Here is a 72089-nt window from a genome sequence, read left to right on the forward strand (position 1 = left end):
CTATTCATATGTATTCTGGATGTACTGTGTAGAAACATTGCAGTCAAAGATCTATAATGGAGACTTAATTGAAAAGAATTCTGTATTTTCATTTATTAACTTAGGTATTGTAATATGGGGAAATGAGTATTTCAAATCTTTTTAGGACTTTAATGAGCACATTTTAAGAGATTAGTAACGCCTCTTCAACTCACCCAACTTCTCAACCCTGCTCTAAGAGAATCACATGAGCACTTGACCTCAGTAAGATTTTAAGAAGAAAAACAAACTTCGTAAAATTTAATCACATTAGTTGAAAGCTGGAAGGATGTTTTAATGCTTCTCCTAAGCCACCAAGTTCCATTACCTGAATCCTATCAACATAATCCTTTCTGAGGAAGAAAAGAATGAATCAAATGGAAAAGATTTGTAATTGAATTATCTTCAGTCTCAGGACCAATTAGAAACATTTTTTATCAGCACACCTAGATATAACCTTGACTGTTTCTAATTAGTCCATCAACTCAGATAATAAGAAATGCAAGAACATTTTTACAGGGTTGTAAATTGAGAAGAGTTCATATTGTTGATAGCATTTGTATTATCCATGTATGAATAGATGGGGAGAGAAGAAGGAAAGAAGTGCATTTATAATAGGGTGAAGTGTTAGGACATAAAGTATTTCCATTAGTGAGTAAAGAAGGTCATTCCTTTGCACAGGGAGAATTATAATTCTATTGCTGCCTGTTATATCCTTTCCAAGATATTACCAGGTTTTAGCCACTTGAGCTATTTGACGAAAAATGAGTGTGGTATGTAGTTTGTATTAAAGTGGAACCATCAGCACAATACAGATTTTTGGCATGATTTTCCATAGAACAGATGATATTAAAAATGGGATATTGGGAGTCATAGAATATATGCATTTCTAACTGAGTTCTGAGTAGTTAAAACATTTTTAAATGTCAAAGTCCATTTCAGAAGTGAAATTGAATTCAAAAGAAGGCATGCTCAATTGTCCATTTTGATACTCTGTTAAGGAATATAGCATTCCTGTTATTTCCTAGGAAGTTTGATGAATGAACACCCTAAGTTCTCCTGAAAAGTGGTATTATGAAATTAAATGGAAAATGATCATTGTTGCATGGATTATTGCCTGAGTGTGGTATGGGTTATTTTTATTTGATGCTTTTCCCAAATAATATGTATTTCTTACCTTTGGATTTAAAAAGTAATGAGTTCAAGAGAACCTCTCTGAACAGAAATTTCCATATGCAAATAAGATATCCAGTGGTTTGATGATAATACATTCTACCTATTTTTACAATTGGTGAAAGTTTTTTTTTTGTTGTTGTTTGTTTGTTTTCTAATTTCACCTGTAGTTACTTTAAGAACTTTCTTTAATCCAACTATTTGGGACTTTTTCCCCTCTCCTTTCCTTTGTAGGTTTCCATCTGAGTATTTTTGTGCTGCTTTTCTTCTAACAGATGAATAATTGAGAATAGCTTTAAAGCAAACTTTGTGTAAACAATGAGTAAAGTTTTGTTTCTCCACTGCATATGTATTTACTGGATAGTTACTAGAGATGAGCCACTTAATACAGATGCCGTGGAGGTTAAAAAGTAAGACATGGTCACTGCAGTCCAGCAGCTCTTGCTCTAGATATACTTGGCTGTATGCCTGAATATGAGAGGCTGGGGAGGGGCAGTATCTTGATCATAATGCCTGTTCTGCAGTTGTTGATACGATGAAAGACTGAAGTTGAATTTCTTCCAATCCGTACAAATGTGAATTTTAAATATCGACAAATACTCCTTTTATGCGGTTTCTCATTTCTAGAAATTGACTAATATCTCAAGTAAAAGCTGAAATTTACCACGAAATCTTTCCTTACACCAAAACATCTATTTGGTGGTTCTGAGCTACAATAAAAGAGTTGAAGCTGGAAAAGGAATTTTACTTCATTCAAATACAAAATGTGTTGCATTTCCAGTTTAATGGTGAAAATAAAGATTGACTTAATTGATTTGGGAAGATCTTTAACTTTTGAAGTTACTTGAAAGCTGGAAAGAAAATAGTCTTAGTGTGAACACACTGTCTGCAATTTCTAGCTGTAACTTGGAAGGGTTATTCAGATCCTAAGAATTGCACCATTTGTCACTTTTGGCTTTATATAAATTAAATGAATTACCATGGCTAGAATAAAGAATTATTAACCCTACTCAGTACCTATTTTTATTGACCTATCTTTTGGTACTGTTAGCAACTATATTAATAATGGGGGGTGTCATTTTTACTACTCCTCTCTATAGGTGGTAGCGTGTACTTTCTGGAACATCTTCCTATTAGGTTAGCATATACAAACTGATGAGGGTGGGGGGAGTAGCAGGCAATTCCCAATTGCTCCTGTGAATTTGCAGTTGGGAGATTGGAAAACTAGATCCTGACTTTTTTGCTATGAGTGACTCAGAATCACTCGTGAAAAGTGTACCCTTACTGGTCCTAGTTTTTTCCAGAAAGATGTAGGTCACATACAGTCTCCTGATGTCATTCTTGTGTGCACAATGCCATATATGTCAATTATAAAATAGGACTTCATACTTTGCCCCTGGGGAGAAAGAAAAATTATGCAGACCTATGAAACTGAAAGACTCCTTTCCAATCTAGAGTGAAGAGAATAATTCTTAGGGGCTAGAAAAAGAAAAAGACGGTGAGGAGTTAATTTTGGGTTAAATGTTGAATTAAACTTACACATTAAAAGAATTCAAGTTCGTAATTAGTTTCTTGCCTGAAATGGCACAAACTGTAAATTATATATTTAAAATAATTTATTTTATTAATAATAAAATATATTTTATTATTAATAAAATACATTTTATTATTAATAAGTGTGAGCCCATGTGTTTTTACTTACATAGTGATAGTTATCTTTAAAAATGTAAGAAACTGAAAGAGACAACAGACTGACTATAGCTGTATATATATATATATATATATATATTCTTATATATATATAAGAATGAAACCGGTGTCTTTTGGTCAACGTGGGCTGGTGAGAAAGGAATGGCTAAAGTACTAATGGTCAATTCTAATCAAACCGTAATATTTGCTTCCTTTTCTTATAATCTTCTTATTCACAAATCTCTTTTCCCACATTCTTTGTAAACAGCTTAAGTTCTCGTCTTTAGACATCTGAACATGAAGATACGTTTTTTCTTTTCAGATATCCAAAAGGGGCAGTTGTGGCAGGTGTTTGAAAATGTTGATCGTACATTTTCATTTGTTACTGATGTCTTAATGTCCCAAAGTTTCTGTAAATACTTACAAGAAAGCCCAAGGAAAAGCATGAGCTGGGAGAAATATCTTTTTTAACCCACACAACATTAATATGCTACTTTCGTTTTCTCTACTGAAAACTGTAGTGAAGTAAAAATGTCTTTACTGTGGTCAAATCTTACCTTGAGGTTAGGTGCCATCTATCTATAGCTCAGATAAGCAAAAACAATATAATTCTTAGTAACTGAAAAAACAAAATTCAGGTTCTGAAGGATTGTCTCATTCCTCATAATAATTTTCTGCTTAATCATAGTCTTTGAATTTATAATTCTCTCAGTCTTCCTGCCTTTTTCCATTAAAGGGAAGTTTTGACAGTATTAGGTGTCCAAAAAAAGCCAAAGCATGAACATAATAAAATAAAAGAGATAAATACGATAGCAGTGATGTCATCTTTGCTTAACTTCTTTAGAATTGACACTATACTGTGAAACTCCTAAGTGGCGAAATGAAAGTCCAGACTGAAAGGCTAAATTTCTTAATACTAATACTGTTCTACCAACTAAGGTATGTGGTAGAGAGATCTGGTCTTTATTTTGAGGGATGGATTGTAATGATTAAATAGTATAGACCATATATTTCACATCTCCTAGCAAAGCTAGTTTAGGTTAATAAATTCTTTCCATTCAGAAACAACTGTTGGAAATATGAAAATTCTAGATAATAAAACAGTGGCTTTGAATCCTGTAGTCTATTATAAGTCCCCAAATCATACAGGAGTTACTTAATTTCTTACTACAACATATGTCTCACATAGTTTTGTCCTATAAAGGTGGCAAATTGAATGTCTGTTGTGGAGGTTATTACCCTTTTTCTCTTAACTTTCAGGTGTCAGAGGATAGCACTTGGATTTTACATAGATAAATTTTATTTCTTCAGAATGCAAGCTCTGATTTCAGATTTAGTCAGAAAAGAGATACACATAAATCTGTATGACCAGGAGAGATAAGTAGATCATAAAAAGTCCATACACATCATAACCCTGCACATCTAACACAGATAAGGACAGTTACAGATTATTATGGCGTGGGTGGCTTGATAATCTATGGTGAATCTATGATAAATTTTGAACTATAACAAATACAATGACTCATTTTTTTTAAAGAAACAAACCACGAAGGCATAAATTTACCCTGAGATTTGTGTCACTAAGAAACTGAATAGTTCAAAGTCAAACATTATGTGACATGCTTTAGATTGCTCTTATGAAAGGCACTATAGAAATGTCACCCTATTATAACCTACTGTATTTAAGAATTAACTGCAGCAAAACAGCCAAGGGAGATGAATATATACTGATGTGATCATCCCCATCTATTACTTGCCAGCAGTTAATACAAAGCACACTTTAGAAAAGAGTCTGTAAGACAAAGAAATAAACACATTGTTAAAAGGGGTGCATTTAATATCAGGATTTCTTTTTATTAATTCTAACAGACCCTGAGACTATAGCATTTTCTCTTTAATAGTAGGAGTCTTTCATGTAAATGATGCAATCAGTATGCCACAAGCGGGTTCTTTCTTTAGTGGGAGGAGTTAGCAGCTCCAACATTCAATTGACCTGTTTCCAAATAATCTACAGGAAAAAAATGAAGATTAAGTCCTCTAACAAGAGCAGTTTTCACAGCCTTGCGTACAAAGAGAAGGATTCGGTAAAAAGATGAGAGGGCAAGCCGCATTGTGCTGGCCCACTTAAATCTTATTTCCAATTCACTAAATGTGTTATTTGACTTGGCAAGTGAGCTAGTATGTGTATTAGATCAGCGGGGAGCCTAATCAAGGAGATGCCAAGTTTACTGCAGCCCCTCTGAGCTGCATTAGCCTCAACTAGTGACCTTAAGCAAAGTGGGTGGTTGAACCCAAAAGAGAATAGCATTAACTTTTGCTTGAAGTTCAGCCTGATTTGAAGTCTCCTTTTGTGCCTTATCCTACCCCCCCTCCAAAAAAAAAGAGAAAGAAAGAAAGAGAGAGAGCAAAAAGCATTTAACAGAATTGAATCTAGTCTGCTCAGCACCATCTTCACACGCAAGACTTCATAGAAGCTTGCCTCCATGAATGCTGACACATGCAAAAGAAATGAAAAGCATGAACTCAGCTCCGGCCCTTGATTTTGCAGCTGCAGAACAATTCACTTTGTAACTCCGTCACTCAGATGGGGCTTTTCCACCCAGATAAACTGCTAATTTGCTAATTGATACAAGAAGTATTTTCAAATATTAAATAAACTGCAAATAAAGCAAAAAAAAAAAAAAAGAACAGAAATTACAAGGATGCATGAAAGCTACATGGTTTAGCTTGAACGTTTCTAACAAGTGAAGTGTTGATAGACCTAGACCTAGCTCCAGAGATGGCTTTAGCCAGGTATGCAGCCTTCCTACCAGGCATTCTGTTTCGTGGAGTGGACCCCATGTGTGACTGAACTCTTCAGTTATATTTTGCACTCAGGAAATCACAAACCTTTGTAGTGTGGGAAGTTGTTATGTAACTAATGCAACGATAGATTTATCTGTAAAAACAGATTTGTTCTCAATTTGCTTTCCCTGTTCTAAATTCAGCTATCTTGTTTACCTAGGCAAAGATTTCTAATGCAGTTTTTATACTTTGCTTAAAAACATTTGGGATTCAACTTTCAGTTCCAGGATAATGGACTCACAAATGCTCGTACAGGAGAAATTTGTCAGATACGTGGAGTGTAAAGTTATCAAAGCTCAAAATGATGAATGTTTTGATGAATGTTTTACAGGATGTTCTGTGAGGCCATTGGCATAAAACAACCCCCCCCCTGCCACACAACACACACAAAATGTAAGCTGAGGTTCTTTTTTATTCCATCCTTGATCCTCACGGTTGGCTTGACCTCCCTCTTCAAATCTGTCTGAAACATGAAGCAGAGCAAAACATCATCACCTTCTGGTGACTGTAGAAATTACAGTCAAAAGCAACAAAGCACAGCCCTCTTCCCACAGATTCATCTCCTTGGTGTTTAAGTGATGGGATGAGCCTACAAAAGTCAGATTCAGCCTTGAGCTAGGTGGTCCAGGTCACAGAGAGAGTCTACTGAGGCAGTTTTAAAAAGACCATAAAACCACCCTATCAGTTTATGTTTCCAGATAGAATAATTGCCTTTGTACTTTATCACACATATTGAGAAAAAGTGGCTTAAAATAATCTGACTGGTGTTTGGAAATAGGATGCTTAAGTAATGGCCATTGACACTGCCTTTTTAAACTCTGGGATTTCAAAACATTTTCCAAACATTAATTGCAATGGGACCCCTGTGAGGCTGGTATTATCATACCTATTTTCCAGGACAATAAGCAGGGAACACAGGGCCCATTTCTTGCCTTGCCCCATGCCCTTCAGAGCTTGTCCGAGCTCAGAGGTCCCTTAAAAACCATTGGATCAGCTCCATGGGAGCACAGAGGAAAATGAGAAATGGGCTCTTGGATAGTTAAGGGATTTTTGTGATGTCGTGTGTGCAAGTGAGCTGTAGCTGAAAGTCAAAGCCAAAAATCTAAGGCTCCTTATTCAGTGGTTACATGTAATACATGGTGAATATCAGGCTTACAGGCTTATGCTCGTAAGAAATGGAATCAGTTGCACATTTTTTAGTAATTTAGTAAGAAATGTCCCCTTTTTGGTTTGAATAAAAAAGTGACTAGATTTTCCCAGGCGGCGTGTATAGGAGGCAAGCATGGACCAACAAACAGTGAATTTCAGCATTGACTTTCCGAAATTGTGTAAGAGGTGTCAGTAGCCTAATTTGAGGTAGAGACTACATTTTGCCCCTCTCCCAGGTTGTGGTATAAAGAAGAGGCCTAGTCAGGAGGTGGAACGAGGGGTTAAAAGTCACACCAAACATGCTGCAAAGGCCTGTGGGCATCTCAACCTTTTTTTCTTTAATTGGGAGAAGAAGAGCTTTTGACTAAAGACTGAGTTCTACAATGTAGGCCGGTAACCCAACTGGGAAATACTCTTGATTTGAACAGTTTGCAGCGGTTCTATTCTGAACTCTTTATATAGATCCTCTTTCAATACTGGGACACCTATTTTAAGGCAAAGGGGTATTTTACTAATTTCTTTAATGAAGCTTTGACTGCAAGCAATACTTGGAGTTGGTAATCATCCGCTGGTTCCTTTCCCCTTCTGCACTGCAGGAATGAGGACAGTTTCACAGCTGGTTGTCAGCACAGGTCTTATTACTAACACCAATTATTGATTTTTAAAAGGCCTCCACTATTAGTGCCCTGCTACATCTCTTCACACACAATATGTGTTTTAAAAATTCCTTTTTAAAAAACATAAAATCTGTGTCTAACCTTTCTATCATCAGTGTGCTTGCTCTTAACATTTTATCTTAAATCTTCACAGGAAAGCAAACCAGGAATCTTTTTTTTTTTTTTTCCCCTCCTGCTCTAATTTAGAAGCGGAGATGCTCGCCTATATGATCTCTCTGGCAGGTATCGCGTTAGGAAAAAGCAAATGGTGGGTACTGAAGAGAGAATAAAAGAACACAATTAGAAACTTTAGGATCTTCTATCCCCTTTTCCCTACCTTTATTTCATGCTATCCTAATCCGTGCTAAATCCACTCATAAAAACCCACCTGGCCTCATTCTCCCTAGGATATCTGCTTTGGCATAGGGCTTTCATCCCAAATTGTACTTTTCTCTTCCCTTTGTCAGTTCCCAATGGTTCATTCTAGGAATTCTTTCAAAATAAACTACGCACATTTTAGTCACTCTAATTATTCATCTTGTCCCCAGATAATTAGTTCTGACCATATTCTTCTCCAGCAGTAGTATAGAGATATTTGACTCGCTAGGGTTGCCTTAACAAAGTACTACAAACCGAATGAGAAACAACAGGAATGTAGTGTCTTGCTGTCCTGGGGGTTAGAAGTCTGAGATCAAAGGGTCAGCAAGCTTGGTTACTATCAGGGAGAATCTGTTCCATGCCTGTCTCTAGCTTCTGCTAGTTTTCTGGCAATTTTTTGGCCTTCCTGAGATTACAGATGCATCTCCCAGAAGTAACTTCATATGTACATAGCGTTCTCCCTCTGTGTGTGTGTGTGTGTGTGTGTGTGTGTATTCAACTCCCCCTCCTTTCATAAGGACACAGTCATTGATTAGAGCCCACTCCAATGACCTCAACTTAACTCTATCATCTGCTAAATCCTTCCTTCCAAATAGGGTCATGTCCACAGGTACTGGAAGTTAGAACTTAAACATTTTGGAGGGCATACATCTCAAATGAAAATAATAGGTTTTGTTAAATGTCTTTATATGGGGGCCCCTGGGTGGTTCAGTGGGTTAAAGCCTCCGCCTTCGGCTCAGGTCATGATCCCAGGGTCCTGGGATCAAGCGCCGCTTTAGGCTCTCTGCTTGGCAGTGAACCTGCTTCCTCCTCTCTCTCTGCCTGCCTCTCTGCCTACTTGTGATTTCTGTCTGTCAAATAAATAAATAAAGTCTTTTAAAAAATGTCTTTATATGTGTTACTATAAAAAAATCCCAATGCTGTGATTCACAGACCTGTACCCCTGGGGCTAAAAATACATTATATGTTTATAAAAAAAAATAATAATTTAATTTAAAAAATCCCAATGACTCAGCAAAGAAAAAAATTAATATATTACTCTCTATATGGGTAGTTTACAGGTAATGATAAATAGAAAAACAAATTTCATGAGGATGCAAGAAATTTGCAAGTCAAAAAATCAAGGTAATCCATTTTAATATATATTAAATCACTACCTGAAGAGTGTACCCACATTATGATTTTTTTCAGCAGCAAATTAAGTATTAAAAAACTGAACCTACATTTTCTGAAGCAACTAATACACACACTATCGCTGTTGAACATTAGATTTCTAAAGATAAATGAGAAATGTTTGTCTCCAGATGATTTAGTTAGGAGGACTAAGGCATAAGTAGTTCATGGAAATTAGAGTGCATCATCAAAGAAAACCATAGAACTAGGGGGAAGAAAAGGCAGGAGTCAACTCAGCCTGAGTAGCCTCAGTTGTGAGGAAGTTTCTTGAAAGAAGTGAGCATATCTCATTATAAAAGAACAGATCTGGATAGTATTACCTAAGAGGAAGGCTGTCTAGAGCAGGAGTAACAATGGAGGTCCATTCTTCATATATCTGAATATTTAAAATAATGATTTAACAAAATACTGAATAAAATATATTTTAACATTCTACCTTGCCAAGTATAACTTTTGAACAACAAAATATTAAAAAAATGTATGAGTTTGAGTTTTTATATGGAATAGGAAAAATAGGAAACACGATAGAATTTCGCTATTGCGAGTGTTTAAGTCTGCGGTTGAACTGGTGATGTTTGAATGAATATTAAGAAACTTCATAATTCAGAAATATATATGTATGAATTTTGTACACTTTTTTCTTTTTTTTTTAAGATTTATTTATTTATTTATTTGATAGACAGAGATCACAAGTAGGCAGAGAGGCAGGCAGAGAGAGAGGGGGAAGCAGGCTCCCCGCCGAGCAGAGAGCCCGATGTGGGGCTCGATCCCAGGACCCCGAGACCATGACCCGAGCCGAAGGCAGAGGCCTAAACCACTGAGCCACCCAGGCGCCCCCACTTTTTTCATTTTGATTGCAGTAAAATTCATTTTATTTTCCCTGAGATTTTCAGAGTTTGTGAAAAAATTTGTACTTAAGAACTTATATTTTTGCACTTTCAGACCTTGTTAAAATGAAACCTAGGTACTTAAGAACATTTAGTCTGTGTTATCTTCTGTGCCAGAATAAAAGGTCAAATCTGACGTTAACTTTCTCGTAAAATATATGTGATCATCTGTGTAAGTGATCTGTAAGATGGTAAATATAAAGCCATTTAGAACAGGAAACATGCTAGTCTTTTATTCTGTCTCTTCACTTCAGGATAGTGATTTTAATGACTTTTTTAGGAAATTCTAAAGGCATTAGAAACAAATGAAAATAAAAAAATAAACAACATGCACATTTTATAAGACTTTTGAAAACATTGGCAATCACAACAGCTGTAAACCTGGAACGTCAGACCTCCAGAACATCTGGATACTGGGTTTTGAATAACGTTTGGGTTTTTTTTACCTTACTTTTTTTCCCCCTGCAGTTTTTGGCTTAGGGCAAACACCAATAGCAAAGAATTAATAAAGTTTCCTTGATTTGCAATTTTTTTTCTCCATAATTTTCCAGGAAAAGTCACCCAGGCTTGGTGGTCTGATCTTTTTGAAATCTCTAAAGGTTCTTGGGTATAAGTAAACAACAATGTGAAATCATAAAAACAAAACCGATCCTTACTTCCAACTGCAGTGACTCAATGTTAATGCCCACCCACAAAGGCAATCCCCTGGCTCATTTCTCCCTCCCTGTACTGTTATACCAACCTGTGACGATTTGCTGTAGATACAACAATCATTTTTGTGTGAAGAGGAAATTAGTCTTTAAGGAGTTGGGGGCACCATATTTCATTTTGCTAGTGATCTAAAAATGAACTACAGAGCACGGGGAAGTATTACAGCTTCTGCATCTTCTGCTTAGTTATATAGCTTCCTTGAGGATATTAAATGAATTAATCCTGATTATATCATTTAATCACAGTAGATCCTATGATTCTGAAAATCCTGTAGTTCAAGAACGTCGTGTGGCTGGAATTTCAAGGCCATTCTGCCCGCTCACTCCAGAAGCGAGCCAGGAAACATGGGCTCCGGGGAGCTGAGTGGAGTTTATCAGAGGATAACTTTCACAAAAGGAGTTAGATCTCAAACATGCCAAGATTATTACCGCAAAAATGTTATTGTTTAAATAATAGAAATGTTATTGTTTAAATAATGAGTGTGTTGACCATTTAAGTTGACAGTCTGGGTCATCATTTATTAGAGGCAAATTAACATAGTTAAGGTCACCAAAAGGAAACTATTAAAACATAAATGTTTTAATTTCCTCTGATCTTGTGCTTTTCCTACAGCACGAGGTATCACTTTAGTACTTCTTAATTAAGACTGATGTCTTCCTCCAACTCTAGATCTATAGTGCAAGCATTCCCCTGTCTCTTGTTTCTTTTGATTTACAAAGTAGGATATAAAGCTGGATTGCATCATCTTCAAATCAAATCAACACCAACATGTAGCTTTTAGTGGTTTATAAAAATGATTTCACTACATGCAATAAAAATGAATCTGGGAAATTTTCTCTTTTCAAAGATTAAGTTTCTCTCAACCTGTCTCTCCCCCCTTTTTAATTTTTCTCTCTCTTGTCCTCTCTCTCTTTTCCTTCTAAATTGAGATTATATTATGTTAGAAAGTTTCATCATCTAAATACACCTAACATATTAAATTAAGATGTATTTTTTATTTTGTTAAAATGCCTAGAGCATAGATTGAAAAAAAAAAACCTAAGATGCCTATCCCCTATGTAAAATTAGAAGCTGCAAATAGATAATAATGATGTAACATTTAATTTTTAGTTAAAATTTTTGAGATAATTGTAGATGCACCTAAAACTTTCCCAAAATTTTTGTTTCCCAGAATTAATCCCAGATTTTTCCCACATTAAAGGAAACAGTTGAGAGATCCTGTGTATGCTTTCCCTACTTTCTCCCAATGGTAAACTATAGTAGGTACCAAATCAGGATATTAATGTTGATAGAACTCAATAGTCTTATCCAGCTTTCCCCAGTTTTATTTGTAGCCATTTGTGTATAGTGTACTTAATTGTATATGCTTTTACTACAGTAATTCTTAATTCAAACACGTCAATATTTTCTTCAGTTTTGAACATCTGTGCCTAACAGGTATATATGGGTTAGATTATATATAGCTAATGCTAAAATATATAAAAATACTTACTGAAAAATAGATTTTCTTTTAGAATTCTAACCAATGTGCATTTCATATTTTTAGATCTGGCTCAATCTTACTACTAAGTAGTTTGAAAAGATTGACTGTTGTTGCCCAAAATGAAGAAGACAGTTAAAAATGAGTTAGATGCCCCCCCACCTTTTTTAATGAAAGCACACCACAGTTTGAAATCCAGAGGTTCAAAAGAGGTTAAGAAATAGGAATGCATTTTCAGTGTTTGGGGCATCAGCTCATTAAGAGTAATAGAGCAGGCTTCGAGTCTGAAAAAGACACTGACTCAAATGTGTAATGATTTCACTTTCAAATTTCTTTTATCTCAGCTGCTTCTACTTCAACAAATACAAGTGCTTCAGATATAATAAGACTAATGAGCATTGCAGATGATTACAAAAATATAATACTTCCCAAGCCATAATGATATCTTTTTTCCCAAATTAAGAAAAAAAAGGAAGTTTCCCTTGTTAGAGTCTTCATTGCCTGAAAACGACCTCACTTTAAAACTAAAAACTCAAGTTATTGAACACCTCTATGAAGAAAGTATTTTGTGAGCAGAACTCTTGAGCTTGTAAGATAAGTTTTATTAACTTTAGCAAAGTCTATGTAGGTGCTATAGGATTAAATCCTTAAAATAAAATGTGCCAGAATGGGTCATTTGGAATCACTGCCTCATTGCAGCTTGGAGTTGGCATTTTGCTGATCAGCTCACCGTGTACTCTTGGGTACTTTCTCTATAAAGTCGTTACAAGTCCAGCCTTCTGATGTTATAGTTGGATGCACCGTATAAAAGGGCCATTTTCTAATAAGTACCTTACTTATTTCAGAAGAGCCAGAGTGCAGAAGCTCTTTCCCATCAGTCACAGTTTTGAAACAGCAAGGGGGGGCAATGTTTCAGTTTGTTTGGAGTACACATTGTGCTCTTTCCATAGACACAGTGACAGAAATCAGGAAAGAACTTACAACCAGTGTCATGCAATATAATTTAAAAGACAAAAAAAAAAAAAAAAGTGCCTAATCTGACCCACAAAATGAGACATCTGCAAACCACTGTAGCAAATTGTGTCATGAACAGCATCTCCAGGGTCTTGTCATGTAATTCAGAGCTGTTTCTGGCTCTCTTTCATTTTGGTTTGAAGACAGATTGTTTTACAAGGTACATCAGTCTTCAGGGAACAGTAATTTCCTCTTCCCCCACCCCCGTCACAACCACCCTCCACCCCCAGCACAAATGTAACTTTTTAAACTGTTTTTCTTTGATCAAAAATATATTACTTAGCACACTAAATAAACTGCCTAACAATTTGTCATAGAAATTACTGCTTCCTGTGACTATTTTTAGTGTGTTTTTTTAAAATATCTGCTTGGCAATTGTTAATGAGAGCTGATAACCCTGCCGTTTGTTTTTTTTATTTTTGTAATGATCTCAGAAAAACGTTTTGAAATACGAACTGCTCTTTAATGTAATGGATAAACTACTATGCTGCCAGGAATTATACCCAACTTCCTTCCCCAATAGTCATGGGAACTCGAGCAACAACCACAACCCACACACATAATGCAGGAAATGATAAGGAACACATATATTACATTTCTGTGGTGATGTGTTTACCAAGAAGGGCCACTTAAGCATTGCGGAAGCTCCAGAAATACTAAATCAGGAAGATTCAGAATATGGAAATGCTGGTAGAAGAATATGCCCCATTGTAAATTATTTTCCTTTTTCGATACACTCTGATAGCCACTTATTAAATAATGAATTTTATGTAAAGTAAGAGGTTTACGAAAAGGAAAGATGTTTAAATAGAAAACTATTCCATTTTGTTCTTTGCTGCTATGCAAAACTATTTTAAGACTTTATACAATTTGAATACTTTAATCAATCTTGACTACAGATTTGTTTTTAATCTTAATTTTTGGTTGGTATGGATATTATGATCTCCATAGTAAATCGTTAACAGAACTCTATTTATGGTTTTTTTTTTTTTTTTAAAGATTTGATTTATTTGGGGGAGCAAGAGCAGAGCACAGGTAGGGGGAGTGGCAGAGGGAGAAGGCGAAACAGACTCCCTGCTGAGCAGGGAGCCTGATGCAGGGCTGATGCTAGGATCCCGGATCATGACCTGAGCAGAAGGCAGATGCTCAACTGACTGAGCCACGCAGGTGCCCCTAGGGTTCATATTTCTGGATCTACATTAGAGAAGTTATGTCTTTCTACATATTATGTTCCTTAATTGTTTATGGAGAATATATTTTCTTTCCTGCTTGTGAAATTACCTGCAACAATTCTCAAGGTCTGTTTCTTGATGGAAAGAGGGTGTACATGTAATATCTTAATATTTTCCTTCCACAAACTTTCACAGAAACAAGCCCCTTCCTTTATGGTTCCTCCTTGAACACAGAACACATGGGCAGTTAATGCAACAAAATAAAAAATCAATTGTTATGTGTTATAAAGATTTGAAACATGGCTTTTAAACACCCCTCAAAACATAAATTTGAAACTATATTAAAGCTGGTATTCAGTTTTTAAAGTGATACTCTGATTTAATTTGAATATATATTTTGAGAAACAAAAGATGAATTATAGGATTTCAATATTATAAAAACTGTATAAATCATAATGTATGATAAAAGAAAATAAAAATATTTGCATATAGCCTCTATTCAAATTTGTTAAAGAAAAAAGTATACACCCAAAAGTACAACTTTGTCATCATTTATAAATGTCTGAGTTTAAGAAAATATATCTGCACAAGAAAAATCTGACAATGTTTTGCCAATATTCCTAAAGCTTAAGATGTAGAACATATTGATGACCAACATATAACTCTTAAAATTCTAATAAAAGTTGTAAGGAGATAATTCTATACAATAAAAGTAGAATTTTGTTCTACTTTTCAATTCAATTTTATTTTCCATTCTCCATAATAATAATAAACCAACGCTTAAAATGGAAAACCAACCTTAAGATATTATAAATGATGAATACATAGTAGGTCTCAGATAATTATGGATGGCTGTATTGATATAAATGATATTTGGAGAACAGTGCTCTGACAGGAGGCGTACCATACAGAATCCATTAAAACTTGACTTTTCAAGGAATGCATTTGAATGTCCTTTTTTTAATGCACAAGTATCATTAGGAAAAAAAAATACAGAAGTGGACTGCAAGGAAATTAACATTCTGCATCTATTCTCACCTTACATTACAGACATTCAAGACAGTTGTTTATTACATAAGACTTTGTCCTGTTAGAAACGTAAAATTGAAAATTTTTCCTTGAGCAGTTAAAACTGTACTCTAATACCTATCTGCTTTTCTCTGAAATAAAACTTTTTGGGCCCCATTAACTATTCTGCAGTGGACTTCTTGTTCTGTGTTAATAGCTGCACCATCAAGTCGCAGGAGAAGGCCCGGGCTTCTCCCCTTGTCTTCTCTGGGACTTTTCATTTGCTAGCTATGTGAGTCTGTTTCATTTGGAGGAAAACCTGCAAGAATGTATGTAAAGGCTCCTCACAGTACTTGACCCAAGTTGGTTTTTACAGGAGTGCTATTCTGATTCCCTTCTTGACATATGTTCCTACATCCACCCATAGTTTGAATCTGCCTGTTATCTCCGTTTGTCTCTCTTGGATTCCTTAACCACATAAAATGTGTCTTCTTGGGTGAGCATTTCTGTGTCTTCATGGAATTTTTATCTTTCTTAAATCCAGGACTCTTATGATGAATAATTGTGCTATCTACCACAGAGTAAATGCTTCCTATATGCCAAGTGCTTTATTTACATGGGTATCATTATCCCTCTTCTCTTTAATAAAACTATGCCTCTGAAGACAGACCTCCCTGTTGGAGGGTTGCAGAGTCAAAATTCAAAGCTAGTCTGTTCGATTTCAAAGCCAGTAATTCTCTGCATGTGATACACTGACTCCTTTGGCATATTAGCCCCCATATCTCAAAATGTAAGTCATACAGAAAGTTGAAATATTTTAAATTAGACCTACAGTATCTTAATATTGGCTTCTGTTTTGTGTGTGTGTGTAGATTGTTGTAAAATTTTTCTTGAAATTCAAACTTGTCAGTTTTTCACATTGATAATCTTCTATTTCAAAAACTATTATTAAGGATTATATGAGTTATTCTAGAAGAATAGATTTTCCATATTTTTTCATTTTCTGTATCTTAATTCCTTTAAGTGCAAACTTTGCTCTACTGTTTATAAATATTTTTTATTTTAAGAAATCTTGAAATATATCAAAATGTAAGTAAGGAGAAAATACCCTTTCACATTGTAAATAACTGTGAAATTTACAGAGTAAGTAAAATAATTGCAAGAGTGAAATGAACATTAATCTTAGAACTTCCAAGAAGGGCTAGCAATGGAAATAATTATTTTCAGTCTACTTTCCCAGGGATAAGCATCACTTCTTTCAGGGAAAGCTAAGCCAAATGGTCATGGTAAGAACACCAGCTCTGGTTGGACAGGCAGTTGCTGAAGGCAATTTTACTTGATAGTAAAGTTTAATGGTTAGCAGGTGTCACTTAAAAAAATAAAATGAGGAAGGAAAGCATCACTAGATGGTATCTGATGGTGACTACAACAGGGATCCAGTTTCATTTGCCTGAAAACTTGGATGTCAAAACATTTTAGAAAAATGATGACACTTGTATTTGTGTTATGTTTACTATAAGTTCTTTAGTAGTTGTCCGACCTAGGGAAGATAATTAAAAAACAAACCTGCCATTACCCATTACACTATAAGCTCTTCAGTAACAGGGATCCTCGTTTATTTTGTTTAGTAATGTGTCTTAAGTGTCCAGACCAACCCTGCATCATAGTAAATACTTGATAAACTATACTTGAATTATTTCATAATATTCCAATATTGTATCTTGTGCTCAATGAAGAAATTCAGGAGAAAACCAAGAAAGTGTTTGGTTTTGTTTTTACTATGTTGGTGCTTTATGTGAACTCTAGTTGTAATTTGTTTTGATTTTAATATCACACAAATTAAAGCAATCCTTCCATGGGGGACTTGTGCTTGTTTAGGATGATGACCCTGGAATCAGACTGCCTGTGTTACTGCTGGCATCGCCACTGACCAGCTTTGTGATCTTGGGAAAATGGCTTAATAGATCTATGAGTTGGCTTCGTTTCTGCACAACACAATTGTTATAAAGTTGTGAGAACTGTATATTCCAAAGGATATTAGGTTTTTAGGGATGCTGGGTGGCTCAGGTGTTTAAGCGTCTGCCTTAGGCTCAGGTCATGATCCCAGGGTCCTGAGTCCCATGCTGGGCCCCCTACTCTTCATGGAGGCTGCCTCTCCCTCTGCCTGCCACTCCCACTACGTGTGCTCGCTCCCTCTCTTTCTCTCTCTCTCTGACAAACAAACAAAATCTTGTAAAAAGAGGATATTAGGTTTTAAAGTGTGTATTCCAATCATTATATAAAATGGATATTATTCAGTGATGTATAAACGTGGTTCCTATATATAGATAGGCTGTAGGTAACTAACTGAATTGTAGGATCTGAAGGGTTTTAAAACACTAAGTCATCTTAAAAACATCTCCATTATCTTTGTCGTTGGAATTGACATGTGCATAGGGTCCCTCTTTTGGAGTAGATGTCTGATAAAAGTATGCATTAAACTAGCATCAGCTTGAATGACTTACTTCACATGCATTTAACAAAATAGCTAGACAGGTAAGCAGAGTTTGAAGAGAATAAGTATACAGTGCTTTCATATCCCAGATACTGCTCTCAGTGCTCAAATGACAAGGTTTTGATGAGGACACACAAGGTAACCAGAATGACATTTCTAGAGAAGACTGAAATCCCCAGAGAAATAGGGTCCAAGGACAAAATCATGGGCAGTATTATAGCAAAAGGGATTCTGAAATTACAGTTTGTTCATTTAAGAATGATGCTTGGGTGTATAACATATGCTGAGAATAGAGAAGTAGGGGCTTAGAGAGGGAATGTATGAATACCTTAGCCTGCAGAGATAGTGGAACACCTTGCTTTTAGTTGGCAAGTGAAGTTAAAAACATTAAAAAAGAAAAAGTGCTGAAGACTTTGTGCATTATTTGATCTCTCTCTCCCCCTCTTTATTTTGCTCTCTGTCTCAATGAGGATATAGCTGGAAATAGTTCTATTACTAGAAACACTCAGGGCAAGAACACAATTCCTGACAACTTTGATTTATTCAACTAACATCATATACACAGGCGTGGCTCCATGGCTTTGTTGTCTTGGCACTATCTCCTCCTTTTGTTTCCAGCTAGGGCTATAATTTCTATACTTAATCGGGTCTCAGGAAGCAGAACTAAGAGGGAAGAGTACGAAAAGTAAGTGTAGAATGACGATCTTGGATGTGAAAATCGTGTAGAAGACTCAGTGGAAAATCTTAACCGGTGAGACCGCTGGCCGAGTAAGGAAATATTGAACTCTGTAAAATTATACTACCTCATTTGTAGCTAAGGGACAAGGTTTCTTCTAACTCAGGGCAATCTTAGTGAATATTTTCACTTCACATTAAAACAAAGGACATGAAAAGCATTTCATTCTATGTCAAATATATAAACACAGTGGTGGCAGCCATTTAATGTAAAGGATTAGACTAGGACCTAGAATTTGAGTCTTTCAGGTAAATTCCACATCTTCAAATTGTAGCTCAATGCTAACCGCTCCAATAATGCTCTTGGACTAAAATTTAAACTAGGATTATGACACATTTTAAGAGTTAATTAGCCAAACAAATCCAAACAGAACTAAATACCTAATCAAAAGCAGAAGCTTGTGTTAAGAAATACTTTTCTTACTTTTTTGTCTCTGTACACTATTGTGTTCTACTCACGGATGGGCCAAATCCAGTCTGCCACCTGTTTTTGTACATCCCACGAGCTAAGAATCGTTTTTATCTTTTTTAAGTGACTGAAGAAAAACAAGAATATTTTGTGAAATGTAAAAATTATATACAATTCAAATTTCAGTGTCTATAGTTACGGTTTTATTGGAACATAGACACTCTCATTTGTTTCTGTATCGTCTAGGGCTGCTTTCACACCACAATGGGAGAGTGGAGTAGCTGTGACAGAGACCGTATGGCCCACGACGCCTAAAATATTTATTCCCTTGTCCATCACAGGAAAAGTTTGCTGACCTTGTTCAAGCTCATGCACCGACCCTCCCAGGAAGCAAAAATCCTCCAGAAAATGGCCACTTGCTTGGTAGTCTGAACCCAGGAGACTTCCGTAGAATAACTATGCAGTCTTTCTCTTTAGTACTCTCGTCTTCAGTAACAAGTAATAAACATTTCCACAGGAGTTACAGAACAACTAGAAAAGCTGCATTCAAAGTGTAAGATTTTTGCAGCTTACAAGAACAATAGAGCCACACTGGCCCGTAGGACTTTGTTAGTGGCAAGCCCCGATTGAGACATGCCATGATTCCAACGATGAACACATACGGGAACAGTGGAGGGCATTGACAAAAATCTGATTTCTATCAGCTGCTCCACTGAATTCGCTCCCGTATCCCACGGTGTCCTTGGATCATCAGCTGTCTACTGAAACACGGATTAGCTGGCTATCCCCTCAGTAAAGACCTGTTCTCTCTTCTCCAGGCTGGTTGACTTGACATAATTCAGCAGGTCATGTTTTTTGTTGTTGTTGTTTGTTTGTGTTTGTTTTTTTTATGGAGCCAGTGGTACCATCCATTCTAAAATAGGTACCAAACCATCAGAGGAATATAAAATATTTATTTTCATGCAAACATGGGCATATATCTGGAAACTTCTTGTTCTTACCTAATGGGCCAGTCTTTGAAATGTTCTCAGTGTGTTGAAGAAGGGTTTCTTCATTTCTGTGGCATAGTGTTACTTACTTTGTAGTGATTGTTATACCTCATTACAATTTAAATATATGTTTATCCATTTACTCACTTTGCTCATCATATGTACTTTAAAAAGTTGACTCTAAATAGAATAAAAAGACATGTATTTTCATTTATGACAATTCTACCCTGTGAGGGAAATATGATAGCTTGAATCCTTATATTAAAAACCTAAGCCATACAATTTGCACTTGACACACTTATTTCCCTTTAAAGTACTACTCTTTAAGAGATGAATGGATAAAGAAGATATGGTATATATATATATATATTATAATATAATATATATATATATATATAATGGAATACTATGCAGTTATCAAAAGAGATGAAATCTTACCATTTGCAACTATGTGCATGGAACTAGAGGGCATTATGCTGAGTGAAATAAGTCAATCAGAGAAAGACAATTATCATATGATCTCCTTGATATGAGGAATTTGAGAGGCAGAGTGGGGGGTTTGGAGGGTAGGGGAGGAAAAAAATAAAACAAGATGGGATCAGGAGGGAGACTCTTAATCTCCATAAGAGACTCTTAATCTCACAAAACAAACTGAGGGTTGCTGAGGGTATGGGGGTAGGGAGAGGGTGGTTGCCTTATGAACATTGGGGAGGGTATGTGATATGGTGAATGCTGTGAAGTGTGTAAACCTGATGATTCACAGACCTTTACCCGTGGGGCAAATAATACATTATATGTTAATAAAAATAATTTAAAAAGTACAACTCTTTAAGCTGAAGGTAACATTCTGTACTTAGAATTTAGATATTTAAGACTTTGGCATTATAAAATTTTTGCATTCTTTTTAAATTTTAATTTACAGATTCACTAGACCCTTAAAGATCTCTGTTAGGTTACCAGCTTTAAAAACACGGGGTGAAAACTGAACACTAAAAATGATGTTAGCTATCAAACTGCTTGAGTGTTTAAACTCCAGCCAAGTACTTAACTCATAGAAAAATGGTTCCCAGGTCAACTGATCTCAAGCTGTTCAAACACCTACCAGGCTAATTTTTTCCACCAGTATGCGGAGAGGAAGTTAATAAAAAAAAAAAAAGAAAGAAAGAAAGTTTAAGCAACAAGTTTATATTGTACATAGCAAACCTCATATGTATAAAATCCACAGAAATGTGAGGGCTGCCAAATTCCAATCTCACATATACGTTTAGATTGGATCTAATTTACAAACATAAAACAAGTTTAGCATGCAGACCGGCAAATTAAAATGAGAAAAAAATAGCTTCTTCCTTGTTCACAATGACAGACACAGCACGAGTGACTCGTTCTTGCTGTTATCATTAGAAATGCTGTGCTTATATCCCTGAATGTTAGTTCAAGTGTTGTCAAACTTATGTAAGTTTTAATGTATGTATGTATGTTTTTTTCATAAAGTTGATAAGTGATGCTTTTTTTCATAGCTGGCTTTATAAGACTTTGTTATAAAACAAAAACAAAATAGGCACTTCCTAAATCTTTGTGTTGGAAATGCCTCTAAATCTGTATGCATTCATGATTGCTCAGTACCTCTTTTACCCTAAAATGAGAACCTGTAGGCACCTGGTAAGTATCTACTCAATGTGTATATTAGCTTTGCCTTTCCAGTGTCTTTGATTTTGTAGGAGGGTCCTGCTCTCCCTTACACATAAGAGTCATTTTCTTCATGTGAAAGGGAAAACAATACTATTTATAATAACATAGCATTTTTTTTGCAAGTTTATAAAAACTACGATCTACTCCAGAGTGTGGAGAATTGTTCTCTCCTCAACTCAGCCACATTTGTCAACTCTTACTACGTTATCTTTCCATGTGCTTAGTGTTCAAAAGAACCTCTCATGAAAATAGTTCCTCTCCCTTTGAAAAAACTAACAGTTAGCCCTCGTCCTCTTCCATTCTTGCCTCCCTGTCTCCCATGTAGGAAATGAGATGAGTTGATCTACAGTCCTCTCTGTTGCAGAATTTTTTTTTTTGAGGAAGTTATTAAAAACTTTTATTATGATAGGTTTATTGATTACATTTGTTTTTTGCTTAGCTATTTATATGAGAGAGGCAAAACAAGAGGAAGATAATTAGGGATAAAATAATGCACTATCTTTGTGCAAGGTCACTTGAAAATATAATAAAAGGTACCAAATTTGTGGTTTTTAATAGAATGTAGAATAAAATCAGTGATGATTCAAGAAGTGGAATCCTCAACTGGATTTGAACTAGTGACATGGATATAAAGATGGTGAGCCATTGATTGTCACCCTTCGGCACTAAGTCCATTAAGCATACAGTTTCAATTTGTGTGACCTTTAGAACAACAAACAGGTAGATAAAGTAGTAAATTTACCAGTTTAAATTGATACAATCAATTCATCATATTGATTTCCCAATGTAACACATGTATTTCTTGAGGCTCAGCATTATATGTGTATACACTTCTTTACACACAAGCATATACAGTATAATATATAATTTTATACATTTTGACAAATTTTACAATTTGAAAACTGTTAGGAAAAGTAAATAATGTAAACTGTTTTTTTTTAATCACTATATCTGCCTTGTCAATAGTAGAGTTATTAGGCTGGTATAGTTTGAAGCATAAGGGGATATTTTTAAAGGGCTCGTTTTCTAAAAATACGGGCTTTTTGGATTGAAAGTTAATAGAAGTTGTTGATATTTAAGGATGATATGATTAGGAGGCATTGTTTTAGCCTGTGGTATGAGAAGTTAGAAAACAGTTTCTTATTAATTGCTAGTCATTGCAAATCAATTTCCTTGACTGAGGTTACTTTTATAGAATCAGTTCAAAGATGGAGAAATAGAAAAAAGGAGTTTTGAAAGGATATTTTATTTCTAAGGTCCAAAAGCATATGGTTTCAACTGACATTTTAAATTGCAAATATTAGAATGCAGATGTATCCATCAAGAATTTGGCAAAACTACCTCCAAATAAAATGTTAGAATTTTTACCATATTTTCCCTTGGGTTTGGAGAATTTGTTTGTTAAGATATACTTTGACCTATACATATTTAATTTTTAACTATTTTTGCTTTAAGTCGATACTTATTGCCAGTAAATATGTTACAGAAGGATGTGGAAACAGTTTTGAGAACTTAATCAAAATGGATATTATTAAGAATTTTTTGGCTATATATGGTGACAAGAAAGACTTACCAAATGCTAGAAAAAGGAAGATTCCTCAGCAAAAAAAAGTCCAAATATTAAAGTTATTAAAAATTAGATTTTAAAATGTTTTAAGTGGTGTAAGTAGAATTCATTTAGTGATGACTATGTTGAGCTGAGAATATGTTTTAGTTTACACAATTATTTGTGAACAGAATCCCAGCTAATGACTTTCAATGTGGAGAAATGTTCAGTAAGGGAAGAGTAATAAACACACTGAAAATTAAAAATGGAAGTTGAGGAAACTGATTGAGTTAGAGAAGGGTTCAATTTTCTCAATGAATATTGTTTATCTCAAGAGGATAATGTGGGGTAAGAGGATACTAAATCAACTTATTAATTCTTCTCTGAACTACATTTGATTTGTTAATAGGAATATGTGTTTTTTATAATTAATAAAAAACGTGCACACTGTGAGTAATGCAAATGAGTCAAAATTCATAACTTTTTGCACAAGGAGAGAAGAATGTATATGAAAGGGATATTCACTAAACATTTAACCCAGCTTGGGATATTCAAGGATGCTTAATTTGATCCAACAAAAGCATTGATGGATACTGTCTTGACAATTACACTAGGCATCTAGGGGTTCTCTTTAGCTTTATGTTTGTCCTGCAGGATGCTGTGCACAGGCATCCATTCTCCTGGGTCTGCTAAATGCTGTCAAGGGAAAATTTATGTTGTGAGAGTTAATTGGTTCTGGTTCTTGATGCAAAGGTTACCGGGGATAAATCGAGCATCCTTGGTGCAGTTGGTGCAAGATCTAGTCAAATAAGAACCAGTGGTGTAAATGTTTGAAATGTCTACCTCCTGAAGCAGTTGCCTAGTAGGTGCACATCAAACATGACCCAGGTACCGAAAGGGTACTATGCTGAGCAAAACTTGTTTTTGTTTCTCTCCACTACTGGCAGCATCCCTACCGTATCATTAACCTGTTTCAAAAATGATGTATGCCCAATGGTGGAGTGATCAAGAAAGGGAATATTTTCTTGTTTTAAAATTTCAACAAATAAGGTTTTTTAATGTGATGTAGCTAGACCACATGTCATATTAGAATCCAGTTCTTCATATCTAGCCAAAATTGTTTTTGACAGGTGTGAAAATATTAAATGTTTATGCCATGAGTTTTAATTTTGGGGCCACGGTTTTTTTTTTTTTTTGGAAGGTGAGGTGAATCTATTGGATACCTTTGAGTTTATTCAACCTGAAATTTATTGAAATTCTTTGGCATATAAACTAATATTTTTCATCAGATTTGGTGAGTTTGGGGCCATTTCTTCAAACATCATTTCTGTCTTTTTTTCTCTTTCTCCTGAGACTTCTATTATGTGAATGTTGGTGTGCTACATGAAGTCCCACAGATGTTTGAGCCAGTGTTCCTTTTTGCATTCTTTTTATTTTTTCCTGTTCCTCAGACTGGATATCCTCAATCTGCAATGACCTTTTTTCATGTTTACAGATTGTTTATTCCTCCAGCCTAGATATGCTATTAACTCCTTCTAGTGAATTTTTTTTTTTTAAAGATTTTATTTATTAATTTATTTGACACAGAGAGAGAGAGAGAGATCACAAGCAGGCAGAGAGGCAGGCAGAGAGAGAGGGGGAAGCAGGCTCCCCGCTGAGCAGAGAGCCCGATGCGGGGCTCGATCCCAGGACCCTGAGATCATGACCTGAGCCGAAGGCAGCGGCTTAACCCACTGAGCCACCCAGGCGCCCCTCTAGTGAATTTTTAATTTAGATTCTTTTCAACTCTAAAATTTGTGTTCATTTTTAATAATTTTTATCTTCTTAATAATATACACTATTTGAGAAGACACTGTTTCATAGTTCGTTCTATGCACATTGTTTTCTTTAGTTTTGGAAGTATTTATGAGAGTCGATTTAAAGTCTCTGTCTAGTAAGTCCAACATCTGGAGAGTAAGTTGAGAAAGGAGCTTGAGGTTAGTTTTGGTTGACCATTCAATTTCTTTGTGTATGGGCTGTATTTACCTGTTCATTGCCGTGAGTCATATATTTATGTTTAAGTGTTTTAGATAACGGGCCACTTCTGAAACTAGTTCTCTACCTTCCCAGTGATTTTATTCTAGGTTAGCTTAATGGTCATACAATGATTGTTGACACATTCCTTTTAATGGCTTGCATGGAAGAATAATCTACCTTTTCTAAGGGGTCTGTGTTTTTGTTTGGGCATGGCTTCCTGCTCAGGTGGCTTACAAGTCTGTCTAGCTTTTACTTTTGCCTTGTGTAGGGATGCAAAGTCAGTCACAGGTTTGCTAAGGTCCTCTTAGGTCCTTCTTGTGTTTGCTTGCAGAACTGCACATAAGTGCAAACTTCTAGAACGTGAAGAATATTTTAGGGCTTTACTGTAGACATATTCTCCAGATTTATCTCTTGAATTTTTAGCCAGGATCTTTTAGCCACCTAGTATCACACCTCAAGCATCCTTTATAATCGAAGGTAACTTTGAAGTAATTAAAGATCTGATTTCATATACTGAAAAAGGGCACATGTTATTGAGAAAAGTGGCACATATTTGTTAACTCTGTCCCTCTGGGAAATATGCTGATAAATCTAAAGATAAAAGAGAAAGTTCGTGGGCTCTTCAGACAAAAAGAGCAAATAATTTGTGGGGATCATAGAATTAAACTGGCATCATTCTATAATGTAGAAAAAGTGACACACCAATCAGGTCAAGGATAAAAAAGCAATGAGGAAGGAGAAAGAGAGGAGAGTGGAAAGGACAGAAATTTAAAGAGGGTATGACCTAAGGATTTTATATCCATTCAAGCTGCTCTTTAATTATCAAGGCTATAGAAAAACATTTTCAAGCATGCAAGAATTAAGGGAATGCTGTTCCAAAATGGACATCTTAGTAAATCTATTCTATGTGTATACTATTAACCTCATCTATAGTCTTTTTCCTATTATTAAAATATAATTGACATATGACATCCTTCTACTTTTCAGGGTACAAATAATTCTAATCTCATCTTAATAGAGATATCAAACTTTTGGGGGAGCTAATCAATACAACTTTAAAATTCACATGAAAAATAAACCTGCAAGAATGTTTGATACTAAAGCTAAGTTATGAGAGGGAACCAATCTTAATTTATATTAAAATATGCTATAAAATCCTCTAATTAAAATTACATAATTATATGGATCTGCTTTGAGTTGGCTGACCTCCCCCCAACTTTTTTTTTTTTTTTTTAACCATTTTGAATCTGCTTTCAAGAAAATCAGGTACTTTTTGTTCTACTTCAGTTATACTTTTTAATTCTAGAATTTCCAATCCAGTATTTTATAGGTTTCATTTTTCACCTGAGATTTTTGGCCCAATCATTAATACCATGTTTTTCTTTCAGTCTCTCAATCTCTGTGTCTGTTCGATCGATCTATTTACATATCTAGCTGAAATCCAGTATCTGAAATACTTGGGGTGAGTTTAAAAGTTGTTTTTTGTTTTTTTTTTAAACTACAAGTTAAATTCTCCTGTTGTGTAATAAATTTTGGTTGTGTACTAAGCTTTTTGGAATATATATTGGATAATTTCCCTGAACAATGTTGTGTTAGTGTTGTTTATTTCTTTTTGACAGAGGTCCAAGTTGGAGTGCATGTATAGAAACTCTAATATTTTTCCAAGTTCCTGTCTTTTGGTGGAATTCTATTTCCAAATTATGTCTCTGTTAATGATTTTGTGGATGAATGGATTTTTGCTTTGCTTGGGCCAGTATAGTGTAAATATTTCTATAGGTATGGAGTTGGTTCCTAATACAGGACCTTTTTGAAACTCAGATGGTTTCTCCTTTCTGGCTAGGGTTGGAACTCAGTGGTACTTGATTTTTATGTCTGTTTTTGCCCTGTAAGCAGCTGTTGTGCCATAACCTTGTGTAAGCAGCCAGTAACAGTGATCTCTCCTTGAGCTCCAGCTTCCTGTAGGGATCCAGAATAATCATGGAGCTTGTCTTCCTGAATGTCTTTTTTCTCAAGAATTTGCAGTATGCACTGCCTGTTGCCCAATGTCTGAAAATAGTTGTCTCATGCATTTTCCTCCCAATTTTATGGTTGTTTTCCACACCAGGGTGAATTTAGTTCCAGTTATTTACACATTGCCAGAAGAAGTTCATTGCATGGTTTTTAATTGTTTTATTTACTTTTATCTCTTAGGTCTTAGTTCCCAAGTGCAATAAGTTACAGCAGTTTATGTTTATTTACTTTAACTCCAGTGTAGTTAACGTACATTGTTAGATTAGCTTCAGGTGTACATTATAGTGATTCATCAATTCCGCCCATCACCCAGCGCTCATCACACAAGTGCAGTCCTTAATCCCATCACTTTTCCCCCTCATCCTCACACCCATCTTCCCTCTGTTAACCATCAGTTCATTCTCCATACTTTGGACTCTGTCTTTTGCCTTCTCCTCTCTCTCTCTCTTTTTTTTCTTTTCTCATTTATTTCTTAAATTCCATATATGAGTGAAATCACATGGGATGTTTACTTCTCTGTGTGACTTATTTTCCAGAGCACTATCCTCTCCATCCACGTAATTGCAAAGGGCAAGATTTCGTTCTTTATATGACTGAATAATATTCCGTTATACACACACACACCCATACACACACCATTTCTTCTTTATCTATTCATCTATCAGTGGACAGTTGGACAACTTCCATAATTTAGCTATTGTAAATAATGCCATAATAAACAAAGGGGTACATATATCTTTTTGGAATAGAGTTTTTGTACTCTTTGGGTAAGCACCCAGTAATGGGATTACTGGATCATATGGTAATTCTATTTTTAATTTTTTGGGAGGAATCTATGTCCTTTATTCCACAGTGGCTGCACCAGTTTGCATTCCCACCAACAGTGCAAGAGGTTTCCTTTTTCTCCGCATCCTCACCAACACATATTCCTTGGCTTTTTAATTTTAGCCATTCTGACAAGTGTGAGGTGATACCTTATTATAGTTTTGATTTTCATTTCCCTGATGTTGAGTGATGCTGACCATCTTTTCATGTGTCTGTTGGCCACCTGCATGTCTTCTTTTGAGAATGATCTGTTAATGACTTCTGCCCATTTTTAAACTGGATTATTTGGTTTTTGGGGTGGTGAGTTTTATAAGTTCTTCATTTATTTTGGATGCTAACCCTTTATCAGATACAACATTTGCAAATATCTTCTCCCATTCTGTAGATAGATTTTAGTTTTGATTGTTTCCTTTGCAGTTCAGAAACTATTATATTGATAAAACATCAATAGTTTATTTTTGTTTTTATTTCCTTTGCCTAGGGAGACCTATCTAGTCAAATTTTGGTATGGTCAATGTCAGAAACATTACTGTCTATGCTCTCATCTAGAATTGTGTGTTTTCAGGGCTCACATTTAGATCCTTAAACCATTTTGAGTCCATTTTTGTGTATGGTGAAAGAAATTGGTCCAGTTTCATTCTTCTGCATATTGCTGTCAAGTTTTACCAACAGCACTTGTTGAAGAGATTGTCTTTTTCCCATTGGATATTCTTTCCTGCTTTGATGATGATTAATTGACTATGTAACTATGGGCTTACTTTTGGATTTTCTGTTCTGTACTACTTATCCTTGTGTCTGTTTTTTACCTGGGTGCTGCCATGTTGGCTACATAAATATTTACAATTGTTATATCTTCTTGTTGGATTGTCCCCTTTATTGTCTTATAGTGTCCTTTGTCTCTTTTTTTTTTACAGGCTTTGTTCTGTAGTCTATTTCGTCCAATATAAGTATTGCTACTCTGGCTTTCTCTTGATATCCATTTGCAGGGTAAATGTTGCTCCGTCCCCTCACTTTTAATCTGCAGGTGTCTTTAGGTCTGAAATGAGTCTCTTGTAGGCAGCATGCAGATGGGTCTTATTTGCTTTTAATCCATTCTGTTGTTACCCTTTTTCTTTTGATTGTAGCATTGAGTCCATTTACATTCAAAGTTATTATCAATAGATATGTATTTATTATCATTTTGTTACTTGTTTTGTGGTTTTCCTGTGATCCCTTCTCTTTCTGGCTTTCAAAGGCTGTTGGTTTTCTGATATCCTTGGATTCTTTACTCTTTATTTCTTGAATATGTATTGCTGTTTTTTTGATTTGTGGTTACCATTTGGTTTATATTATAACATCTTTCGCTAAAAGTCTACAGTAAGCTAAAGGCCACTTAATTTTCAACTCATTCTTGACTCCTCCCCCCTCCATGTTTAAGATATTTGCTCTATTTTACATCCTTTTATTTTATGCTACTCCTGGCTGAATTTTTACAGGTATACTTAATTTTTATTTTTTTTAACTTTTAAAATTATTTAAAAATGTATTTGCTTTTGTGCTTCCTACTTTTTCTTACTCTTACTTATGGTTTTTCACTCACAGGGTCCCCCTTAACATTTTTTGTAGGGCTAGTTTAATGGGCATGAATTCTTTTAACTTTTCTTTGGGAAATTCTTTCTCTCTCCCTCTATTCTAATTAATAGCCTTGCTGGATATAGTATTCTTAACTGCAGATTTTTCCTTTTCAGCACTTTGAATACAACATGCCAGTTTCCTCTGTCCTGAAAGTTTCTGCTGAAAAAGCAGTTGATAGTCTTATGTGGTTTCCTTTGTTTGTAATAGTTTTCTCTCTTGTAACCTTGTAAAATTCTTTATCACTGATTTTTGCTATTTTAATTACTATGTGTCTTGATGTAGACCTCCTTGTGTTTAATTTTTGGAGGATCTCTGTACCTCCTGAATTTGGATCTGTTTCTTTCACCAGATTTGGAAAATTCTCAGCTATTATTTCTTCACATACACTCTCTGTCCCCTTTTCTCTCCCCTCTCCTTCTGGGATCCATACAATATGAATATTATGCTTGATGATATTATTGAGTTCTCTAAGTCTATTCTTATTATGTAGTATTTGTTTGTCTCTCACCTTCCTGCTTCACTGCTTTCCATGACTCTCTCCAGGTCGTTGATAAGTCCTTCTGATTTCTGTAGCCTCCATCTGTTATATTTTTAATTTTTTTATTGAGTTATTCATCTCTGATATGTTATTTTTTATCTCTTTTTCAAGGATCTTATTGATGTCTTCTACACTTTTCTGAAGTTCAATGAATATCTTTATGATAATGATTATATTATTCCATTTTATTTTATTTCTTTTCAGTGTTCCAAAATTCATTGTTTATGCACCACACCCAGTGCTCCATGCAATACATGCCCTCCATCATACCACCACCAGACTCACCCAACACCCCCACCCACTCCCCTCCAAAACCCTCAGTTTGTTTCTCAGAGTCCACAGTCTCTCATCCTTTGTCTTCCCCTTCAATTTCCCCCATCTCACTTGTCCTCTCCATCTCCTAATGTCATCCGTGTTATTCCTTATGCTGCATAAGTAAGTGAAAGCATATGATAATTGACTCTCTCTTATTTCACTCAGCATAATCTCTTCCAGTCCCATCCATGTTAATATAAAAGTTGGGTATTCATCCTTTCTGATGGAGGCATAATACTCCATTTTATAAAGATATGGACCATAAAGATATGGACCATATCTTTATTCATTCATCCGTTGAAAGGCATCTTGGTTCTTTCCACAGTTTGGCGACTGTGTCCATTGCTGCTATGAACATTGAGGTACAGATGGCCCTTCTTTTCACTACATCTGTATCTTTGGGGTAAATACCCAGTAGTACAATTGCAGAGTCATAGGGCAGCTCTATTTTTAATCTCTTAAGGAATCTCCACAGTGTTTTCCAAAGTGGCTGCACCAACTTGCATTCCCACCTACAGTGTAAGAGTGTTGCCCTTTCTCCACATCCTCTCCAACACATGTTGTTTTTTTTTGTCTTGTTAATTTTGGCCATTCTAACTGGTGTGAGGTGGTATCTCAATGTATTTTTTTAAATATTTTATTTATTTATTAGAGAGAGAGAGAGATCACAAGTAGGCAGAGAGACAGCCAGAGAGAGGGGGAAGAAGGCTCCCTGCTGAGCAGAGACCCCAATGCAGGGCTCAATCCCAGGACCCTGAAATCATGACCTGAGCTGATGGCAGAGGCTTAACCCACTGAGCCACCCAGGTGCCCTGTGGTTTTGATTTGAATCTCCCTCATGGCTAATGATAATGAACATTTCTTCATGTGTCTGTTAGCCATTTGTATGTCTTCTTTGGAGAAGTGTCTGTTCATCTCTTCTTCCCATTTGTTGATGTGATTATCTGTCTTGAGTGTGTTGAGTTTGAGGAGTTCTTTATAGATCTTGGATATCAGCCCTTTGCTGTAGTGTCATTTGCGAATATCTTCTCCCATTCCGTGGGTTGCCTTTTTCTTTTGTTGATTGCATCTTTGCTGTACAGAAGCTTTTGATCTTGATGACGTCTCAAAAGTTCATTTTTGCTCTTGTTTCCTTTGCCTTTGGAGACATATCTTGAAAGAAGTTGCTGTGGCTGATGTTGAAAAGGTTACTGCCTATGTTCTTCTCTAGGATTTTGATATATTCCTGCATCACATTGAGGTCTTTTATCCATTTGGAGTTTATCTTTGTGTGTGGTATAAGAGAATGGTTGAATTTCATTCTTCTACACATAGCTGTCCAATTTTCCCAGCACCATTTATTGAAGAGACTGTCTTTTTCCCACTGTATATTTTTTTCCTGTTTTGTCGAAGATTATTTGACCACAGAGTTGAGGGTCCATAAATGGGCACTTTACTCTGTTCCATTGGGTCTATGTGTCTGTTTTTGTCTTGGTCTTGTTGTCTCAGCTTTGTAGTAAAGCTTGAAATCAGGCAACGTGATACCCCCAGTTTTGTTTTTCTTTTTCAACATTTCCTTAGCAATTTGGGGTCTCTTCCGGTTCCATACAAATTTTAGGATTGTTTGCTCCAGCTCTTTAAAAAATGCCGGTGGAATTTTGATCAGGATGGTACTGAAAATATAGATTGCTCTAGGCAGTATAGACATTTTAACAATGTTTATTCTTCCAATCCATGAACATGGAAAGGTTTTTCACCTTTTTGTGTCCTCTTAATTTTCTTCATGAATGTTCTGTAGTTCCTCAAGTACAGATCCTTTACCTCTTGGGTTAGGTTTATTCCCAGGTATCTTATGGTTCTTGGTGCTATAGTAAATGGAATCGATTCTCTAATTTCTCTTTCTCTATTTTCATTGTTAGTGTATAAGAAAGCAACTGATTTCTGTACATTGATTTTGTAGCCACATTACTGAATTGCTATATGAGTTCTAGTAGTTTGAGGATGGAGTCTTTGGGTTTTCCGTATAAAGTATCATGTCATCTGCAAAGAGAGAGTTTGACTTCTTCATTGCCAATTTGAATAACAAAGATGCTCTTTGTTATCTGATTGCTGTTGCTAGGACTTCCAGTACTATGTTGAACAATAGTGGTGAGAGTGGGCCTCCTTGTCCTGTTCAGAGGGAATGTTCCCCAACTTCATAAAATCTATGAAAAATCACAGCAAAAATCATCCTCAATGGGGAAAAGCTGACAGCCTTCTCTTTGAGATGATAAAGACTTTTAATTCTCTATCAGGCATGTTACTTAATTCTATTTAACTTAGATCACCTGCTAAATGGATATGTCCTGCTCTTTCATTTGGGCCATAGTCCTCTGTCTCCTCATTTTGTATACCTCTTTGTGTATGTTTCTGCATATTCCAAAAGCTGGTTATGTCTTCTGCTCTTAAAATAGTGGCTTTTATGAAGAAGAGCTGCAGTAGTACCTGCAGCGCAGTGTCCCATGTTCATCAGAATCTGGCACTTCATGGGGATCTCCTATGTGTGTTGCTGGCATCCTGTTGTTGTGTCTGAGTCACTTTTCCTTTCAGCCCAGAGGCCTGTTCTTACTTGCTTCTTGGGGCTGTGCTAGCTCTCTGTGGTGACAGCAAGATCCAGGCAGGTCAACTGTGAGGGGGTGTGACTGCCAGAAGGCTGGAAGCCGAGGAGCCATGTGAGCAAAATTTTTGATAAACAGTTAGTCCCAGGCCAATTCTGAATGCCCAGAAGTGTGGTGACTGACAAGGGCAAGGTGCAGTTCACAGACTTGGTGGCTGGGCATTGTATATACTACATTAAAAGAACTTGAGCTGAGCCCCTGGCAGAGGCCAGTAAGTTTGGAGTAGGCAAGTCTTCAGGAGAACTGATGGGCAAACTGTACTATAAGGGGTTTAGGTAGCAAGTGTCTATGCAGTGTAACCTACTACATAGACTTAAGCTGGGGGAGCAGGAAGGAAAATAGCACCTGCCAGTACCTTCATATCTGGAGAAGTCATTCATAAGCTCTGAAATCCTTGAGACAGGTCTCTCTCCCATTTTCCCAGGTGTTGAGCAAACTGTTATTTCTTTTTTGCCTTTCTGAAGGCTGTTGTCTCTTTAAGACCAGGAATCCACCTATCACCCTTTTTGCTGGCCCAGTGTTGAATCAGCTGACTTTTCATGCTCCAGGCTCCAAGTCCCACTGGTTATACAAGCTCAGGGGATGGATCCACTCTGGCTTTCAAGGCCAGGTGTCACAGGGCTTCAGTTTCCTCCTATGGGATCCTTGGTGCTTCCCTCTCTCCATGCCTGCAATTTCCTCCCTCCTGCAGCAGCTCTGGACCATTGTTTCTGCCTGCACTAACCTCTATAATGTGGCTTCTTCTCTATATGTAGTTGTACAGTTTGCTCTGCAAGTCTTTGGGTCACTCTAGTTTATTTACATGGATGTGAATGAAACTTGTAAATACCTTGTTATAAATTTGGAATGGCGGTGAGCTAGTGGTTGTACTCTGCCATCTTTTCCCATCCATAATATGTATTTTTAATGCAGTATTATCCTTGCATTCTTGGAATTAAAGAGATTAGCCAAGTTGCATCTCTCCTATTATATACACTTTCAAGTATTTTGGTATTTTACCAGGTATTTTATGTTATAATCACAGGTGAAACTAAAGTCTAGATTAATATTTTGTGGTAACATTTTTTGGTTTGTCAGACAAATGTTAACATCAAGAAGGAGCTGCACAGATTTTTATATATTTTATATATTGAGACCATTTCGATAGTAAAGTTATTACCTTTAATTTAAATATTAAATATATTTTTGATGGGGCCTGGGTGGCTCAGTTGGTTAAATGTCTGCCTTCAGCTCAGGTCATCATCTAGGGGTCCTGTGTTGGAGCCCTCTATCCTGCTCCCTGCTCAGTGGGGAGTCTACTTCTCCCTCTCTCTGTCCCACCTCTCCCTACTTGTGCTCTCTTTCTTGCTCACTCTTTCTCTCTCAGATAAATCAAATCTTGAAAAAGAAATAAATATTAGATTTTTGCATTTTAGACCTGGAATCTTATTTCAGGCATACCTGTTCATAGTTCTTTACTATTAAAAATACTTTTGTGTAAATAATTCTATTTGTTTTCTAATATACAAGAATTAATTTAGGGTACATAATTGGGTTCAGAATTGGCATATTGTAGGATGCAAACATATTCCCCCAAAGTGATTGTACTTATTTATATTTCTGCCAGTAGGGTATGAAACTATCTCCTTATTTATATCCCATTCATACTTGTTATAGTAAATCTTTCGATTTGATAAATTTGATGGATGGGAAATATTTCATTTTGAATTCTTAAAATTTTTAATTTCATGAATTAAAATCAGGCTCTTTTTATATTATCATTTTTCCATTTCCTTATTCCAAACCTTTATATATTTCCCTATTTGGTATTTGGAATGTTTCTTATCAATTCATAGAAATTCTCTTTAAAATCGAGGTGCCAATCCCAGGTCAAATTTTTCCATTGCAAATATCTTTTACTAGTTTGTAGCTGATTTTTAACTTCATTGTCCTTTTTATTGAAATGTTCTCATTTCATTGTAGTCCTTTTATTATCAATTATCACTGTACCATTTTTGTCTTTTCTAATAAAATTGTTCTTATTCAAATGTCATATAGATATTTCTATTTTGCATATAGAAATCTTCACTTTCTCATTAGTTGCACTAATTTTCTACCTTCATTCTTGGATTCTCAAGGTAAAACACCACTTTCAATGTTTATATTTCTTTTTCTTTGTTTATATTGGCTACTTAAAAAAATGTAAACTGAGAGTGGAGACAAAAAATATTGTTATGTTCACGTCTCTAATTTTTTTTTGAAGATTTTTTATTTATTTTATTTGAGAGAGAGTGAGAGAGAGAGAGCCTAAAAGGGGAGAAGGTCAGAGGGAGAAGCAGACTCCCCACGGAGCTGGGAGCCTGATGCGGGACTTGATCCCGGGACTCCGGGATGCCCCTCATGTTTCTAATTTTAATAGGTGCCCCTCATGTTTCTAATTTTAATAGGAATACTCCTAATGCTTTTTCATTAAGGGTGAGGTTGACATTTGGAATGATGGTGTACAAAGAAAATATTAATTTTTACTTTTGAAATCTTAAAATTATATGAGATGTGTTTTTACATATAAGGAGGTAATTGTATCAGTAACTTATAACTAGTTTTTGAGCACTTACTCTTAAATTTTTTTCTAAATCCTGGGGTTATAGTAATGGTTAAAATAATCAAAGTCCCTGTTCCACACATCTAGCTTTTCAGTAAAAAGATAAATAATGAACAAGTAGGTAACTGTTACTCTTACATAGCAAAATAAACAGAATAAGGGATTCTAGAAAAGAACTAAATACCTCTTTAAAAAGAGTGGTCCATTAAGGCCTCTTGCAGACGGGACATATAAATAAATGAACACCAAAATGGCCTGAGGTGGGGTAAGGCTTCAAAATGTATGGGGTAGAAGAGTGTGTTCTAAGCAAAGGTAACAAGTGCTTTATGTACTAATATGATTAACTATTTTAACACATTTAGTAATATTGAATTACATCTATTTTTTTTCTCGGTCTTCCATCTTCAATCAAAATGGTGTTGTCTTTCTAAAATGCAGACATCTTTTACCCTTTTTTTTTTTTTTTGCACATTTACTGAAACAACTTCCTATGGTTACCCTTTGCCTCCAGAATTAAACTCCAGTGCCCCAATCAAGGCATTTAGAACTCTAATGTGCCATTTTAGACACAATGTCACCCTGACCTCATTGTAGCATCGCCTGTTTTACACACTGTATTCCAGCCATCTTATATTTCTGTAAATAGAGCATGCATGGAGATCCATAGGTAATGTACTAATTCTTGTAATAAAATAATTAATGACACATAGAATTTTCCTTCCAGAAACTGGCAATATAGAGACACAGATCATACAATAAATATTTTTGTTTTATAAAACTGTTATGTATATAAGATTATTCCCTATATGATTTGGTGAATTCTGTATTATCAAAAGAAAAACAAATTATGCCCAAAGTTGTCTTAGTGATGTATGGATTTTATTTTTTTAATTAAAGTATTACTGATATAAAATATCCTGTTAATTTCAGATGCACATTATACTGATTCTATATTTTTATACATTATAAGATGATCTTCCCAATAAGTTTTATTACCATTCATTACCATGCACATTTGATGTATAACATCATGCCAGTTTAAAGTATACAGTGTATTACTTTGATATATTTATATATTATAATACTTCTATATCAACAATCATTTTTATCACCTAATTATACTACACTATTATTGCCTATATTCATTATATTGTGCATTAAAGCTCTATTGGCCTATTTACTCATTACAAGTTTGCACCATTAAACACCATCATTTTTTTTTTAATGACGTATAATTGACACACAAGGTCACATTAGTTACAGGTGTTCAACATAATGATTTAACAAGTTTATACATTATGCTATGTTCAGAAGTGTAGCTACCATCCTACAAATGCTGTTATCCTACAAATGTTATTACAATAATATTGACCATATTTGCCTATGCTGTGTCCTAATTCCCCTGACTTAACCTATTCTATAAGTACAAGCCTGTGGCTCCCATTCCCTTTCACCCATTTTGCCCATTCCCCCAACTCTTCACTTCTGGCAATCATCAGATCTCTGTGTTTATGACTGTTTCTATTTTTTGTTTGTTTTATTAATCCTTTTTTTTTTTAAAATTCTATGTATAACTGAAATCATAAGGTATTTGCCTTTCTCTGTCTGACTTACTTCACGGAGCATAATAATGTCTAGGTCCACCCATGTTGTCACAATGGCAAGACCTCATTCTTTTTAATGCCCAAGTAATATTCCCTTGTATAGATACCATATCTTTTTATCTATTTGTCTGTCAGTGGAAATTTAGGTGATTTTATTGTTGTAAATAATGCTACAATAAACAGGGTGCATAATCTTTTTGAATTAGTGTTTTCATTTTCTTTGGGTCAATATCCAGTAATAGAATTACTGGATCATATGGTAATTATTTTTGTAATATTTTGAGGAAATTTAATACTGTTTCTCACAGTGGCTACACCAATTTACATTCTAACAGTGTGCATGTGTTCCCTTTTCTCCATATCCTTGTTATTTTCTTTTGGATTCTAGCTATTCTGACAGGTGTAAGGCTATATATCACTGTGGTTTGATTTGCATTTCCATGATGATGAATGATGTTATATATCTTCACCTGTGTCTTCTGGTCGTTTCTGCTTCTTTGGAAAATATCTATTGATATCTTTTTCCCATTTTTAATTGTATTTTTTTCTTTGTTTTGAGTTATATACATTCTTTATGTGTTTTGGATATTAACTCCTTTTTAAATATATCATTTGAGAATACCATCTTACATTTTGTAGGTTCTCTTTTTGTTTGTCAATGGTTTCTTTTGCTAACTATATACTTTGGGTTTTATATAAACACCATAGCCTTTATTACCACTCTCCATCCCCTGATAACCACTATTTTACTGTTTTCTTTTTTTACAAGTTCAACTTTCTAGAATCTACATATAAGCAATAATGTACTCTTTCTTTCTCTATCTAACTTACCTGATTCAGCATAATGTGCTCAAAGTCCATCCATGCTGTCACAAATAGGAAGATATCTTCCTTTCTTGTTGATGAAAATTATACACACACACACATGCACACACACCATATTTTTAAGCCGCTCATTAATTGATGGATATTTTAATCATTTCCATATCTCAGCTATTGTAAATAATGCTGTGATAAACATGGGAGTGCATATATCTCATCAAAATCCTGTCTCCATTTCCAGAAGTGGAACTGCTAGATCATATGGTGGGTCAATTTTTAATATTTTTTAGGGACCTCCATATTGTTTTCCAGAGTTGTGGGACCAATTTACATTCCCACCAGTGATATAGAATGATCCTCTTTTCAACACATCCTCATCAGGACTGCTGTTATTGTCTTTTTGTGATGGCAATTCTAACAGGTATCAGGTGATATCTCATTGTGGTTTTGATTTGTATTTCCGACAGTTAAGATGTTGAACTTCTTTTCATGTGTCAGCCATTTTGATGTCCTCTTTGGAGAAATGTCTATTTGGTTCTTGCCATTTTAAAATCAGATTGTTTTTGTTGTTATGGAGTTGACTGAATTCTTTATACGTTTTAGATATTAACACCTTATGATTTGTGAATATTTTCTCCTACTGTGTAGGTTTAGGTTGTCTTTTCATTTCCTTAATGGTTCATCTTGCTGTGTAGAAGCTTTTGAGTTTGATAAAGTTTTATTTGATTTTTTTTCATTTGTTCTTGGGGCTTTTGACATTATGTCCACAAACTTAATGATAGGACAAATATCAATGAGTTTCTTCCCTACATTTTCTTCTAGGAGTTCTATGGTATCAGGTCTTATACTTAGAGCTTTAATATTTTTTGTGTCTTTTTAATTTTTTTTTTTGAATGGTGTGGGATAGAGGTCAATTTTCTTTGTTTTGTATGTGTTTCTTCAGTTGTCTCAGCACCATTTGTTGGAGAGATTATCCTTTCCCCAGTGGGTATTCTTGGATCCCTTGCTGAGTATTAGTTGACCATATATGCCAGAGTTTAATACTGGGCTCTTTCTCCTTTTTCATTTGTCCATGCATCTATTTTTGTGCCAGCACAATACTATTTTTATAACTGTGGCTTTGTAGTATAATTCGAAATCCAGAAGCATGATACTTTCAGCTTTTTCCTTTTTTTTCCCCCCTCAAAATTAATTTGATTATTCCAGGTAGTTTGTAGTCCCACACAAATTTTAGGAATTTTCCTTTATTTATGTTAAGAATGCCTTTGGTATATTGATGGGGACTGCATTGAATCTTTAGAGGGATTTTGATAGATTTAATTTTTTTAAATGGTTAAATCATCTTTGTATGCTTGTTAGTTCTCAGTTTAAAAAAAATCCATTTAATGAAAAGTTTCTTTATACCGAAAACAAGTAGAAAATTTTTTTTTAAAGATTTTATTTATTTGACAGAGATCACAAGTGGACGGAGAGGCAGACAGAGAGAGAGAGAGAGAGAGAGAAGCAGGCTCCCTGCTGAGCAGAGAGCCCGATGCGGAACTCGATCCCAGGACCCTGAGATCATGACCCGAGCCGAAGGCAGTGGCCTAACCCACTGAGCCACCCAGGCGCCCCAAGTAGAAAATTTTTTTAAAGATTTTTTTATTTGAGGGGGTTAGGAAGGGGCAGAGGAAGAGACTATTTCAAGCAGACTCTCCCTCTATTAAGTGGGCAAAACGTTGTGTTGCTCGATCCCACAGTCCATGAGATCATGACCTGAGCTGAAACCAAGAGTCAGATGTTCAACTGACTGAGCCACCCAGGTGCCCTGCCACCTAAAGCAAGTGTAAATTTCATGACATTTTAAAAATCATATTTTAAAAATTCTTAAATAAGGTACATGTACAAGGACTTTAAAATAATGAGATTCTATTTTTTCTTAAATTATGGGCACACCTATATTCTCTATAGTTAGATTATTGTTTCTAATTTCTGATAAAGAAAATTAGTAACAGCTCTTTACTTGTGTACATACAAGTAAGTACTTCAATTTAAAGGACACCACTGGGAAATCAAGCCAAAGAACAACAAATAAGCAAAATTGAAGAATTACCAATTAGTCTCTTAACTTACTTGCAGTGGAAATTACCTGTAGATTTTCCATATTTTTAAATTAAGCCAACTCCATATTCTATATAGAGTATGGAATAATTCCATAATTTAAATTTAGCTTTTACAGTTTCTTTCTAACGATTCTATCTAGAGTCACAGAAGTACCTGGAAGTCTTCAGAAAGTCCATGGCCCCTGAACTCTGAATGTAAAATTTTATGTTTCTGTGCATGTAATAATATTTTTTAAAAATCAGAATCTCAAAGAAATAGGTAGTTCTAAAATACTGAAGAAGCATTTGAAAGCTTTTGAATTCCTTTCTTTTTACCTGCCTGCTCTCACTAGTCTCAGAATTCTAGCTCTCTCTCTCTGGTCGTAAGGCTGGCTAAAATAGTGTATTAAAGATGCATTTGTGAAGGGTAGCCTTTTCCAAATATGTTATATTACTTAAACTTTAAAGTTAAAGTGAGGGTAGTCTTGTTTTTTGGAGGTGCTAATTAGTAACTCCATTTTGCTTGATTTTGCTTTGACAGTGATGTCTGCTTTACAATGTGGGCTTTAGCTAAGGGTTTTATCACTTGGGCCACTGTTCATTTGGCCTTGTTCCTTTGCCTAGATTAGTTGGTTCTGATTAAGTTGTCTAATTCTTCATCATTGTTGTGATTTCAATGACATCATTGGTCTACTCACTTCCTTACTCTTGCTTTGCTGCAGTATCTTATGATGTGGCTCCCATAGCTTACTGTTATAGATATTTCATTTTATTTTACACCCTTAAAACTTTCTGATACTTATTCATCCTAGGATTGATGCTAATTCATGCACTTAAACTCCATTTCATTCATTAAAACTTTTATTATATAATAAGTACCACACCAAAAGTTAGGTATATAAATATGAATAAATCTCAGTGCCTTTTTTTTCAGAACTGAATTTTTATTAACAAGAAAGAAATTTATACAACTAGATAATAACAACACAATGTGTTGTTGATAAGTGTGATTTAATAATTGTGAAAAGAGTGTCCTGGGGTGTTCATTGGATAGAGTATATCACTTTTTATGGGTGGTGGGAAAGAGATAAGTAGCCCAAGAGTGCTGTTTCTTGAAAGGTGTCTAGGAAGGTATATAGGACTAGTAGTTTCGAACACCTCTCAGATGGGGAATTTTATCCTTTATCTCAGAGATCTGAGTTGCCCCTGATTGTCTAACAGATGTAAGTACCATTGCTATTTGATAGCAAATATCAGCATCACAGTCTTTTACATTGTTTTTTTTTCCCCCCCATTGGTTGCAATTTCTAAATTTTCCCTTCAAGTTAACTGGCAGTCTGACATCAGACAAATCTCATCTAGCTACTAACTAGTTCTCTGAAACTACTAGCTCTATGAACCTTGATGAAATTAACCTCTATAGGTTTTATTTTCTTCGTACAGATCAAAGTGTTAATGCTGCTATTGCCCAAGTCACTTTCCTGAGTGACCTAATGAAGAAAAAAAAATCAAAGATAAGTTGAAAATACAGTTTTTCAATGTAAAAGTTGTTCATCAATTTTAATAATTTATAGTAATTGTATTTAACATCATCAGAATTACCTAAGTCAATAAGCAGACAAGTCATGCTACATTTTCCATTTCCTTGGATAGGTTTCAACAGCATGAAATGGTGAAAGTCTCTCAATTTAAGAAATAAATCTAGGTACCTTAAGAAAAATGATCACATTTAGATTTATTATATTATTGTGTTTAAATTATAATGGAATAGAAATTTGAATAGTTTTAAAAAAATTGATACTCCTAAGATTGTATTAATTTGTTACAAAAGAATATATGACACTTCACTTACATTGTAATTTAGAGAAGCTCAACTGGAAATATTCTGTTTTAAACATATTCACATGAAAGATAATTGAGGCAGAAATAAAATCTCAAGTATATCTGTAAGTTTTCAGTTTGCTTTGCTATGTGAGAACATCCAAAATAAAAAATCAAGGGTGAAATGATCTAGTTTGAAAGTGTCATGAAATCCAAAGTCAAATCTATATTTAGCAAATTCTAGTCATGTTTTGAAAACAGCTGAGATGACTCGTGTAATGAATAATAGTGTGGCTTTCTTGGAATTCTCAATATTTGAACTTTTTCTTACCCAACTTTCTCCATCCTACCCACTCCGTCTTTCTGCTCCTTTACATTTTTATGTGCAAAGAATGGATAGGGACTAAGGCATTTTTGTATTCTGCCCTTTAACTTTTTTATTTCCATCCTCCTTCAGTTCTTATCAACAGTACTTAGCTATCACATGGATTTAAATTTATAGTTCTGAAATGGCTTTCTTTTCGTAAAACAAAAACACCAACAAAGACAACAAAATCTTCACTCTTCCTTCATTAGATACAAACTATCCTGTTGTAAGAACTCATGTTACAAGACACAGATCTAAGTACAAACCCAAGCTCTACCATTTACAAACTGCTTGACCTAAAGAAAAAAAAAAGTTTTTTTTTTGTTTGTTTGTTTTTTAACTTCCCAAGACATTGAATATGACTTTTTTTTGGTACAGATAATATCTGAGATTAGATATTAGATACTGAGATCAATATAGATGAGAGTAAGGAATCAGATAATAACTTTACATTTCTGGTTTCACATAATCTTAGAGGTAAATCATTTAACTTCACTGAGACTCAATTGCTTTATCTTTTTAAAGTTCCATATTTAAAAATCTTGGTGATCTCAGTTAATTTGTTTATTTAACAACTATGTATTAAGTGCCTTCTAAGTGCCAAGTTCTATACAGGACACTCACACAATCACAGCCTTCAAATAGCTGAGACCACTATTTAAACTGAGTGATCCAATTAGATTTTGCTTTGTTCTCTTATTCCATTGCAAGAGAGAAGATGACAAGAGTCAGATCATCTTATAGGACAGGTCAAGGTGACAGGTTTATTACTTCTTTCTGTCTGTATAAAATAAGACAATTACTTATATGTGACATTATTAATTTACATGAAACACTGTTACCTGAATCAAAACAGAATTCTGACATAAAACCAAATTAAAATTACCTTTTGTTCTGCTTCAATTGAAAAGGAGTTTTCTGGGTTTTTTCTTTTTTTTTTTGCCCCTTCTTGAGAGTTTCTGAAATGTATTAATCCATTTTTTAAATGTTTTGGTTTTAGAATAACCCATTTTGCTAGACACTTTCCCAATCATTTTTAAAATCTGTGTTTATTTTTTAAAGCAATATAATCCAAGTGTTTCTATTTCATTTCACTTTATCATTTCAAATGCTGTTGGCTGTGAGTGTACTAATGGAGAAGGAGCTTATTTTATTGGGTGTTTGAAATACTTTAAAGAAATAATAATTTGCCAAGAAGTAAAGTAACTTCTGAAAGTTTGATGGCCTTGGTATCTATGAAACACATTTAACTAAATGTATTCAAGCATTTAGTTCAAGATTCTTCTCAAAAGAAAGAACTGCAGATTGAACTAAATCAAGATCTTGCATTCTTTTCCTTTTCAAACTGTATGGACATAATGTCCAGATATTCATAATCTAATTGAACAACTTTCTTCAGTTTCCTGTGTTTTAGACAATAGAAAGAAATCTGATGTATTACTATAGAGACTCAGATTGAGAATAACTAAGTTGCTGAATGTGAATAGGAGGAAATACTATTATTTCTACATGCCAGTGAATATTAAGCAATTAATATAAAAATACGAAGAAAGCAATCTGCCTTTTCAAAACAAGTGGCATGAACTTTCCCATACTTTTATTTATCCACTGAATACAAACACCTTTAAATTTTTCCTTTTCTTCCATAAGAAAATTTTCCTCCAGGTATATGTATGTTCAAATAGTAACAAAAACAACAACAAAGACAAGATTTCTTCACTCTTCCTTCATTAGATACATGCTATCCTGTTGTTAAGAACTCATGTTATAAGACACAGATCTGTGTACAAACCCAAGCTCTACCATTTACAAACTGCTTGACCTAAAAAAACAAAAACAAAAACAAAAAACAGGTTTTTTTTTAACTTCTCGAGATATTGAATATGATTTTTTTTTGGTACAGATAATATCTAAGTTGTAAAAATGGAGAAAGCTACTTAGAACATTTTATTTCACCCCCTCCATTCTAAAATGTTTCCTGTTTAGTTCTAGGTGTTGATGGACTGACTGTCAGATACTAGCTGAGTCCTTTAAATCATGTGTCTATAGTGGATTCAATTTAATAATAGATCTTATTTTAAAGATTTTATTTATTAATTTGACACAGAGAGAGATCACAGGCAGGCAGAGAGGCAGGCAGAGAGAGGGGTGGGGAAGCAGGCTCCCCATGAGCAGAAAGCTGGATGCGGGACTCTATCCCAGCACCTTGAGATCATGACCTGAACCAAAGGCAGAGGCTTAAACCACTGAGCCACCCAGACGCCCAATAATAGATCTTTTAAAGGAAATACTTAATTACTGCTCTATCAGTTTGTGTACTATTTTCCACAGCCGGATCCTCACATTCTTTTCAATTATTTTTCAAGTTTTTCAGTGCAACTTAGAATGCCTAAAGTTAAAGGATTGCTATTTTGGAGGGAGTATTTTCTTTGATGGACTGAATTTTAAATAAAGTCTTTTGTTGGTATTTCTCTTCTTTCAAAGTTTCCAGTTTTGATCAAAATTAATTTATCTCTCATTTAAAGATCTGAAATAGCAGCAGGCAGTTTGGACTGTTGGCAAAACTAAAAAAATAAAGCAATTTTATATGATTCCTGATGGGGAGAAAAGTCCCCTAGGCAATATTTGAGTAATTAAAAATCAGAAAGAATTACAAAGGTACAAAGAAAATGTGCCAGCTATCTTTTGAGGAAGATTCTTGGAAGCTGCCACAAAATCTTGTACTTACATATCACTGGCCAGAATGTAATCACAAGGTCACACCAAGATCTTGTGAGCACTTAGAAATGGAATCTGAGTATCCATGTGTCCAGCTTTTTACTTATCAGAACAGATTCTGGGAACAATGTGTTCTTTTGCTTCATAATCTAAATCTGGTTCTTTTAAAAGAATTCTCTAAGGTATTTCCTGCTCAGTAAGTTTAAGGCAAAGTAGGAAAAGAACCTTCTTGTCTAAAGAACTTAACCCTTCAGTGTATGTGAAATCTCTATTAAAATAAATGGAGAACACACATGTTTAGTAAAAATATAAATGGGTAAAAATACATCCTGTTTTTTATTGTTTATATTATCATTGTTACTCTTTTATAAAAGAACAGTTACATGATCAATTCTTCCTTAAAACTGCCATGATCTCTCTTTGGCCTTCTTAGTCCTGCTCTAACTAATTATTTCATTCTATATTTATCAGTCTTTTCAATTTTCATGGACTTATTTTCTACTTGTATATTCTCATGTTAAAATATTTATCAAAAACTCATTTCTATCTTCTAGTAAAATAATGGTGGAAAATATATTCACTTTTTGATATATATTTTCCCATTCATATTATAAAATCAATAAAATATCTATTTAGCAAAAAAATAGTTTGATTACTTGCTAAGGAGAATACAGAAGAAATAAACAGCACAATTCATGTTCACACTTTGGGGAGTTGACACTTACATGCACAAAAATATAATGAGCAATGTAAGATCTTAAATACCTCAGTGCTAAAATTGGGGATAAAGACTAAAATCCTACAAGTATTCTTGAGTAAAAAAAAAATGCAAAAGGAATATGGAAAGTCTCTTAAAAGAATGGTTTCAAGTGTGCTTTGAAGGAGACTTAAGTAGTCAAAGAGGAAGGACTAGACCATTGCAGGAGATAAGGATGACCTCCACCATTAGAGAGGTAGGAGTGATCAAGGCAAACATCTCGTTACTGATGATTCTCTTTATACTAAAGAAGGTTGAGAGTAAAAGTAATTTCACTTGAGGTGTGGATAGAAAACCTTCATAAATGTGAAGAGTTTATCATTCTTTCCAAGCTAAACTCAAGTCAATTCTTAAATGACTTAAATTTTAGATTGGTGTTGGATGTGCAGGAAGGTTGTGAACATAGTGGGAATTTCCCTATTCCTTCCTCCATTTCCCCTATTACTAATGTTTTATAACATCATGGTGCATTTATCACAATTATTGAACCAATATTTATATACATTATTTTTAACTAAGGTCCAATTCAGATTTCTTCCTTTTTAAGCTAAGTCCTTTGTTTCAGGATCTTTTCCAAGATACCATATTCCACTAAATTAACATGTCTTAAAGGCTCTATGTTGAGATGCTTGTCCAACTTTTCTTGCTTTCATTGGTTTTTACAACTTTGAGGGTACCAGTAGGTATTTTGCAGAATGATTCTCAATTGGGATTTGTTAGATTTTTTAAAATCATAATTAGACTTGAGTTATGATTTTGGGAGACATACTACAGAAGTAAAATACCTTTCTCATCACATCACATCCTATCAATGATACAAGCCATCAACATGATTTGTCATCACTGATATTTAACCTCGATCTACTTACCTGACTGAGGTAAGCTTTGTTGGTTTCTCCACTGTAAAGTGACTCTTTATTCCATAGTCCATATCCTACTCCTGGGAAGGAAGTCATTGTCTGCAGCCCACAGCTGAATAATAGGGAGTTATACTCCTTTTCCTTGAAAGCAGAATCTACAAATTATTTGGAATTCTTCTGCATGGGAGATTTATCTGTTCTCTCCCACTTACTATTAATTATATATAATATAATTGTGGATAATTATTTTATTCCCTAGGTTATAATCCAATAATAGAGCAAGGAAATATATCTTTCATACATGTGTACCTTATACATTTATAACCACTTACATGCATCTTTTAATATTTTTGTATTTTATATATATATATATAGAGAGAGAGAGAGAGAGAGAGGAAAATCAGTATTTTGATGAGTCTATACTGATAGATACAACTAATATATATACAACTTCAATGCATTACCACATGGATTCTAGCCTCTCCCATTGCTTATCTGAACCCTCTACTCCAACATTAAGAAAATTGGCTCCTACCCTCTGGCATCCAGTTATTGCTAAATTCCAGTATACAGTTCTTACAGCATTAGAATTATTAACTCCTACTTCCATGGAAAATAATCAACTAGAGTACAGGGCTTTTGGTATATTTCCTTTTGCCTTTAGTCCTACAGTCTTCCTTTTTTTCCAAAGATACTTTTTTCACCATCTTTTCCCTACCAACTTTAGTGAGATTATTTCATAAATTTATAATATAATTTCCTTTATTGCAGTCTGCATTTCATCCTAGAACCCTTCAGTCTCCTAAATACTATTTTTTTTATTTGTATACAGTAAGGGTGACTTTTTGTGCTGTAAATCCTTAGGTGTTTTAGCAAATGGTTCATGTCATATATCTACCTTTATAGTGTCCTATGTAGTATTTTCACCACTGTAAAAAAAAATTAAAGGAAAATTTGTGCTTCGCCTATTCAACTCTCTCCCTCCCAAAGGCATGGACACCATTGATAAAGTCAATTCTTAAGGGTAATTTTTATAAAACTATAATAGAAAAATATTTATGATGCTGGAATACTTGATTAATTTTTACCTTATGGCTACAAATAATAATAGAAAAATTATTTCATATTCTTAGAGTTTAAAGACTTTATAGTGTATTTCAGTAAAATAGTTCCTTTATATCAGATTTCCCATATTGTTTAAATCTCTTCATGATAATGTAATGTTGGCTTTTGTATGCAGTAACTAAATAGAACAGTACAATATTCATCATAAATGAAATTTTTTATTCAGTCATTGAAAACTGGAAGCCACAGTTTGTCAAATAGGTTTTTTTAGGTTCCTAGTTGATACTATAAAATACTGCATTAAATTTCATGGAATATTCTCACAAGAATTTTAAATATTTTTTATCTTTCATTTTTCAATATTGGAAATTTCATGCAGTTCGGAAATCTGATGTAACAATAAGACAGGATACATACCCACACCCATATCCTACTACCACACATTTCTGTCACATTTCCCCAATAAGACTGTAAGTATTGTAGAGACGCACATGTGGTTTTATAGTGATAGCCATATAGCTTTATTCGGTGGAAGGTATTTAAAGAATACTGTAAGATTTTGATTTCTAACAAGAAAGTGATATATTTGGCAGAAAGTCTCATATACTAGCTTATCTTAAATGTCCCAGTACTGTCCTTGAAATGATTCAATTTGTCCATAATTATGCTTAAGGGGTTGACAAAATACCTTTGAAAAGCTCATTCTAAGACAAAAATGCATTATCATTTAACATGTTGAGATGTAGGGCGCCTGGGTGGCTCAGTGGGTTAAGCTGCTGCCTTTGGCTCAGGTCATGATCTCAGGGTCCTGGGATCGAGTCCCGCATCCGGCTCTCTGCTCAGCAGGGAGCCTGCTTCCCTCTCTCTCTCTCTGCCTGCCTCTCCATCTACTTGTGATTTCTCTCTGTCAAATAAATGAATAAAATCTTAAAAAAAAAAAACACAAAACATGTTGAGATGTATTCCTCTAAACACACACACACACACACACCAGCACCTTCAGAGATGTTTACAAATAACCACATTTTGGCCCAAGTTAAGCTGGCTATTTGGCCAACTATGCTTTATATGCCACTGATGTATTACTATGCTGTTACCTAAATTTTTGGTGCAAGGAAATGGCTTAGGAAGAGAACAAACCAGGGCCTTAAGTGTTTAGTAGTGTTGGGTTGGGGAGTGGAGAGGCATCAGGCACATAAAATTTGAGTAAGAGAATAGCAGGTCAATGGCACATATTTCCTCTTGAAAATCCTTCATTTCTCATCCAGGTAAGAACTTCTATGTAATGATAGCTCAGCGGTAGATGGGGCAGAGCACGCAGGGCTGCATCCACTCCACCAGAGTCCAAAGTATCATTACTTGAAGGACTAGTTGCTCTTGGAAAACAAACAGGCATGCAAACTAGGGAGATGTTCTGACCTTCTGCTCTTTGGTTCCCAGGAAGTTTTTTTTTTTTTTTTTTTAAGGCAGAAACCATTGATTTTTATATCAGCGAGATACTTTTCACAACTAGTTGTAAATTGCCCATGATTCCCTGTATTATGTTCCCCAGGGAGGATTCTGGTAAGGGGAAACCAATGATTTCAACTTTTTAGGTATGAAGTTACCCTTAAATTATCTCCTTTATGGTCTTAGTCCATACTGTGTCAATAACGGACAAACAAAAGGGAACATAGTTCAAGTGTATACAGAAAAGAGATTTGCTAAACCGAAGAGGACAAAAAAATGTACTTGAATATGTCTGACTACTTTATATACAGCTCAATGTTATTTTTCTCCATGAATATAGGAATGCTTTAGTACTAATGAATACACACATACAGTTCAATGTTATTTTTCTCCATGAATATAGGAATGCTTTAGTACTAATGAATACACACATTTGTAATATGACAGGATTAACTCCCTACTGGATACTTAGTTATAGTTATCATCTCCAAATATAATATAGAGTTGGAATGTGAAAAAATCTACATATTATTTCCTTTTTTCATGCAATTATTCTAGCTTTCAAATACCTCCTTTTGTGGTATCTTAGAATAACTTTTGTACAGAGTAATTCCTTTAAAATAAGGTAATATTTAAGAATTCAGTGGGGATAAAAGAAAAAAAAGTGAAAATCAACCCATACACTGATAGGTTTATTTACTGTCTAATTTTTGAAAAATGATGGTTTTAGGGTATCAGTCTAATATGTAAGGAATACAGAATTTGACAACTACAGGAGTTAGAAAAATGTATAATGAAGTAGAATGTACACAACACTAATACTTCTTTTCAACTCATATAATTTGGCACCTCTGAAACAGAGGGCACTTATCCTACCCATTTCCATATACTTTTATGATCTTCATTTTTCACTGAGTATATTATATTTTCAAATGCTTTTCCTTTTATTCATATGATGTTTTCCAGTAATAATGCATCTCTACTATGGCCTGCTAATAACCATAGCAAATAGAAAGTACCTTTATGAAGTGTGTATTTGTAGAAGTCCTACAGTTAACTCAGACTGATTTCATTTCAGGGACAAATGACATGACTTACTCGTGGTGACCCAGGTGATACAACATTCTCATTAGACTGATCTGACTCTAATAGGATTGTGAATGTAGTTGGACCAATTCCCATGGGTGAGAATTTTTTTAAGGGAGATCAGGCTGCAGAAATCAAAAGATGGGGAAATAGATGACTGGAAGGGATGTCCTATATAGGTTGTGATGTTTTGAGAAATGCAGAGTGTTGGGAGTTCATATGTGTATGGACTCAACAGTACTTATTTAAAAACTATTTTTTCCCATTATTTACTGATCATGCCATTATGAAATGAGAGCAAGAGTTTTAGAAGGAAAAAAATGCAAACCGAGCTTAAAAGTGATTTTAATTACTAATTACTAACTTCAGGTTTACCACTGAGCTGGGCCAGACTCTTTGAGTAGTCCAAGAGGAGATTCATTAGATCTTTTCTAGGTCTTCTAGGTCTCTTCCACCTCTTTGACTCCTAATCCATGAATATTGTTAGTGACCTATAACAGTGTATGTATGAAGAAGTTTAAACCAGATGGGTGGCCTCATGTGATCTGCACAGTTGAGGATGAAAGACTTATTATATTTGGGAGGATTCCAAAGTTTATGCATTATCCCAAGGGCTTGTGTTTTTATTCATATTTTCCTTATAATTTGTTGTAATTACTCAATAATTTTAAACACCACCGAAAATAGGCATTATGAGATTGCATTTTCATTTTAGCCTGCCTAGTTGTTGCATACCTAAAGAAAAATAAATAAAAACCCTGAAAGGCAGCCAAATCAAATATTGCACACCTGGCTCCCATTTGTTATAAGATTATCACCGAAAACAAAGATTCTTGACTTTTACAACCTTCCATCCTGTGGCCTCCTCAGCAATACTCCCCGTCTAATCCAGTGGAAACTGAACCGAGAACAAAAGAAACCTCTCAGAAAGATCCATGCTATGATCTCCATATTAACGTCTCCCTCTCCTGGCCCCTGAACTCAATGACAGCATTTAAAACAAAGGTATAAAAAAGGAAATATGACAGCAAGAAACATGTTGGGTTTCTTCCATCCTCCTACCCATGTGTAACGATACATCTAAAATACGACAAAAACATTTTCCTTTGGCAGGAGGGTTTTGCTTTTCTTTTGGAGATACCAAGGCCCTATAAAAGAAAAACATTTCTCTCGTGAGTTTTTTTGGTTTTAAAAATGTTTAAGTTTCTTAAATATGCAATTGGATTAGAAATCATGAAGAACAACACAATAGAACAGACTGCCAGAAGGGCTGCCTGCTGCCTAGGTGTGTCTACATTTAACCATTCCATTTTGCTCCAGCTCTAAATTGTCATTTCTAATTACAATAGGCTTGCCAGGTTCACTGGGTCTGTGAAGAAAGTAAACACAGACAACAGAATTCTAAATACAGAATTCTGTTCAAGAAGACCCCAAGATCATTCAGATCGACTTTCTGGCTTAACTGCTTCATAAGTATCTCAGACATTGAGCAGTTAGCTATCTTTTTTTTTTTTTTCCTTTTTTTCTTGAAAGGTCTAGATGCATATATTTGGATAATAACCTCATCTCATTTAAAAGCATCCATGTATCTGGAAATCTTTACTGAAAGGAAATTCTGTGTTATAATTCATGTACAGCTATTATGTCTTTTTTTTTAATTTATTTATTTTCAGAAAAACATTATTCATTATTTTTTCACCACACCCAGTGCTCCATGCAAGCCGTGCCCTCTATAATACCCACCACCTGGTACCCCAACCTCCCACCCCCCCGCCACTTCAAACCCCTCAGATTGTTTTTCAGAGTCCATAGTCTCTCATGGTTCACCTCCCCTTCCAATTTACCCAAATTCCCTACTCCTCTCTAACGCCCCTTGTCCTCCATGCTATTTGTTATGCTCCACAAATAAGTGAAACCATATGATAATTGACTCTCTCTGCTTGTCTTTTTAAAGCCCATTAAAAAATCAATCTCATTATATATGGAAAATATATTGTAATCTTTCTATGCTATGTGAATAGTGTAAATATATTAGGAATTGTCTAATATAAAATAATAGCACCCCACACTTGAACCAGCCTTGATAATCTGTCAGATGTGCCCAGCCCAGGTAGAGGATAATATTCTTTTTCTTTTATTTTCTCTAAAAGATTCTAGATACACTGCATCTGAACTCTGATGTTAACTATTGAGAGTAGTTAAATCATGACACACAACAGATGAATGAATAGTGGGTCTATGGATTCTAAGTGAATGATTGGGGAAAGACCGTGGGAAATGGGTGAAATTCCAGCACAGTACTTAGGGAGAACGGGAAACATAGAATATAAGTAGGTGTAGAGGTGTCTGTTATAGGAGCGGACCATGGAGGAAATGCTGAAGGTTAGTGTGAATAGATATATACCTGGTGGTCATTAGAGGTCCTAATTTTGCATGGAAAATAAAGTGAGGAATGGGCTTTCAGGATATGAAAATGTAAGTAAAGCTCCATGTGCAAATATTGGCAGGAGATGGCAAGTTCATTGTAGGTCAGAAAGGTGAGGAGCTCTTGCTAGTGAATTGAAGCATGTTCTAGTAGAAGACAAAAACTCAATAACAAATCCTGGACAGAGGAAGGGTGGGGGTAGAATATTTCCTGTGGATTACATCATCTCTCCATCTTAGGAGATAGTTGGAGGATAATATTCTTTTTCTTTTATTTTCTCTAAAAGATTCTAGATACACTGCATAGTAGAAGACAAAAACCTACCTAGACTGATAGAGTTTCATTCCTGCAATAGTAATGAACTGAACTACTTCCCAAGATTTAAGAAATCTACCTATCTAAGGACAGAATCTCTTGGCAGATAGGTGTGAAATCTAAAGTGAAGAGTAGTTCCAAGAACAACTTTATCTGCGAAAGTTCTTTATCTATGTTGTGGCTTTAAATTAATAGTTTTTGAAAATCTGAAAACATAGGACACCTAGACAGTTAAGCTATCGACTAGTGGTTTCAGCTCTGGTCATGATCTCATAGGTCATGGGGTTGAGGGCTCCACCCTAACTGGGTAGTCTTGAAGATTCTCTCTCTTTGCCCCTCTCACTACCACATACATTCTCTCTCTCTCTCTCTCTCTCTCAAATAAATCTTTAAAAAAAAAGAAAACAAAAACAAAATAAGGAAATTCTTCCTGAAAAAAGTGAATTTACAGTTTATTCGAAACATTTATTACCAATTTTGCCAAAAACAAAATGAAGATGTTTTTATTCACCACACTTGGTAGAAAATATCTTGGTAAACAAGGTGATACCTACACAGTTTAAAAAAATATTGATACTATTCTTAGAAAATTATCATAAATATTATAGCTAAAATAAATTCTAGATGAGACTATTATACTATAATTTATAATAGTACCCAATTAGAATCAGTTCAAAGACCAATGGTTAGGAATTGGGTAGTAAAAATGGTTTATTCATGCTAAAGAATACCCAGTCATTAAAAAGTCAGCCTGTGGAGGAATAATGACAATAAAGAGCATTTCTTGTGTGGTAAAAAGCCATATACTGAAATGTGTATGGTTCTTTATCTTGATTGTAAAAACTAATTTAAAAATATGGAAAAAGCACCAGAAGTCACTAAAATTAATTCATTTACTCATTTATTTTGTCAACAAGTAGATACTGAGCACCCAGCACTGAGTATACAAATTCTTATCTTATAGGGTTTATACATTATAGATAAGACACAGACAACAGAGTAACTACATAGCTAGCTAGCTAGGGATATAAAGTTATGTAAGTGTAAGACACTTATGTAAGTGTGAAACACTTAATGCAACCTCATTGAGTTTCCTGAATAGATAAAATATGAAAAATTGTAAAAGTGTTTACCTGATAGTAATAGTAAAAGAACCAAATCAATATCTGCAAAGTGCTTGATGAAATAAATGTAAATATGAAATAAATTTTAGTTTTTATTATTGTTATTCCCTCTTCTCTACCTATAGGTAAACTATATGAGTGGGGTTCTCCAGGCTTTGACTGTAATAATGCAAATTTAACGATTTTCCTATTCCATAAAGATGGCTTTCAAACTTAGTGTTTTCTTAAGTTCTAAAATCAACCCTCTTCTCACTTAGGTATATATGCTTCATGACTAAGTCAGAGAATGAGAAACTAATTATTTGAAAGGTGAATTGAAATAGACGAGCTTAATATTTGATGACTGTTATACCTTGTATATCCTTTTATGGTGGGTTAATAGACAGATGGTAGATAAGGAAATGGGAGGAGAGAATAAAACTGTTTCCAAAAGTTTGGTTATAAAGAGAAAGAAGAAGACAGGAAATGCAGGAAAGGTAACAGGTTCTAGAAGGTTTGCTTGTGTTATTTCTTGTTGGTTGATGAGTTTTTAAAGATGGAATACTGGGTTAAACCTTTGCCAAAAAGGACCACCAAGAATTCCCGCTTATGACTTTCATGAAGACACATAATCTAATTCCTTTGATCTTGAGTCTGAGCTGGACTTATGACTTGGATTTATCATTATAGTGTGATAGAAAAGGCATTTTCAAACTTCTACTACTAGACTTAAGAGACCTGTAGCTTCCACTTTTACCCTCTTGAGATTAAGCCTCCACATACACTCAGGCTTGCACATGGAGAGAGATCCAGATAATGGAGGCACCATATGTTAGTGAAGCCATTTTTCTTTTTAAGCTATTGAGCTACTAAATGAAGACAATGGCATAAGTTACCACAACTTACACCACATAGAGCAGAGACTAGTTGTCATGATGTTTCCTGGCTATATTTTGAAATTGAGAGCAATTAAATCATTGTTTTAAACAGTCTTTTGAGGGGCGCCTGGGTGGCTCAGTGGGTTAAGCCGCTGCCTTCAGCTCAGGTCATGATCTCAGGGTCCTGGAATCGAGTCCTGCATTGGGCTCTCTGCTTGTCAGGGAGCCTGCTTCCATCTCTCTCTTTCTCTGACTGCCTCTCCATCTACTTGTGATCTCTCTCTCTTTATTATTTATTATAAATAAATAAATAATCTTTAAACAGTCTTTTGAGATACAATGCACATATTATACAATTCACACATTGAAGTAACAACTCAATGTTTTTTAGTATATAAAACATAGAAATGAGTGCAGTATGAGTATATAAAACTCATAGAAATGAGTGAAGCCTTCATCACAATTTTGGAACATTTCAATCACCCCCCAAGTTAAAACCTCATGCCCTTTAGCTATCATTCCCTGTGCTTTACTCCTTTATGTCCCAGCAGACACAGAAGTAGCTGGAACAGGGACTGGAGTTTTGGGTAGACGCCTAGAAAAGGGAAAGGAATCTAAGGGCAAGGCCAGTGCCTTGGGATCCTGGTTAAGACCCCCCCTAGAATGTGTCAGGTTCCTGAACTGGGAAATCGGTTCTGTTCATAAGCTGTCATAGTCCAGAATGAAGAGGGGATAGCCCTCCTATACTTTAGTGACAATGTAGATGTCCCTTGCACATGCCTGTAATAATGTATAAGAAAATCCAATATCTGCTTACTTGACTACATTATTCTTCCCTAGGCATCCCATTTAATATTTTCTATTTGGAAACTCATGTATTTATGACTACCATTCCTAGTTCTCAGTATTGCTAACATTTTTAATCTCTTCTCTGCATCATTTCCTTCCTGAGTATGTAGCTAAATTTCCTTGGTTCTGTCCTGCAAATTAGCCTATAGTCTGTATATATCACACAGGGGATATTTTCATTGGATCTGTAATCTCCACCAAACTGTCTTTCACCTCAACCTCCAATGTTTTTGAAAGCAAATGTAGGCTAAACATTCTCCATACTTCATTGCAAATGAAGTCAGTTCCTTTGGGAAGAATTTAAGGATATATATAGATATATATATATCTATATATATATATAAGGATATATATAGATATATATATCCAGATTCTGGAGCTAGGGGTGGGGAAGACAATCATATCCAGACAATGATATCTAAATGATAACCAGATCTAGGAGCTAAGCACATGATTGAGGGGAGTGGGCAGCAGTCTATTATCTTCTCGGGTTGCCTTTCCTAGCGTGGAACCACCACCTCCTGAGCAGGAGGAAGAGTAATTAGGATCTTCGAATTCTTAGTTCACTACACCCAGACAGAACCTACCTTTCATGGGGCTAGGAAGGAGTCCTCACATCATGATAGCACTCATGATAGCACTCACCCCAGGACTTAGCCTCAACAGCATGTAGCTGGGGACAGGATGAGAAATTTTGGTGTCTTGCTCCTCCCAGGAAAAAAAAAAGGCTCTCCATTTGGGCACTAGGGAGAGAAGATAAGTGTTCTGGCCTCCAGCAGTCCTCTTTCAAAAATCAGTTATCACCTTTGTTACTGAATTTTCAGAGATACATATTTTTTAATAGATGTGTCTCCATTTACTCACCTTAGGACCTTTTCGAGAGGCTTTGTACAAGTGTGTTTTTTAATTTTTTTTTCTCAGTTTCCCTGGGAAATGGGTCGATAGAACTCCTCATGTCATATATCAAGTCAGAAGTTAGTAAGCGTTCCCATGGTTTACAACATTGATAGACATTTAACCTGGAGAAATAACAAGATTAGAGGAACAACTTGGTGATATAAACAGCTGGGGATGTTGGATTATAGACTGGTTAGGCTTTGAGATTCAGAACTGGATTGAGGAATTAAGTTATATATGCGGTGAATAATAACTATTATATTTTTTCCTTTGGAATACTTGTGGTAAAGGCGTTAAAGAATAGACTTTTTTTTTTTAATTCTTTTGAAGCAGGTCCACTGAGAAGGAGACTGGACAAGGTTTCTGAAGTTTTTTTCTGTGACAATGGAAACTATGTTGAAGGGATTGTAAAATTTGGGGAATTGAATTAATGGCAGTAGTAGCAGTATTCCCACTTACGTATGTTCCTCAAAGTAAGATGATAGAAAGTAGTTTGGATTATTTACGGATTTGAATTCCTGAGAACAAGGATGATGTAAACATATGAGCAAGAGAATTTAGGATATTGACTTAAAAAAGTTGACTTAAATCCTGAAGGTTGTGATACACATAAAATAAAAATGGATATTTATGAACAGAAACAAAGTTGACAAGTACTTGTCCTTGAGGTTCCAATGAGGTCAAAGAACAACTAATAAGGAAGACTGAACAAGTGATCTGAAATAAGAGTAGGTTTTTGGAGATTAATTCACTTGATTTGATGAGAAAATCAGGGTTTGATCACAAGAGTTTGTAGATGAGAGAGTGAGAATTTATGTCATCAGAATGGGAAAAGCAGAGAAATGAAAAATTATTATTTTTAACGTGTTTGCATTGAAAGGTCTTAGGATGATGGTTAAAGTTGGAAAATAGGTAAACATAGTAAGCTGTGTTATAATATTTAAGTGATGGAGAGAAAGACCAATGTGTCAGCAGATGGCAGCAACAATGGCTAGACTAAATTTCTCATGGCATGACCTGAAAAATAATGATTTTAAGTATACTCATTATTACAGAATTGGTGTATTGGATTAAGATTTTTCAGACATTAAACTAGTGTAGTTATTTTTAATATAAATTTCCTATTACCATATGAGGAGAGCAAGTAATGTATGAGGTAATTTTTGGAATATTATGAATCAAAACAGAACAATGTAGACATATATGGTCAACAGTGATAGTTTCTGTGTAGACTTAGCTGATTTTTTCCTTTTAATATATTTAAAATATAATCACATATTATTTTCAAGTTCAGGAAAGATACAATAAAACTCATTTTGAAAAATAAGATACAATTAATTCTGATCTTTCATCAAACTAGTCCTTTGTTTTACCCATAGGAAATGCAAATTATAATTAGATGTCACCTATATAGCTCTATGTAAGAATATACTAAGGAAATAGAAAAAAGAGTTTCAGGAAGCATAAATGCCACAACCTCACTATTCAAATGCATGTTATTCAAAAATTAATGAGTGTGAGTGTTAGTTTTAAACATGGACTTTGCTCTTGAGAAAACGTTCATATTTAAACATAGAAACATGTTACTTCCTCTGTTTTGCAGTTGAAAGGGTATTTTCCAAATCACAGATATGTGATGGTAAACCTCTGGGAAAAAACTGAAAGTAATCAGCTTATTTTGTGTCTGTCATTGAGAATGGCAGAAATTAATAACCTGAAAAAAATCACTTATAATCCAGATTAAGGTAAAGGAAATTTAGCTACATACTCAGGAAGGAAATGATGCAGAGTAGAGATTAAAAATGTTAGCAATACTGAGAACTAGGAATGGTAGTCATAAATACATGAGTTTCCAAATAGAAAATATTAAATGGGATGCCTAGGGAAGAATAATGTAGTCAAGTAAGCAGATATTGGATTTTCTTATACATTATTACTAATTCCTACTTCAAGCACTGGGAGAGTGAGAAAGGTATCACTAATCATAGGATATCAAAATTCAACTATTTTCATCTGAATTTTTTGTCAGATATAAAGATAAAAATGTCAATCATCTCTAGATGGGACAATGCCAATTCATGCCATGAAGGTGGTCAAAAAGAGGTCTACAACTTCCCTGAGCCTTTATTCTCCCCTCAAATGGTCTTTCATTGGAATTCCTTCTGGCATTTCTACTTCACTTTGTGTGGTTGATTATTTTATTCAACTTTTGGGAGCTGACTAGCTGTGTGTTTATTCACCCACATTTTGGAATTCTTCTTCTTCTTTTTTTTTTTTTAAGGCTCTGAGTAAAATTTTATGTAAACTCAAATTCTACCTTATTTATTTATTTTTACGTTATTTATTTATTTTTAATTTTTTAAATTTATTTTCAGCGTAACAGTATTTACTGTTTTTGCACCACACCCAGTGCTCCATGCAATCCGTGCCCTCTCCAATACCCACCACCTGGTTTCCCCAACCTCCCACCCACACCCCTTCAAAACCCTCTATACCCCTATGTTTATAGCAGCAATGGCCACAGTCGCCAAACTGTGGAAAGAAGCAAGATGCCCTTCAGTGGACGAATGGATAAGGAAGATGTAGTCCATATACACTATGGAGTATTATGCCTCCATCAGAAAGGATGAATACCCAACTTTTGTAGCAACATGGACGGTACTGGAAGAGATTATGCTGAGTGAAATAAGTCAAGCAGAGAGAGTCAATTATATGGTTTCACTTATTTGTGGAGCATAAAAAATAGCATGGAGGACAAGGGGAGTTAGAGAGAAGGGAGTTGAGGGAAATTGGAAAGGGAGGTGAACCATGAGAGACTATGGACTCTGAAAAACATTTTGGAATTCTTAAGAAGATAGTTAATTTTTATTTTGGGAGAGCATAGCCATTTCAGTAAATCCTCCTTTTATCCAGTCCCCTCAGGGTCTAGTTCTTGAAGTAGTCTCTCAAGTATGGCTAGTATACATTAGCTAGATTCTGCAGTTTCTTCAGGCTATAATTCCTTTCCTTCTTTATCAGTCTCAGCACATCCCTTGCCAGGATATGTAGTGACTTGATCTAGTTACTCGCTTAGTGGTCAGGAATGGAAGTGTAGGGGTAGATCCTGACCAGGGCACGTTGCTTTGCTGAGAAAAGGTTTCTAAGGAGAGGAAGCACCTTAAAAGAGAGTAGTGGGTCACTTCTCAAAAAGGCCTAGGGAAAATCTGAGGATTGAAGACTTGACATTGTAGCCATCTTGATGTCCTCCTCTAATACATCAGGGTGTTGTCTTTGGAATAGGAGATCTATCTGGCTTGAGAACTTTCTCCAGAAATCTGCTACTCTTGTCACTAAGCCCTGGGCCAACCCACTATCTTTTTCTGCCCTGAAGCTGCAGGAGTGAATCTTTTTACATGCTACCCAAAATGTCCCCTACTTTCAGAATTACCTTTAAATCAACAATTGATACACTTTAATATTTTATTAAATTTTTCCGTGAATATCAATTGCCCCCAGTAAGTAAATCAACTCATTTTCCTTGTATTTACAGTTCCTGCCTTGTTTCTGAAATAGTTGATCTATTACACCCACTAGTGCAAACATCTCTGTTAGTATCCTGTTCCTACTCTTTCCTGGATATAATTATAACAATGATATTGCTGCCTTGTGCCAGGGGTTATCTGTGTTCTACCTATCATCAGTGGTTTTTAATCCAAAATCACAGCTTGTCATCTGCTCCACAGGAACTTTCCTGATATCAGTTCTTAAAAATCAGTGTTGGTGGGAAAATGGGGATTGGTGGAGAGGGAATGAGTTAGTGAATATTTTCAGGATCAGCCTCTATAGGGGAAGGAAGGAAGAACTGAGCAGAGGTTGAAGTTGAGCTATAACCCAACACATGAGGGAATTATGAATGTGAGACAGGCCTTTGGCATTGTTCAGAGTTGGGACAAGTCCAGACATTGATATTCTTACATTTACCTGTTAGTGGATATAGGCTGCCCCTGAATAGGGGAGTGTGAACTTGGGCAAGTCACTTCTCTTCAGATGAGGCAATGCATGAAGAAGGGTGATGACGAAGGCTATGAACTGGCGACAGTCCCAGAATATAGGGAAATGAATCCTTCATTCCTAAAGAAGGATCTTAATTAACATGTACTCTTGTCATCCAAATTGAGGATATAACATGGTTGGGGAGTGGACTATTAGAAGAGGATCATTTAGAAAGCTTTAGAAATTTGGAAATTTAAAAATTTAGAAATTTTTATTTCTACCTATTTCTCCCTTACTCCTCTGTATACACATGTTCATTCTCCTACATCCCTTCTACAGAATAATTTTCTTTTACTTAAAATGTAGGAAACAGGACTTTAATTAGTCCACTAAAGAATGTGATGTATACCTCCTGGAATTTGGAGGATATGTTAGACCTGTATCTGACTCATAATGTCTAACTGTTGTCTATAAAGCTTGAAGCAGTCAGTGACTTAAGATTAGCAATGGCAGTACACTGAGTTTCTGCGATGAACCAGTCTCAAAACAAAACCCAGTACTCAAAAAATGAACAGACGTTGCAGAAGATGACATAGCATTGGTCCAAAAACCTTAAAGACTATACTATTATTTTCCTACACAGGCCCACCAAAGACTCCTTACAACTGCTTTATCTGTCACAGATATTTCAAGTACCATTTGATCTCTTGGGTCATCCAGCCCAAGTTACACAGTAGCCTGGAACCAAAGCAGAGCCTTCTTTTGTTCTGTGTGCACTCAAAACTGGTAGCCTTTCAGATTACTTGAAGGATGAGGAGGGGTGCCTGCATGGCTCAGGGGATTAAGCCTCTGCCTTTAGCTCAGGTTATGATCTCAGGGTCCAGGGATTGAGCCCTGCGTCGGGCTCTCTGCTCAGCAGAGAACCTGCTTACCCCTCTCTCTCTGCCTGCCTCTCTGCCTACTTGTGATCTCTGTCTGTCAAATAAATAAATAAAATCTTATGTTAAAAAAAAATAAAAAGATGAGGAGAATTACTATTCCAAATGAAGTATATGTTTCCCTAAAAATTCAAAAAGGCCAACTAGGTGGTATGCCTCTTCCTTAATAGAAGAGACAAATACAGTAACCTACTCTTCACTATGGAAGGATTATACCAGCCAATGACCAAGGCACTGAGACTCTGAAATTCTGTGGCACTAAGTATTTGTGGGATTTGTTTCAGACCCCCTGTTTTTCACATGTCTTATCAAGTTGCCACCTTCTTTTTACCAAATGCAATCAGCACAATGTCATGTAGTGTCATATAGTACACAAATGTTATGTCCTGTGGTTTGGGAAAGCAATTCATGTCCTTGCAGGCTAGATTATGATAGCAAGCTAAAGAGATGGTATAACCCGCAGGTAAAAAGAGTGTGTATGTTTTGATGGTCCTACCAACTGAAAGCAAACTACTTCGAATAGTCTTTACTAGAAGGCATGGATTAAAAAAAGCATTCCCTAGATGGAGTTGCATATCAGCTGTCAGAAGATATGTTGATTTGCTCCAGCAGTGAAATCATGCTTGAATAGCAGCTGTAATTGGAGTCAACATCAAATGAAGTTTACAATAATCCACTTTAATTCCCTAAATACCATTTCACACACATTCCATTTTATATCCAAATGGATGAGTCATATAGGATATATGGTAGAAATCACCATCCTTACACCTGCTATTCCTTGGTGATGACACTGACCTCTAATCCTTCCAGAAAAGGACTATTACTTTCAGTTTACTATACTGGTTGGCAGAAAAATTCTAGTGACTTTCACTTAGCCTTTACCATTATAATAGCACCATCTCTACCAGTTCAGAAACTTATGCAGGGAATATGTCATTTGGTCAGGATCTTTATTGCAATTGTACATTATGGAAATGAAGAAATAGCCAAAGTTGGGTTAGAGAGCTGCTGGGCCTACTATGAAATGGACTTAAACATCTTGAGTTGCTAGAAAATAGTGTCAAATCAGAGTCAGTGTCCAGTAACTCCTGGAAGGTCTTCTTATTTCCTCTATCTCCTATTCCTTTACTATGCTGGTAAATAGCTTCAGATACTTTTGGGAAAACTAGAAGAAGAAATTTAAATGTAAAAATTTGGTTGCAGTAATGTCTTCCTCAAGAATACTTGGTTTCCTTTATTCAATGGGCTTTGGGTCTTCAAACAGAAAAAATTTTAGAAATGCTAAAGGGTTATGACTTGCTCATGTTGTGATTCAAATTGGATTTCTTTTCACCAAACCAAGAGTTTTTCCTTTTAGAAGAAAGAAGAAAGATTTTAGTAAGCTGACAATCTATTTTAGTCTTAGGGATGCTATGATCAACTAGACAACACCCATTCCCCTCTGATTATGCCATGACTTTGTTATTATGGTGACTCTACTTGCCTTGTCTTTGGTGACTAAATACCTCCCTCGAAGTACTGACCCCTGACATCTACAATCGAATCATCTCCATTGTATTTGGGGACCTCGCTTTGATGACAGCAGTTCCGATTGTAGGTCTAGGTCTATAGTGTGTAGCCAGTACTGAGCGATTCAGGATGCAGTTGCTCCCCCTACAGTGCTTCTTTCATCATGTTGCTGAAATGAGTGTTTCCTGAACCCTCCATGTAGACATACTGTGATGTGTGAGGCTGATTGGTGATGAGGTGTTCCTAATGGAGCATTCCGATACCCCTCTATCTTCCCTTATATTGTACCAAAGATACCCAGGTATTTCAAGTCTATTTAGTAAAAGTCACATTTGGTTCTAGGTTTCAGTCAATAAATCAAATATTTCTAGTCACTCTCAATCACCTACACTAATACACTCAGTCCAAATCTTGGTAAGGTTCTTCATCCAAGGAGGGACTAACATTAGTCAGGGGAAGAAAGGTTTCTTTTAGTGGCAAATGAGGCTCAGCAGAATTTAAGGGTTTACTGTCTCCAGTTTCACTGAAGTAAGCTTAATTGTCTCACTTCCATTTTCAGGGTTTTACTCTTTCCTAAGAACTGCTCTAACTTTAATATTATAAAACCCACACTCATGGTAATTTAATCTCCATTGTAATTCAGCCATCTTCAGAAATAGACTTCGGTTTGGTTTTTAGAAAGTTTGGCCCTGTCACTACAGAGTATACTGTTTCTTTGGGGGTATTCATGGAAAATTTTGGTTCTTTATCCAGATCCTGGGCTGATAATTCCAAGCCCTGCATTAACATTTCTCTCTCTAAATTATTCAGTGCACTTAGAAGAAAACATCCATCTCAAAGCTTATTCCTGGTTTTCACTATAATGTTCTGTATCATTAACAGCTTTGTTTCCCAAAGCTTTGCCTTCTGTATATACTTTACTACGGATATTTACAGGTGATCATCAAATATCTGACTTACCTATGCTGTTTTTGGACTATGTGTATTCTCTTCACCAATAAAAATAAAAACATCCATAACTTCAGTCTTACCAGTTAGGAGGCCAATTCCAGATGCCTTAGAGTTAATACTGAAAATTTACTGTTAAAGTTCTGCTCCTCTGGAATATTACTGTCCAATAGAAATAGAATGAAAACCACAAATGCAAGCTACTTCTGTACTGTTAAAATATTTAGTAGCCACTCTAAAAATGTTTAAAAAAGCAAAATTAATTATAATAATTTATTTTATTTAAATGAGTATACCCAGAGTATTATCATTTCCACATGTAGTCAGTATAAAAACTATTAATATTTTCCTTAATTTTTTCTTACTACTTTTGAAATTTTATGTGTATTTTATAGATACAGAACATCTCAACTTTGACTAACCATATTTTAGGTTGCTCAATAGCCACATGTGGCTAGTAGCTACTCTCTTGGATGGCAAATGCCTAGAGGTTTTTATTAGCAGTCAGGGTTTTATTGAAGAAGCAAAACAAAATTAGTGATACAGAGTAAGGGGTTTCATATAAGGACTAAAAGTTACACAATTATGGAAATTGGAAGAGGCATCCTTGCAGTGCTGTTGTCTCTATATCTGATACTGATAGTAATGGCTATTAGCCATTAGGTATCAGTCAGACCAGCAGCAGATGAACTGGATTCAACATCGTTGTCTCTGTGTCTCCATTTAGTGCAGGGGAACCATGTGGGAGCAGCTGCTGCCCTTCACTGTAGACCTGCACCCTCTCCTGGCCCAGAGGTGAAAGAAGCAGGAAAGAAGCTGCCATGTCACCAAAGTGAGACCTCAGATCGGTGAGTGTGAGAGGGACATGCCACAAGACATGGTATTCTATATTAACGTTGGGAGGATTAAAAAAAAAATGTGACCACTGCTTCGTTCAGACAAGTTTCTTTGTAGCCAGTATGAATCTAGAGCCCTACATTACATTAAAAAATGTTACATTAAAAAAAGTACATTAAAAAATGTAAGAAGAACCACAAATTGGGAAATAAAACCTACGTGAAATATCATAAGAAAGATGAATATCTATAGTTTGTAAAGGACTCTCACCAGTCCTTTATATAACAGTAGTAACCACCAGTGAGTAAACTGAACATTGATTATTCTCAAAACATAGAAGTAAGCTATAAAGGGTCATTTCTAAGACCAAAACAGAGTCCATTTCTAAGAGGAAACAATGTAAATAAAAATATATAGCTATCAATTGGGTGTTTTTTATGGTTAGAGTGTTGAGAACATGCTATCATATACATTGCTGAGTGGCATAAAAATTGGTATAAATTTAACAAAGTATAATTTTGCAAAATGTTGCATACTTTAAAATGTTTGTAGTCTATATTGTAGTAATTCTACTCATTTTTTTATTTACATTTTAAAATGGGAAGGTTTCATACATATCCAAAATAAAATAATCATCACATAAAATACTCTTAAGAAAGTAGAGACATGATGAAAGTCAGATACATCACTACATGTAAAGTTACTGCATGGTAGTCATTTTTATAGTAAACATTATAATGTAATATTTCTCCAATTAGAAAAAAATATTGGAAAGAAATATTTTAAGATATTAGTAGATACTAGTAGGTTATTCTTAATTGTTATATTTTTCTTTCTTTTCTAATGTTTTTGAAATTTATGATCACTAAATTCTAAAAACTAACCAACATCCATAAAATGTTTACATTGATGTAATGGTATTGCTTTTCAAAACTGTTAGATATACTTCATATATGATACAGCAATTTTTTAAAATAATGGATCAGAGGTGATGATTTAGTGAGTACCGTAAGTAAGTTTTCTGAAAGTGTTTGCACCAGTTTACACTTTCACCAGTATTTTAGGAGCATTCCTCTTGCTCTCCATTCTTGGTATTGCTAAGTCTTTTAGCCATTCTCATGGGTATGTAGTGGTAGATCATGAGTATTAATTTTCACTTCTTGGACAACTAATTCAGCTGGTCACCTTTTAATATGCATCCTGGAAACCTGAATCTCTTCTGTTTTTCATGTCTTACATTTATTTTTATCATTATCTGTCCTTTCTTACTGGAGATGTTCTTTATGTATGGGATACAAGTACTAGCTCAGGTTTATGTAGTACAGAAAACTTTCTCCACTCTATATCTGGTATTTGCATTTGCTGTTTTGTTTGTGTATTTGTGTTTTTTTTAATTTTTAATTTTTAATTTTTTATAAATATATATTTTTATCCCCAGGGGTACAGGTCTGTGAATCGCCAGGTTTACACACAACATAACACTCACCATAGCACATACCCTCCCCAATGTCCATAACCCCACCCCTATTCTCCCAACCCCCCTCTCCCCAACAACCCTCAGTTTGTTTTGTAAGATTAAGAGTCACTTATGGTTTGTCTCCCTCCCAATCCCACCTTGTATATTTGTTTTTTAATGAAAATGATTTCTTAATTTTAAGGCAGTTCAACTTACTAAACTTCTCCTTTAGGGTTAGTGCTTTTCATGGTTAAGTGTCCTATTTAAGAGAAATCTCTGCCTACTCCAAGGTCACAAAGATATTTTTGTGTGTTATTTTTTAGAAGTTTTTTTGAAGTTTTATTGTTGGACATTTCATTAAATTTCCTTAAATTCATTAAATTTGTGGTCCATCTGTCTTGATTGTTGGGTATTCTGTGAGGTAGAATTTAACATGTACTTCCTTTTATCCTAAATGGAAATTTTGATTAAGCATCATTTACCTTGAAGATTGTTTCATGGTAGTAGTGATTTTGCTTTGAGTTAGATGATTATGAATACTGTAGCCTCATAGTCTTTACATCTAGTAGTATACACCTTTTAACTGAGTTCTTCAATTCTTTTTTTTTTTTTTCAGTTGTTATGTAATTGACATGTATTAGTGTCAGGTGTGCAACATAGTGATGGGATACATGTACATATTACAAAGTGATCACCACAATAAATCTAATTGATATCTATTACCATATAGTTGGAATTTTTTTTCTAGTGAAGAGAACTTTTAAGATCTCTCTTAGCAAATCTCAAATGTATAATATGTTATTTTTTTTTAAAGATTTTATTTACTCATTTGAGAGAGAGAGACAGAGAGAACATACAAACAAAGGGAGAGGGAGAAACAGCTTCCCACTGAGCCAGTTGGGAGCCTGATGTGGGGCTTGATCCAGGACCTGGAGATCAAGCCATAAGCCAAAGGCAGATGCCTAACCACCTGGGTGGCAGGTGCCACCCAGACACCCCATTTATAACACAATTTTATTAACTATAGTTACAATGCTGTATATTATTTCTGTAATACAAAACTTACATTAATCTGAAGTTTGTACCTATTGAATGGCTTCACCCATTTTCCCGTGCTCCACCCCTTACCACCTGCCCCTGGCAACCACTGAACTGTTCTTTGCATCTATAGTTGCTGTGATATTGTTGTTATTGTTTTTTAGATTGCATGTGTAATGAAAAATACAGTTTTGTTTTTCTACCGTCTTCCACTTATGCCCTCAAGGTCTATTCATGGTGCCACAGATGGCAAAATTGCCTTGCATTTTAATGGTTAAATAATATTCCTCTGTGTGTGTGTGTGTGTGTGTGTGTGCATGTGTATACATATGTGCCACTTTCTTTTATTCATCCATCTATCATTTGACACTCAGGTTGTTTTCATGTCTTGGCTATTGTAAATAAATATTTCAATGAGTAGGGGAGTGTGTATCTTTTTGACTTACTTTTTGTTCTGTTTGGATAAATACCCAAAGATGAAACTGCTGGATTATAGAATAATTGCATTTTTAATTTTTTGAGGATCCTCTGTACTGTTTTCCCCAGTGGCTATACCTATTTCCCATCAACACTGCAAGTGTTTACTTTTTTCCACATCCTCTCTTATATCTGTTTTTCTTATAGCAAATCTAACAAGTGTGAGGTGATATCTCATAGTGTGTCTGATTTGCATTTCCTTGTTGATTAGTGATGTTGAGCACTTTTTCATGTACGTATTGATCATTTGTATGTCTTCTTTGAAAAATTGTCTATTTAGATTATCTGATCATCTTTTTTTTTCTTAAAGATTTTATTTATTTGACAGACCGAGATCACAAGTAGGCAGAGAGGCAGGCAGAGAGAGAGAGGAGGAAGCAGGCTCCCTGCTGAGCAGAGAGCCCAATGTGGGGCTCCATCCCAGGACCCTGAGATCATGACCTGAGCTGAAGGCAGAGGCTTAACCCACTGAGCCACCCAGGTGCCCCCATTTGCTCATCTTTTAATCAGATCATTAGCTTTTGCTGTGAGTTGTAGGAGTGCTTTCATATATTTTGGGTATTAACCCCTATCAGAGAATTTGTAAATATTTTCTTCTATTTGATAGGTTTCTTTTAAAATTTCCTTATGATTTCCTTTATTGTGCAGAGGATGCTTTGAGTTTGAGAAAGTTCCACTTTAAAATTTTTACTCTTACTGCCTTAGTTTTCAGTGTCAAGTCTAAAAAATCATCACCAAGACCATTGTCAAGGAGCTTACCACCTTTGTTTGCTTTTAGGGGTTGTGTGATTTCAGGTCTTATGTTCAAGTCTCGAATCCACTTTTAGTTTATCTTTGTGTATGATGTAAAGTTACCATTATTTCTGACAGTTAATGGATCAATCCCTTAACGTCATATTAAAATTTTCATAGAAATTAGAATATTTGCCTGTTTCCCCCTTTACTGATTGCAGATTCTTTTCTTAAATGAAATTGCAGTTAAAATACGTGAAAAATTGAGTCGAGCTCCCCAGCTTCACAACATATAATAAGAAGTATATGTCACTTAATCTTTAGTGAGAAACTGAGAAAGGAAGGAAGAATTGTTTTCAGTTTATAAGTAATCAGTGTAAAGTCCAGTAAAGTCTGAAGTAAATGGCTTAATAGGGGTGAGTATACAAATAAGTTGAGTGATTTTAAGTAACATAGAAAGCACACAGAAATGGAACGTTATGAGTACTGAGGAACATACTATTTTGACCTTCCCTATCAATTTGTTCATACTCTTGCCTCTATAGTTTATCACCATGCTACTTTATCATAGTCCAAATATGGTGTTTATCTCACGAGATAATCTTGTTATAGACAATCTAGTTATTGAATGTCTTCTAACAAAGAACAGTTTCGTTAATAGCTTTTTGTGTCACTTTAAATCCATCTAATATCTGGAACTCCATTAGATATATCTTATAAAAATTTCTCCTTCCTCAAACTGATGGTGATTACTTTGTCTAGAAGTCACACAGTGTTTTATAAAACAAAACAAAAAAATGCCAAAAAAAAAAATTCTTCATCTAAAACCAAAACAAAACAAAACAAAAATTGCTTAGCTGGTAGAGTTTCTCAATTGTATTCTTTTATTTTTCTTTAAAAAGAAAAAAAAAATAAAACAAGGATTTGATTGACTGAGGATTTATTTCAACAGTCAATGTCTTTCTCACTTAGAAGCACATAGAGACCATTTTTGTAACATTTCTTGAGCAATGTTATCCTTTATATCAGAGTTGATATAAAAAGATAAGTGTTTTCAAAGCATTTTCTGTATATAAACTTAAATGCTGCTTACTGTCATCACCCCAATGTGTTTTCTACCTGAAATAAAAAGGTACATTCTAAGCTTTTTTCATAGAAGGAAAAGACCTACATTTAGTATCATAGGAGAACTTAAAATTCCATCTTTCAGATATTCTGAAAGACAAACTACAGTTCCACAAGGAATACTTCCCCAGGTAAGTTTACTTACTGTCAGGATAAATGGTGTATTTGAAGGAAAGGAGAATAGCATGTGTGAACGTGGAAACTGTGAGCTTGATTCTGTGTCAGGGATCAAAGGAGGGTCTACAGTTAGTATACAGCAGGGGCAATTAGTTCAAGTTCAGACAGAGAGTGAAAAAGAGAAGCACAGAAGAAAACACTCATAATAACTAGAGAGTTTCAAAAAAGCACTATGTGTGACACTATCAACACAATGATTCTGGGTCTATTTGGAGTAAGAATTCATGTTGCTGACATTTCCAGATGCTTCCTTCTTGCCCTGTGCTCCTGAAGCGCTTTGAATGTGTACGTGTTGGTTCATTGATCTTAGTGTTTTTGTTTATGGTCATCTCAAAGAGTAAGACATGAGACCTAATAATTTGGGGGAACTATTTTTTTTAAATCTCTGTATCCTTAGCTCCACCCATGCGTTGTGTAGTCTAATCCCTAATATTTTTTTTGTTTAAATTAGTATTTCTTTATTTTAAATAATATTTGACTTGAAACTCTGAGATTTTTCCTATTCTGCTTGAAAGATTAGAGAGGGGTGACTATTGAAAAAGAGATATTGAAAAAGAGAAAGATATGATTTTAATTAAGGTTACCACTCTAAGTTTTGTCTACCTGAGTAATGGAGAATTGGTAAGGATGGGAGCTGAATTGTGTAGGCAAAGGGAAGGGATTTGGAGGCTTGTTAGAAAAGAGATAAAGCAGATGATAAGACAGAAGAATTTGGGGAGAATATGAAATTCTAAAGAAAATTTAATTCAGTTTCTTTGATGTGGTGTATAGTTACAATATAAGAATATTTACAATATTCTTATCTATTCCTGTAAGGAGTCCTCAGTAAAGTATCTAATTTTTTATTGATACGTTTTGAACCTGGAATCACTTTAGAAGCTGCATCCAAGTACCAAATCTTGAGTCAAGATGGGTTTTGGCTTAAGAACAGAGACAATCTACAGGAACACTGTTAAAACAAGTTCATAAAGAGTAAGTAAAATGGCTCCTTGGTGAGATTGACAATAGAAAAAATAAGTAATCATGGAAACTATTACTAAGTTTTTATAGTAGTTAACATTTATTTAATACCTATTATTTATTAGGCATATGCCAATACATTTCTATGCATTATTTCACTTAATCCACACAACAGGACTCTGTGACGTTTTGTTACAGTAATGCCCCCTGCCCAATGAAACATAGCATTCTCTTTTGTAGTCCCTTCCAATATCGACTCTAGCTTTGGTAGTGTGACTTACTTGAACAGTGTGACATTAGCACAGGGGATGGAAATAGAGACTTGAAAAGCTCTTGGACATTGTAGCTTGTCCTCTTAGACTGCTGGTATTATCACAAAGTGAAGAAACCTGGTCTAATCTCCTTAAAGAAGAAAAGCCCTTAAGGAGAATAAAGACCGGCAGTCCTAGTTGAGTCCAGTTTGGATCCAGCTCAACATCTGAAAGCTGTGTCATGAGTAAGTACAAGCTCTACCAGTGGTAATTAATCTAGGAATTGTGAAAAACATTAAACTGTTTGCTTCAAGTTCTGAGGAAATGAGTGGTCCCTTACAAAAACCTGTCTTGTAACATTTGCTTTGGAATGAGGAAGAGTAAAGGCTGCAAAGGAACAAGGTCATTGTTACTGGAGGTTGAAAACCTAGTGGGTAAACTGGTATTAGAAGTTGGAAAGATTGATGGACCATGGTTTATAGTAAAACAATTGGAAAAATCATTAACTGCTTTTAAGTATAAGATAGCAATCTGGCAAAGCAGGTTTCCAAGTATAATGCTAAAAATGCCAGTTGATTCTCAAAGCTGCTGAGTAATAACTGATAAAACCCCAGAGGTAAATATGATTATTGTTATCAATTTAGAGATGAAGAAATGAAACCTAAAGAGGCATGCCTGCTCAAGGTCACTACAATGTGATTTGTTACAGGGCAGATTTGAATATATTGGTTTATTGGTTATTCATGTGGGGATTTATTTATAATATTATTATGAAATAATTATTCATCCTTAAAATATTTCATGAATCATAAACCATAAA

This window comes from Neovison vison, chromosome 1 (assembly GCF_020171115.1).
Source record: "Neovison vison isolate M4711 chromosome 1, ASM_NN_V1, whole genome shotgun sequence".
NCBI lineage: Eukaryota > Metazoa > Chordata > Mammalia > Carnivora > Mustelidae > Neogale > Neogale vison.